The sequence below is a fragment of the Choloepus didactylus genome, chromosome 20, assembly GCF_015220235.1.
Source record: "Choloepus didactylus isolate mChoDid1 chromosome 20, mChoDid1.pri, whole genome shotgun sequence".
Classification (NCBI taxonomy): domain Eukaryota; kingdom Metazoa; phylum Chordata; class Mammalia; order Pilosa; family Megalonychidae; genus Choloepus; species Choloepus didactylus.
The window spans coordinates 46,404,372-46,476,460 of record NC_051326.1 but is presented as its reverse complement, the minus strand read 5'-3'; the positions used below and the strand labels follow the sequence as shown (position 1 = coordinate 46,476,460).

Genomic DNA, 72,089 nt, shown 5'->3' with positions numbered 1-72,089 from the left:
GCATAAGAAAGGTGGCATATTTAAAACTCCTAATAAAAGGTAAAGCAGTGGGAAGAGACTTAGCCTGGATTTAGGGTGGCCAGTGCTCACCAGCTTCCTCTGTTGCCAGATGTTACACCTGAGGGGCTAATCAGACATACCCAGGGTCATGCAAATATCCTGAATCTCAATGACAGACAAAGGGTTCTGATGTTGCTTCTCATTTACAGCTGACTTCAGAGGTTAACAGAAGACAGGGGGGTGGGGAATCAAACCAGAGGGGAGATAGGGCAGAGAATAAGATTGAGAGAAAGGCAGTGATTTAACCATTCTATAGTTAGATTTCGTTATCATTCCTTCTTCTCAGATTAAAAAAAAAAAAAAATCAAATATTTGAGAAGTATTAGGAGATGAAGCCTTAGAAAATTTTATGGTTCATCCCAATTCCCAAAGATATGTCTCACTTCAGTGGGATCCTTTTTTTGAATTCAAGCATTAGCTTCTCTTTGAAGTCCTTGTGTCTGTTGGGAGACAGTGTATTAGAAAATGCATTACACTGTGTCAGGAGACCAGCTCTCCTTAATTTTCTGGGTGATCCAGGACAAGCCACTGTCATCCATACAATAATTGTTTTCATTTTTATGTACCAAACACATAATTTCCCAATTTGTAACCAATACTCTTTTTAATACTTCCTCAGTCCCTTCTCTCTATATTCTGAATGTGCAAAAATACTTTTGAAGAGCTTCACTTTGCATGGTTTATATTACAAATAATGGATATCTTAAATCTACATTTCCAAACACTCATCTCTTCTGGTGCTCTCTCAACACTGATTCTGAGCCTCACCATCCCTACACACACACACACACACACACACACACACACGCATGCACGCACGTACATATTCAATATCACTGTGGTACACAGATGCTGAGGCAGACACATAAAGAAAAAAAAATTCATTTAGAAATGCTCAGGAGGAGCTACAGTCTGACTTGTGAACAAATAATGTAAGTGGAGTAAGAGGAAAAGTGCACAGTGCTATGGGAGCACAAAGGAGAAAGTGACTAAAGTGACTAAGGGAATTCTTAAAGGGTAAGGATTGCAAGAATCCCTTCCTGCCAACAAAAGAGGGAAGAACATTCCAGCCACCAAGGGGGCTAGAACAAACACATACGAGAATGAAAAACCTGTTCTTACTTGGTGCACCATTAGCCCTTGGGTGCTGTAGGGACACACTGTGCACTGTGGGAAGATTAACCGGAAATGGAGGTGTGGGTCAGATTATGAGGGGTCCTGAATGCCACACCGGCCATTTGAATGTGATCTTCTGGGTGACATGGAACCAGATGTTTGCAGGCAGATGTGCTATAGAGTCACTCTCCACTGAGGTGATGCATTTGGCTAAACCTGAAGTCTCTTCCTGGGCTGACAGTCCCATGTCATTAACATTTGAGTTTTACACAAGACAGCGTACCCTGGTTGAAATCACTCCTCTCTGAAAGGGAGAGGGTGTCTACACTGTGCCTGCCTAAAATGAGGGTGTCTACACTGTGCCTGCCTAAAATGAGGGTGTCTACACTGTGCCTGCCTAAAATCACAGGAATGAAATGGGTTTACTGCCCCCACCCCCATCATTGGCGGTTGCATTATTTTTAATTTAAAAAGCCACACACCTTATTATAATATGTTTTACAAAAACAAAAATAAGACGAAGGGAGAACGGGGGAAGCATACCACCCTGGAAAAGCTATTATTAACATTTTAGTTGGTTTCCTTCTGCCATTTTAATCACAACTTTAAAAAAAAATTATTTTTTACTTTATTGTGGTTATATATGTGTATATATTTATTTATTTATAAGTAAAGTTTCTCATTTAAACCATATTAAGTATACAATTCAGGTATTAGTTATATTCATAATGTTGTTCTATCTTCATTGCTATCTATTGCCAAAACTTTTTCATGATGTTAAACAGAAACTCTATATCTATTAATGTCAAGCACAGTTTTTAATTATAAAAATAGTACCAACCCATTGGTTGTTTGAAGTTTGAATTTTTAAAATCCTGTGGTTTCTTCTCTACTTTTGGAAGCTATGTGTTTCTTTTCTTTTAGTGGTAAACCATATTTTAATTAAAAAAAAATTAATGGAAACTTTTTAACGTATGCAATAGTAGGGTATATATCATAATGGACTCACATAGAGTCATCACTCTGTTTTAATCATTTTCAATTCTTGGCAAATCTTACTTATCTATATCCTCACTCACTCATCTCCCCCCTCATTAGATTTAATGTATTTTATTTATTGATCAATTGAATTAACTATTCTTTTTAAATGCTTCCATTGTCCTATCCTTGCTTAATAGAAAACCCTTTAAGTTGCCACCAGAGTTTCTACAACAAGAGTCTAGAATTCTTTGATAAGTTTCTTGCTTTCTGCTATGTCAATAATATTCCTTTGGACAAAGCTACAAAAAAATTTAAGAGAAAACTTTAGAAGATTTTACTTAGTTACTTCAATTTTACATTTATATCTCTTATCTCTTACAATAAAAATCTTGTTTCTTAAATGACAGTGACAAAATTATTTATTATTTTAATCACTTTATCATACAATATTTATTTAATAGTTTCAGAATAACAATACCAATATTATTATTAACAACATGATTATAGAAAAGAAACTGTACTACTTTGTACCTTACGGAATATCCCATTAAGGATATAGAATCACATTACTGTTTTTTTTAGTCACTTGAAATAATGCTTTTTCTATGTTTGGTTATGTTTCCAACTGGCTACACAGGTAGATCCATCTATTTCTTTCTGCTTTCAATTATTTGAGAATTGTTTCTTTCATTTTGACCTAATTTTGTTGTATAATTATGTAAAATACTTCTACAAAGTCAAACCCACAAAACAAGGTTCATTGAAAATAGTTGGGCTTCCGTCTCTATTGCTTCCACTAATTTCCATCCACCCCTATATAGGTAAAAAATTTTTGTAGAGCTGTTTAATTATTTTTTTACATTCCTATGTTTTATCTTTTAATTTTTAATCTAATAACATATTTTAATCTAAAATTTCCCCTCTTAACCACATTCACATATAAAATTTAGCACTGTTAATTACACTCACAATTATGTGCTACCATCACCACCATCCATTTCCCAAAGTTTACAATCAACCTAAGTAGAACTTCTATACAAATTAAATATCAGCTCCCCATTCTCTACTGCCAATCCAGCCCCTGGTAACCTATAATCTGGATTCTAATCTATGGGTTTGCTTATTCTGAACAGTGAGATCATAGAATATCTGTCCTTTTATGTCTGGGTTAATTCATTCAGCATAATGTCTTCAAGTTCCATCCATATTGTCATATGTATCAGGACTTCATTCATTTTAATAATATTCACATTGTGTTTATCTATTCATTGGTTGATGGACACTTGGGTTGCTTCCATCTTTTGGCAATTGTGAATAATGCTGCCATGAATATCAGTGTATAAATATGGTTCCAGTCCCTGCTTTCAATTCTTTGGGGTATTTACCTAGAAGTGTGATTGCTGGGTCATAAGGGAACACTATACTTCGCTTTCCGAGGAGCTGCCAAATTCTCTTCCATAGCGTCTGCACCATTTTATATTCCTACCAGCAATGAACAAGTGTTCTTATTTCTCCATATCCTCTCTAACCCTTATAACTTTTTAAAAATAATAGCCATTCTAGTGGGTGTGAAATGATATCTCATTGTGGCTTTGATTTGCATTTCCCTAGTACCTAGCGATGTTGAGCATCTTTTCATGTTCTTTTTAGCCATTCAGTAGAATTGATATCTTAATCATATTTAGTCTTCCTATCCATGAACACAATGCCCTTCCATTTATTTCGGTCTTCTTTAATTTCTTTTAGCAATGTTTTGTAGTTTTCTGTGAACAAGCCCTTTATATCCTTGGTTACATTTATTCCTAGATATTTGGTTCATTTAGTTACTATTGTAAATGGAAATTTTTTCTTATTTCTTAATCATCTTGTTCATTATTAGTGTCCATTACTACTGATTTTTGCCTGTTGATCTTGTACTCCGCCACTTTGCTGAATTCATTTATTAGCTCTAGTAGCTTTGTTTTAGACCTTTTGGGACTTTCTATATATAGGATCATGTCATCTGCAAATAGTGAAAGTTTTACTTCTTCCTTTCCAATTTGGTTGCCTTTTATTTCTTTTTCTTACCTAACTGCTCTTGTTAGAACTTCCAGTAGAATGTTCAATAACAGTGGTTACAGCAGGCATCTTTGTCCTCTTCCAATATCTTAGAGGGAAAGTTTTCAGTCTTTCCACATTGAGTATGATGTAAGCTGTGGGTTTTTCATATATGCCTTTTATCATGTTCAGGAGGTTTCCTTCTATTCCTATTTTTCTAAGTGTTTTTATTGAGAAAGCATGCTGGATTTTGTCAAATGCTTTTTCTGTGTTGATTGAGATGATCGTATAGTTTTTTCCCTTCCTTTTGGTGATGTGATGTATTACATTAATTGATTTTTTTTTAATGTTGAACCACCCTTGCTTGCCTGGGGTAAACCACACTTGTTCATGGTGTATAATTCTTTTAATGTGCTGTTAGATGTGGTTTTTAAGTATTTAGTTGAGGAATTTTAAAAATCTCTATTCATGAGTGAGATTGTTCTGTAATTTTCTTTTCTTGTACTATCTTTATCTGGCTTTGGTATTAGGGTGATGTGGGACTCAGAATGAGTTAGGTAGTGTTTCCTCCTCTTGCAATTTTTTGGAGGAGTTTGAGCAGGATTGGTGTTAATTCTTCTTGGAATGATTCGTAGAATTCACCTGTGAAGCCATCTGGTTGTGGGCTTTTCTTTGGAAGTTTCTGATGACTGATTCCATCTCTGCTTGTAATTTGTCTGGTGAGGTCATCTATGTCTTGCAGAGTCAGGGTAGGTTCTTGGTGTGTTTCTAGGAATTTGTCCATTTCATCTCAATTGTCTAATTTGTTGGCATACAGTTGTTCATAGTATCCTCTTATGATTTTTTATTTCTATGGAGTCAGCAATGTCCCCCCTCTCATTTCTGAGTTTACTTATTTTTGTTTTCTTTCTTTTTTTCTTTTTCATTCTAGCTAAGGGTTAGTCAATTTTTTTGATCTTTTCAAAAAACCAGCTTTTGGTTTTGTTAATTCTCTCTATTGCTTTTGTTTTGTTTTGTTTTGTTTTCATTCTCAATTTCATTTATTTCTGCTCTAATCTTTGCTTAATCTGTTCTTTTTTTCATTCCTCCAGGTATGCAATTAGGTCTTCAATATTAGCTCTTTCTTCTTTTTTAATGTAAGCATTTAGGGTTATAAATTTCCCTCTCAGCACTGCCTTTGCTGTGTCTCATAAGTTTTGATATGTTGTGTTCTCATTTTCATTTGTCTCACTGTATTTACTGATATCATTTGTAATTTCTTCTTTGACCCACTGATGTTTAATAGTATGCTATTCAATTTCCATACAGTTTTTGATTTTCCAGTTCTCTGCCTGTTATTGATCTCCTGCTTCATTCCATTAAGGTCAGAGAAGATGCTTTGTATAATTTAAATCTTTATAAATTTATTGAGGTTTGTTTTGTGTCCCAACTTGGGGTCTATCCTGGATAACAATTCATTTGCTCTTGAGAAGAATGTATATCTTGCTGTTTTCAGGTACAATGTTCTGTATATGTCTTTGATGTCTAGTTGATATATCATATTATTCAAGTTATCTCTTTCCTTATTGATCCTCTGTATGTCCTATCTATTGATAAGAGTGGTGTATTGACATCTCCAACTATTATTGTAGAAGTGTCTATTTCTCCCTTTTGTTTTGCCAGTGTTTGCCTCGTGTATTTTGGGGCACCCTATGGTGTCCTTTTTTGTCTCTTATAACAGCTTTTGACTTAAAGTCTGTTTTGTCTGATATTAGCATACCTACCCAAGCTCTTTTTAGGTTACTATTTGCATGGAAAATTTTATTCCATCCTTTCACTTTCAACTATTTTGTGTCTTTGGGCCTAAGGTGAGTCTCTTGTAAACAACATATAGTAGGATCAAGCTTTTTTATCCATTATGCCAATCTGTGTCTTTTGATTGGGGGGAGAGTTTAATTCATTAATGTTTAGTGTTATTACTGTAAAAGAAATACTTCAGCCATTTTGTCCCTTTTTTATGTCATATCTTTCTTTCTTTCTTTTTTTTTTTTTTTTGCCTCTCTTTTCCTTTATTCCAGTCTCCTTTTCTGTATAGTTGATTTTTTTTTTTGACCTATCTGACTGATCCCTCTCTCATTTCTGTTTCTGATTATTTTTAAAATACCTTCTTTGTGGTTATACAACCTACATATATAACCTACTATTTTGAAAAGATACCAGCCTAGCTTCAATAGCAGACATGTTCTCTGCTTCAGTATCCCTCTGTTTCTCCTCTTTATGACATTTTGCTCCACTTTACCACTTTATATTTTGCATGTCCATTATCAGGAAATATGCCTTTTTCTTGTTCAATTGTATTTTGACTCTTACAGGAATTAAAGAACAGAGTTGTATATTGAGGATACAGTACTATTGGGTTTTGCATTTGCTCTTTTAGTTACCCATACTGAAGATCTTTATTTCTTCACACTACTCCAAGCCACTCTTTCCTGTCTTTTCCTTTCAACCTGCTGAACTCCCTTTAGCAATTTTTGTAAGGCAGATCTTTTATTGACAAACTCTCTTAGTTTCTGTTTATCTGTGAATATCTCAAACTCTTCATCATTTTGAAGGACAATTTTACCAGATAAAGAATTTGCAGTTGGCAGTTTTTCTCTCTCAGTACCTTAAATATGTCATACCACTGCTTTCTTGCTCCCATGGTTTCTGATGGGAAATTGGCACTTAGTCTTATTGAGTCCCTTGTATGTGACAAATCACTTTTCTCTTGCTGCTTTCAGAATTCTCTCTTCATCTTTGGCATCTGACATTCTGATTAGTATGTGTCTTGGAGTAGGTCTATAAGGATTTATTCTGTTTGGAGTACATTGAGCTTCTTGGACATGTTTATTTATGTCTTTCATAAGTGTTGGGAAATTCTCAGCCATTATTTCCTCAAATATTCTTTCTGCCCCTTTTGCCTTCTCTTCTCCTCTGGGACACTCATGACATGTATCTTTGTGCATGTCATGTTGTCACTCAAATCCCTGAGACATTGCTCAATTTTTTTCTATTCTTTTCCTCTATCTGTTCTTCTTACTGTATGATTTTAATTGTCCTGTCTTCTTGTTCGCTGAATCTTACTTCTGCCTGTTCAAATCTGTTTTGTATGCCTCTAGTGCATTTTTTAATATCTACTATTGTGGCTTTATTTTCCATAATTTCTGATATGTTTCCTTTTACACTTTAAAATTCTTCTTTATGTTCACACATTGTCTTCTCAATGTCCTTTAGCTCCTTATCATGTTTTCCTCCATATCCTTGAATTGATTTAGGAGATTTGTTTGAACTTCTTGGATTAGTTGTTCCAAATTCTGTGTCTTCTCTGAATTTTTCTATTTTTTTCCTTTGACTGAGCCATATCTTCCTGCTTCTTAGTATGGCCTGTAATTTTTTGCTGATGTCTTGTCATTCAATTGTCTTATGAGTTAACTCTGAAGGTCAGTTTTTTCCTCTTGTCTAGGGTTTTATTGGTGACTGACTTTGTGTTAAGGCTTTTATTTGATGCTTCATCCAAGTTATTCTAGACTTTTAGAGTAGCCCATGTTTGTTCAGATTTTCTCAGCTCTTCTTCATCTGAATCTTTCCCTGAATATGTGTTACAGTTTTTAAGATTGCACTTTTTGTTCAATTATTTCACCTCCGAGAGAAAGCTTCCTTTCCTCTCTTTCTTCTGCAGGAATTTTGATCTGTTCTGTTTGTTGTTGTGCAGAATTTTTTCCCAAGCTCTTATGATTTGTTTAAATTCTCCTTCACTCAGTGTCCCATTTTCCTTATACTTTTCAGTTTTGAGAACTGTCCTCTCTTGCAGCAGTTCAGTTTAACCCCCTCTTTTATTTTCTGTGAGGCTTTCCTGCCTCTGGTTTCTTCCCTGTTAGGATATCCTATCCTGGGGAGTCAGATGGGGTCAATCCAGAGAGGTGAGTCACTCCAGAAAAGTCTGTTTTGTATTTAGGTCGTGATGCCAACAGAAACTGGATTGAGTGAGGAGACTTCTTGGCAACAGTTCTGCATGGTCTCTTCTTCCCCCAGCCCCTGGGTCCCTTTTGTTTGCTGCATGACTTAGAAGCTTATGTTCTGCCCTGGGTCTCTGCTAACTTGGGCCCCTGACGTGGGGTTCTAACTTGCTGCTGTAAGTGGCTCTATGGTTTGCCTCTGCAGCAGGAGGAACCCAGACTGTGCTGCCTTTGTGTGACTCCCAAGCTGTGCAGGACCAAGTGAGGGGGAGATCTCTGGATTGGTGGGTTTGGGATGGAAATTTCCTACCTGAATTTTTTTATATAAAAATGTACTCCACATTTTATTAGTTGATGCAATTTTCTTTGTGTATTTCACAATATTTTCTTTCTGTATATGAAAATACATATGCTTAAAAATATATGATAGAGGAAAGAACTGAGATCAGAAGGATAAACTGACTTGCTCTGGCACAAGATGCTAGTTGCTATGGCCTTTCACCCTGAGAACGATTATCTTCTGACTCTCATAATGGTCCTACTTCCACTGTACTGTGTTTCCCCTTAGCCTAGGGAAAAAAACATGGAGGCAGGAAGCATCAGTCATGGAGAAATTCATCCAGAGGAATGTAAATACATCATGTCAAAAGATTTTCAACTTAGAATTAAATTCAAATATACTGCACCTGTATTTTTTGTTAACATACATAACTTCTACTCTGGTTTTTAATCATGAGGAATAAAATAAAACTTGACCCTTATATACACAAATACATGCAAATTTTATTTTGTCATTCAGAGATTTCACAATGCTTATTTGAAAGAATGATTTGCATTAGGCTTGAGTGTAGTTCTCACCCATTTATGTTAGCTTACCAGATTTGTGCTTCTGTATTTTGCTTTCTTCTTGGTGATCAATAACTTATTCTGGTTCTCAGGTTTGTAAGCATTGAATGCAAGAGAGTGAAGACTTTCATGCTTTCTCTGTAAGTTTTCATACAAACCTCTTTTGGGTTTTTTTTTCCTTTTTCTTCTTTTTTGCCCACATTTAATTAGTTTGAGCTTCTTGTAGCTCTGCAGTGACTGTTCTAATAGAGCTTCCCTTGCAACACTGGCAGTTCATTCCTGGATGACTGCTGTGATTTCCATTTACAAATATCTGGTAAGATTTTAGAGCATTTTCTTTTAATGGACTGGGTTCAGGCTTTACTCTGAATGCTTCACCATATTTTTCTGGATTTTTCTATAAACCTTATTTCACCTGGGCTGAGAGACTCTCTAAAGCTAGTAACTTCCCCTGCACTCTCAGGTTTTTCTAAATTTTCTTTGCAACAATCAGTTTTTTTTTAATTTCTCAGGGCCTGTGAATTCTAGTTTCACAGTTGGAGTTTACTTCCATTTCAAAAGAAATGTCATGATTATCCAAGTTTATTTTAGCAGGGCATAGGATTGAAATTAATTCCATGTTCTTTCTTGAAGGCAGAGGGCACGCATTCTCTACTAAACCTGTGTTCTCCATAACTTGAACTAACATAGTAACATTTCTATTTCTCCAGTTTAATCTGAGGTACTCTTCGTATTTTAGTGGGTGGAATTGGAAATTTAGGGGCCTGAAAAGGTCTCTGTTTATAAATCTGTATATCTGCTCCCCAGAACTGTGGAAAATGCACATAAGCATTCTCCAGATAATCATAACCAAGGATAACTTCTCAGCATTCATGAACAGGATGTCCAAGTACAGCATCTTGGACTTCTTTTTGTGTTTCAGACACAAAGACCTTTAAGTAACCACACTTTCGGTTGGAAGGCAGTTCATGAAAAGCTTTTTCTTCCAACAGATTAACTTGTCCAAGAACTTTAAAAAACTGAGGACACAACCCAAGTTTTTCAGCACAGTTATCAGGATTTTCAGTCTGCCCTAGAGCAGTGTACCACTGCTGTACTTTCTTTTTCAGTGCTCCTTCCCAGGTCCTATAAGGCAAAGTTGGTCTCTAGCATAAGGTAGATCTGCGATGCAGACGTCTTCATTATTTCAGGTAGCAAAGCATTACACTGAGGTATCAAACACAGTGTTACAATTCATAAAAGATTCTCTCTGGCAAATATAGAATTTGCTGGGTTAAAGGCAATGTCCAGCGGGACATTTCCCACATGGTGTCCATACAAGTCCAAGCTGCTTGAGCTAGAAGTTTTCTTTCCCATGCTTCTATTTCTTTTCGACGAGCATCTTCAGCTTCTTTTCATTCCTGCTCCCAAAACCTTCTTTTTTCTTTTGCTGTCAGCTGTTCTTCCTGTCTTAAATTTTCTCCTTCACTATAGATTAAAGAACTCCACTTGTCAAACCTGCTAAACTTGGTGGTGTTGGCAGAGGCCTCGTTGAAGTCCATGCAGTTCCCTTCTCATCCTCCAATCCATAATAGCCTCTAGATGTAACTGCTATGTCTTTTCTCTCAAGTGCTGAGAGAGAAGCGCCAACTTCTGCTCCAGCATCACCTCTAGCTTCTGGCCCTGTTTGGAAATTCAATGGTCCACTCTGTGCAGGCAATAGCATGTCTCCAGCATCAACCTAAAGTCCACCATGAACTAGGTGATGTCACCGTATTGGCCCCTGGAGAACTTCTCTTCCATGTTCAGCAGACACATACCCTGCCTGGGCTGCTGCGAGAGGGCATGACTGCCTGGGCCCCCACTGTGCGGTCCCTCCTCATCTTCCTCCTCCCTGTGGCAACACCCTCCAGGGGCTGCAGGAAGGGAGCAGTGAACGCGGGTACATCTCCTGCAGGAATTCACCAAGGATGCTCAAGCCCTACTGCTGCTTGTAGGTCAACTCCTGCTCCTTACACCACCCTGACCATCATCGCCGCCGCCAGTTCAGCCTGGTCTTATAGATCCTCCTAAAGGAGGCCCTCTTCCCTCATGCAGGCCCTGAGACTGAGGCCCTCGCTGCCACCTCCTTCTCGTTGTCCCCTAGCTCGGTCCTTGGTGGCGCCCGCTCTTCCTCCCCGGCCTACTCCATCTCCCCCGGCGTCTCCGGCACGCTCACGCCCCTGGCAGGCCCAGGCCGGGCGGTGAGGAGCAGCCGCTGGAGGCAGCAGGGGACGCGTGAGCACCTGCCATTTACTCATGGCTTCACTGAGGCGCAGCCTCTGCATCATCCGGCCTTGCTATGCCCAGCCCCGGCTCCCCTTGGTAGATGGCAGGGATCTCGAGCTCTCCCCAGCTGCGCTGGGTTACATGGCACTGGGGGGGAGAGAGGGCCTAGGTGCCCACCCTCATTTGTGTCGTCCTTCTCCAGTCTCTAACCTCCTCCAGAGTTCTAAGCAAGTGGGATTTGTCCCTTTCTGATCTTTGCTGATTCTCTGGGAAGATGTTTTGGGGGGTTGTCTTACATAGATGGCATCACTCCCTGTAAATATTTTTATTAGCTTTTGGTTTATCCTTCCCTTATATGCAAATACTTAGGTTTATAATTATATTCCCATCCTCTTTCTAAAGTAAAAATTAGTATATTGAACACACTATTCTGCACCTTGATTTTTATTTGGCAACTTTTTCTCACCATCATGTTGCAGCTGTGCAGTATTCCACTGTGTGATTGTACAATAGTTTATTCAACTGGCTCCCACTGGCATACAGATTATTACAAACAGTTGCAATGATAGCATTGCACATGCTTAATTTCATATTTGCCAGTGTATCTTTGGGATGGATTCCTAGAAGTGGAATTGCTGAGTCACCAGTAAATGCATGTGTAATTTTATGAGAAGTGGTTAAATTTGCTTGCCTGTTGTACTAGCTTGCATTTCCTCCAGCAAGGTATCAAAGTACCCGTTTTCTTCCACAGGCTTGACAACAGAATATTTTATTATACTCTTTGATTGTGGCTTATCTAAAAAAGAAATGTCATGTCAAGTAGTTTTGATATTTGTATTTTTATTATGATTGTGATTGACTGTATTTTCTTATGTTAAAAACCATTTTCATCTATTTTTCTATAAAGTTCTATTCATGTGTCTTTTTCATTTATAAGGGTTGTGGGTTTATTGCCTAAATTTTAAGATATTCTTCATGTATTAAGAATGTTAACCCCTTTTGCAGATAATTTTTCCATGTAATTTTTTTTCATTTATTCAAAGTCAGATTTATCAAACCTTTTACTTATGTTGTTGCATTTTGAGTCATAGGGGAGTTTTCTCCACTCCCAGCTAATAAAGGAATTCACTCTTTTTGTTTATTCTTCTGGTAGTTGCATGGTTCTAATTTTACATTCACATCATGATCTATTCGAAATTTGTCTTAGAGTATGGTGTGAGGAACAGATTCAATTTAATGTTTTTTTCCATACTGCTAATTAAATTTCTCATTATAACTTACTTAAAAGTCCATCTTTTATCCACTGGTTTGAGATACTGCCTTTATCAAATACTCAAATTCCATGTGCAATGGAAGTTATTTCTTGAATTTTCCAGTCTGATCCATTGACATGTCTGTCTATTTATATGCCAATGTCCCATTGTTTTGTTTTTTTTCTAGAGTCTTAATAATGTACTTTAATATCCTTAGGGTTATCCATTCCTCCCCCAACCAGTTGTCTTTTTCAAAGCTTTCTGCCTTTCTTTGTCCTGCCACTACCACCACCACCACCAAATGCACTTAATAATCTATAACTCCAGGTTACTTAGCTGGTTCCTCATGGTGATTTTATTGGGATCACATTAAAATTATAAATGAATTTATGGGTAACATCTTATGATGCTTATTCTTCCTGTAAAAAAAAAATATTTCATTCCATTTGTACTTGTCTAATTTATACCTTTTAGAAAAGTATTATAGTTTTTTCATCCTGTTTTGAACATTTCTTGTTTTATATTTTAAAATTCTATTTAAATTACTTTATTTTTGCTCTTGTAAGGGAGGCTACTCATTCATTTATCTTCAAACATTTATACATTTGTGTGTTCTACTTTCTCCTTTTTTTCTTGAATATGTTACTTAGTGGTTTATTTATTTTGTGGTTTTGTTTCAAGATCCAGCCTGTAGGTTTATTTAGTTCTACTAATTTCTGCTTCTGTCTTTATTAAGGTCTTCGTTTGGCTTTCTTTTGGTTTGGTTTGTTGTTCTCTGTTTAGCTTTTTGAGTTGACAATTTAATGTATTTATTTTCATTTTTATTGAAGTATTTATTGCTAAGGATTTTTCTTCTAACTGCTCAATTTAGTCTTACAGATTCTGATATTATGTTTGTTGTCATAATAGTTACTTTCAAGAAAATGCACACTTTCAGCTGTTTATTAGAATGTTTTTTTGCTATATCCGGGCAGAGGATCCTTTTTATATGCTGAATTTCTTATTAATTTCTGGTTTTAGGGCATTATTATCATAGTGCTAAAGTTTTATTTGTCTTTGCAATTTATTGAGGATTTGTGCCCTATGATATGTCAATTTGCATGAATGCTTTATTTCACTTGCAATAAAAGTGTAGTCTTTATCATCAGAAATCTGAAGTTAATACATTTCAGATTGAAACTGTATCATTAAATATGTTCATTTGATCTTAACCTGTCTTGTAATATAGGGTATAATATGATATTTCTAAATTTGTTTTATTATGCTTTTGTGTATTTCTTGTTGTGTCTCTTGTTTCTAGTTTATGAAAGTTGTTACTTTATCATCGGGTCTAACAGTTAAATAATTGTTATATTTTCATTGTGAATTTAACCTCCTTCTTTATCTCTTTTAACGCTTTTTCTTCTGAATTGTACCTTGTCAGATACCTGGTTTCTTTATATTTGTATGTTCCTCTTTTCATTTTAGATGTTTCTGTTTAGCTTTTTTAAGTTTTTATTATTTATTTTTAGCTTATTTTTATTTTAGACGTGTCTCGTGTTTTTGTTAATTAGAAAATATTTATTTTAATACTTTTATTTTAACATGATCAATATATTTGGTCTTGTTATATCATAATTTCGTGTTTTCTTTGCATCCATAGAGTACATGATTAGAAAAGGTATATATTATGCACATGTATTATATATTCTAAATGCATATCCATATTACACACATATTTAATCTTTCACTCTGTTTATTTGCTTATTTTTCTTTTGACATATATTTTATACATAGAAATGTTTGTAATTCTTTTCCTAGTCCACTGCCATCATCAAATTTGCATTAATACCTCAATAAAATTGTTTAGTCACCTCTATTTTGATGGGGGATTCAGTCAGTGATTCCTATTTAGAGCTACACTGAAATTAGCTAGTAACAATTTCTTCTCCTCACCCTTACCTCTTCCTTAGATACTAATTTGAAGCAATATATTTGAAGTAATGGCCTTTTAATATCCCCTAATATCTGTAAGTCTATCACCAAGCTTATTCTTCCCATATACTCTTACCATTTTTTCCTCAATAGTTGGACAATAGCTACATTTTCATAGCATATAACCATTACAAATTATACTAATCTCCTTCATTTAGTGTTAATTCTATAGATAAGTATATATTCAAAGTGTGCTATCCATTGTGCATTATCAGAGCTGAAGTTAGGGAGCAGGAGGTCAACAGTGGTGAAAGGAGATTGTTTACATACATTTGAATGTTCTAGTAAGTATAAACATCAAGAATGAGAGTTTGGTTTCTCTCTTCTTAGAAGAGGCTTTACAAAGACAGAAAGGGAGAAAGCTAGAATGAACCCTGTGATGTTAGATTGGAATTGGAGGTATCAGTATGAATTCATGGTTTTCAGTAGACATAGACATAGAAATAATTATAGATGTAAATGTGAGTGTGTATCTATATGTGTGTGTGTGTATTGATGTAAATATATTCCCTGGGTTTGTCCATAGAGAGAATCTGGGAACAGCAGTATCCCAGTAGCACTGAGTACACCTAACATCCAGCTCTTGGCACATAAACACTAATATCCACTGAAAGGTATCATAGCTCCTTGAAGAAATGACTAGTTCCACGGCTGAGGCAGGGAAAGAATAAAATGAGCCACGGACATGATAATGTGCCAGACAGTAAGGAAAAACCCCACAAACTATAGGGGCATGTCAAAAGGATATAGATGCCAACTCACTGGTCAAATCTCGGATAATTTTAGCATAAACATAGATAACAATAGCAACAGATTATAACCCATTGAATAAAATCACAAACCATGTGTTCACACTTATAGAAATCAATAAAATAATAATTTGAATGTTTATGAGTAATAAGATGTTTATACAGTTATTTATTAACCTGAAAGGGAACAATAGTAACTTGACAATGGAGAAGCCTAGTAGACATTACCTTAAACAAGTGAAGTCAACATAAACATTGATGGGACAAATTGAAATCATGGACCACCTGAGAGGATGCACTGAGAACACAGCATCATTTCTGTGGTATTCTTGTCAAAGATATATGACCTAAATCAAATGATGAGAGAACATCAGACAAATCCAAATTGAGGGACTTCCTACAAAATAATTGACCTGCAATATTCTAAAGTATCATGTCAAAGAAGACAAGAATAAGCTGAGATTCTTAGATGTGAGAGTGAAATAATGTCTGTTTTATTTATTCAACTCTTTCCCTCCCACAATATATACCCAAGCCTATTCTTAATTGGTACAATGGTTTTACTAAGTTATGTATTATGGATTTTTTTAAGAATAGAAAATAGTCACAAAATATATGCATGTTTGATAAGTTCTTTGAAGGAAGACCTCATGGAAATTTAAAAATTCTTTTTAATACAAGTATAGATTTTTGTATGCTTAATGTAGATTTAACATATAGATTTATTTACCACTGAAGATGCAATATTCAGCCACAGACATTCATAAAGAGAGTTCTCCTTCACGTACATGTGGGAAGTAACCTAAAGAATTTAAGCTTCCTGCTCTGTAATTAGCATAACATAAAATTTGGCTTTTGGAAGAAACTATTATTATCACTAATAAAAGGGGTGATGACAAGAAATATTTTCAACCATATATACATGTGTGTGCCTTTTCAAAAAAGCAACAGATGTCAACAGTATTTAACCGTATGAGAACTTTCATATTGTTTTGGTATCAGATAAAGAATATTAATTGCTGTTTTCTTATTTAAGGCTCCCCCCAATTTTTAGAATATTTCATTGTGATTATATTTACAGTTTTTTGCTTCTTAACTTCCTGCTAACAAAATAACATCGAATTTCAGTGTTCCCCTTATTTGGAAATCTTCCACATACATGCATATTTTTTACAATCTTAGATTCTGCTCATTCATTTCCTAAACTTGATCCTTAAAAGCTCTGCCTTTATCAAAGTGCCTGAAATTAAATGAGGTATGGAAGCAAATGATCTAGGATATGTGCAATTAAAACCAGTAGGTTATGGCCCAGACACCACCCATTTAGCAAATGATCCAGGGTGTGAGCAATTAAAACCAGTAGGTCACGGCCCAAGATACCACCCATTTGAACTTTCATGCCTCTAGGGCCCTTGCACCCAAATACCATATTGCACCTCACATATCTGCTAACTTTGGGCTTGTTCCTGCTGTTTTGAGTTTCTCTAAAACAACTTTCCACTGCTTAGTTCTGGCTTTGGCAACCTGATGCTTTTTCTCCAGTTACAGTGTTAGCTTGGTACTTTGCCAATAGATTTGCTCCACCTGAACTTTGCTTGTGATCTACTATCCCTACTTCAAGCTGGTTCTGTTTATGAACTTAACCAACAGCCTCCTCAATGCTCTCTGATCCAACTACTCTGACTCCTTTCTTGGGCATTCAAACCCTGCAGGCCATGACAGGATGCCTTACACATACCTTGACACCTATAACATTTTTCTCCTCCCACACAGTGAGCAGTCTTTCTTGCTTCAAGTCCTAACTTCAAACTCAAATTCAGTTAATCAGTGCTTGAAATGCCTTTCACCACTGTGATTAATAACTTTATATTTGGGGAGGATTATACTTTACAATATGCTTTCCCATGCTGATGAGATGTAGGCATGCAATGGCTTACCATGTGTTCTAATGATACTTAGAACTGAAATTCTGAGAGGTTAAATGACTTGCTCAGTCATATAGCTAATAAGGAACAGAGTAAGCATTGGGACCCTAAGTTTTTATTTCATACCTTACCTTTCCACTAAATCATAGCAGTCTAGATTGTAAGCTAAAGTAACAGTCCAGGTCACTACCAGCCTTATGGATTGGAGGAGGTGCTATCTGCATGTGTTAATCATTAGTGAAAACATTTTTAGGCAGTGGTTCTCATAATCAGACAATGGGTTTTTTTCCCAAGTTTCTGTTCAATTATCTTTATATTGAACAAGGAACATTAGAAAAATTAAAGACAACTCACTTTATCAAATGGGGTCCTTGGAGAAACAGCAGCATGGTAGAGTGGTGTTAGCACAGGATTTGGAATCAGGAAGACCTCAGTTTGAATCCTAACTGTTTAATCTCATGCTATTTGATCTCAGTTTCCTCATCTGTCAATCTGGAGCCTTAGTTTTTGGTATATAGTACCAAGTACATATTAGGTGCTAAATTAGTGTTGGATAAGTGATATATTCTTTCTTTATAGCAACCATTCTTAAACTAAGGAGGGGCATGTATGTGTGTGTGTGTGTATGTGTGTATGTGTGTTTCCTAGGGAGACAACATCACATAAGGGCAGGACAATTTCCAAATTGTGGAGAGCCTATTATGTGTCCTGCCCTTATGTGATCTTTTGATGTGAGCTAGGCACTCTGCAAATGGGGGAAGGCAGAGAGCTATAGTTTTTTTTGTTTTTAGAATTAAAAAAAAACCTTGGCAATTTAAAAGTTTTAATCTGTTAAGTTTACATATAAAGTTTATTACTAATGTCTGTGAGAAGCAAGTAAAAGAAAACATTAAAGAGCTCCAATCAGAGCAAGTACCTATAATCATTGATTCTCATACCAACTGTATGAGTTGATAGAAGATATTACAGTCACTATTTTATAGATGAGAAAAATGCAGTTTAGTGTAGTTAAATAATTAGCCCAAAGTCTCCTCTAGTAAATACAAGAATAGAACTCAAACTTAGTTCTTTTGTCTTAAAACCCAATGCTTTTTCTAGAGTCACTATTTTTTAAGTCAAGAAGTGTCAATTATTTTCATCGTTAACAGAAGTTCTATGTCTCTATTCTTGAATAAGAGTGGTAATATATTGATTGTTATTTGTTATTTTGTCTTGTTCTTCCTACTTATATAATAGCCAATTTTAATATCTACCTTTAGAAAAGATAGGAAGAAAGAAAAACACATTGTCTACTCTGCATTTGTGCCGGGAGCAGGCTCAGAATGACTATAGATAATTAATGTTTTCTGGGGGCAGCGGTTAGAATACATGCATCCTTTTTTCTTGTTTTGATTAGTGCCTAATGATTTTTCACTTCAGATTTTCTCAGACCGTTCCAAAATACTAATAACTGGAGAACAGGTGGTACTGCTCGTCGCAAACGCCGGAAAGGCTGAAAGGGTGTTTAGCAATTACTAATTATGGCGTGTGCCGACTTGGGAACCAGGTGCCAGGAAACAGTCATAGTTGAATCCATAAAGATCTGTTTGGTCATGATCTCGTTTTCAACATTGCAATAATCCTGACTCTGAAAGCCATAGGCTTAGTACTAACATGGATACATGCTTTTGTTTTTCTTACCTTTGTATTGTAATGCTTAATTGCATATAAATGAGATTCTTAAAAACAATTTAGCATAATTCTCCTTGAGAGAAAAAACCTTGAGCAGCCATGCTGTAAAAATTCAGTGGCAGAATAGTAAGAATACAATCTTTTCGCATTAAAGAAAAAAGTTTGATTGCTGGCTCTATCACAAACTAAATAAAAATGGGCAAATTGTCATGCCGCTCCCTGGTTGGATATTTTATCCTAATTAAAATAATAACTATTACATAAGTCTATGACATGGGTAAAATTAAGAAATGTAAGTTGTTAGAGCTTTATAAAATGTGAATTGCTGAAGAACTCATAGCATTTTCTCTGGTGTGACCTCATTTTTCCCCCAAAACCCTCTTAGCAAACCCATGCTACAGATGGGAAAATCAAGGAACCAAGAAGTTCAATTGAAATGCAACATTCTATAGCAAGTTACATCAAAGTTAGAAGAATAATGAAGTTTTGTGACCATGGCAGCTAAAGGTCAGCTACTGATGTGGTCAAATAAAGAAATACGTATTACATATTTTTGAAGCAAATTTCCTGATATTGTTCATTAACTGAATATGGAAATTGTCCATTACAAACCATTTCTTTTCATGTGAATTTTATTACAGTTGCTTTTAATGTCTTTACAGACTAGATACACCTAGTATAGAATTGAGGACTATGACTACAACATAACCACACACCAAGTCTTAGACAGCCTTTTAAAGAATATAGAATATACAGAAAGAATATGAAAAGAATGAAGACACATATACAGAAGAGGTTGTGAGAATCCATCTGATTGTTTTCTTCAATCTTTAAATGCTTACTTCAGGAGTTAAGAGCATATTTCAGGGAAAAAATGGCTAATTGTTCCAACATTGACCCAAAAGAGAAAAAACCACATCAATTTGAACATGAGGGCAAAAAGAAAAATTTCACCTGCCATTATCCAGTAGATAAGCCCAACACCTCAATTTGCAGCAGTATAAAACGTATTTTAACATGACACAGTAGCTGCTAGTCCATACCACACTTTTGGGGAGAGGGGAATAGAAAGAGAATATAATCCCCGAAGAAAGAGATAAGCAACTCCTGACACCCCCGGAGCTGGCCTAATAAGTCTTGGAGTTCTCTTGTTGGACATAAACAATTTCAGAAAACATCGACATTAGATAAGACCATACTGTGAGCATGATGGATCAAGACAAAAACACATCCGAACAGAAACAAAACATGGACATGTCCAAGACAAAAAATACCACCATCCCCTTCTCCCAGCTGATATGAGTGACTGTTGTTGCTTTACCAATTACAACTTTAGGCTCAATCTAGTCTTCCTTTCTCCTAGATAAAGTCTGTGAAGATACTCAGTCATAAAATAGCCCTCACTTCCTGAGAGCACCCAATCCAGAGCAAAGCCTCCCTTCCTTAAACCCTCTCCAAAATTATCTAATACAAGCCCAAATCCTTTAATAAGTTCTTTCTAACACCCTCTTTCTGAGAAGCTCCCCTACACTGGTTCCCCATGGTGTATGTTCTCTCGTCTTGCAATGAGTAATAAACCTAACTTGGGTCCCTGGAGAGCTCCCTGGAAGACATTAATATCAGGACAAGTCATTCAAGAGACACACAATGTTTTACTTCTTGATCTCAGTGGTGGTTATATTGATGCTCTCTTAAAAATTCATTAAACCATACATTCATATGTTATACACTTTCTCACATGTGTGTAACATTTCACAATAGAAACTCTTTTTGTAAAAATCCACACTGGATACAGGGACATATTTCTTAGCCTAGGAATAAAATATTTCCTTCAGACAACATACTGGGCAAGATCACCCACAAAGATCAAGAATTATTATTTTTGGGGGGCCTAGAAACATAAGTCCCATGTTTAGATGTTAATAGATTAGGGGAGAAAAAATGATGCGGAAGATCAGTATTCCAAAAAGTAGTGATAGGCAGTTGACAAAGCAAACATTCTCTTACTTTGTTTTCTCTGGTCAAATGCTCTTGAACCCAAACTATCAAATTCATAAAAATTAACAGGGTAAAAGGAAGTAAGCACACAGACACTGAGGACTTCTAATATTTATGTTCTCTGCTTGGAGAAACAGTTGTGGCCCCATCTAAATCTGTTTATTCAACTATCAATAATCAGGGGCTTAACATAACATTGGACAGGAATGGTGTTCCTGGGTTGGCAATACTTTGCTGAAGTATCACCTTGCAAGTTGCCTTACCTTGTAAATAAGGGGTCTGAACGAGGCGATCTCTAAGGTTCCTTCTATTCCTCAACTTCCACCCAAACCATTGATTACACCTACCTGCCAGCATGGTATGGGAACTGCTATAGATTGTATAATATCAGCATGGAGAATGGTATCTTTATAAAAGACAGCTACTGTTAACACTTTCATCAGCAATTGATTGGAGCATGAGAATTGTTGAGGTTTTCTTTTCCCTTTATGCAAACTGGTTTCCAATATCAAAACAGACACTCTTTCCAAAAGGCATAGCAGGGAGCATTTGGAGTGAACATCTGTGACTTCCCTTAGCTTAGAGAGCTGAGTAGTAGGCCACAGCAACTTCCCAGTTAGAACATTCAGGAATTTGTCATTTAAGCTAATTGATGAATGGACTATAGAACCAGCCCTGGAGAAGTTGTCCAGTTCCTAATTTCCTAGATGCTGACACGGTATCTCTCTAGGACACAGATGATCCCAGTGTTATTCTTAAGAAAGTCATCTCCCACCTGCCAGGCTGCTAAGTTACAAAGGCAAGCTGGGTGCTGGGAAAGACTTTAAAGGAAAAGACACATTAATGTGGTACATATTAGCAGATTATTTTCAAACCTTATTTGCTGGATTGATCATCATTAATGCCAACAAATGTTTGTTTATTGGATGTTGTGTGGAAGACAGAGATGGGTAAGTAGATAGCTACTCTCCAAAGACTTTCGCTCCCCTTACATAGTGCAGAGATTTTGCTGAGAAGTTGCTGCCTATTGGGAACTACAATTGCCAACCTATCTTGGATTGGTGAAGCTATGCAACTTAGTTCTGGCCAGTGGAATATGGGCATCCAGGACTGGCCCATGAAAGCAATCCCTTTGACCCTCCACTCTCACTTTGCCCCCTCTGCCAGTTGGGTATGGATAGAGTTGACTTCAGTGTGTTCCTAGAAGATACATATTAAAGACAGCAGCATCCTTCAGGCTGGGCCCCTGAAAGTCTGCTTGGAGCTGAGTCTTCTGGAGGCTGGTCAGAAACACTCAGTTTGAACTCTGAGTGAGAAATGGTGGTAGTGGCTTAACTAACAGTGTTGAGAAAGTTTTATAACATCAGAGAGATGACTATTGACTACCAGTGTCAAGGTATCTAATTACGTGGGAAGAAGATGGAGCAGATAAGAGAAGGAACTAGGGTGGGTCTTTCAAGGGTAATGGACATGACTATATGAGCAAGAGAACTACTTATTTAATTTATTAAACAAATATATTGCACCTTCTATGAACCAGGTGCTATACGTAGTGCTTTTTTTCTTACATGTATTAACCTCTTTAATCATCTCAGCATCCCTATAGGTAGGTGCTTATCCTTGTGTAACTGAAGCACAGCGAGAGAAAACAAATCTCAATAGCCCTCAGCTAGTAAATTATATGCTCAGGATTTTAATCAAGGCCATCGGGCCCCAGATCTCCTGCTCTGGCCTCCGTACTCTGCTACCTAACAGGAACTAGACTCAACTGCTTAAGAGATTCAATTGAGCAGGTGAAAATTAATTCCGGGGTAGCTCTGCCATCTTTCCTAGTGATTTAGTGAGAGGCTTGGCATCAGGCTGAAGTAGCAGAGCATCCAAAAATCTAAGGGAGCTCAGAAACAGGGAATCCTGCATTTCTCTGAGCTCTGCAAGGTAGAGAGTGTGCCCATTTTCCAGATTAGAAAAATAATTCCAAGAAAGGACAAATAACTTGCCCAAGATTTCATATGATAAAATCAGGTTGTTTTTTTTAAATTCTGTTTTATTGAGATATATTCACATACCATACAATCATCTATGGTGTACAATCAACTGTTCACAGTACCATCATATAATTGTGCATTCATCACCCCAATTTATTTTTGAACATTTTCCTTACACCAGAAAGAATAAAAATAAGAATAAAAAATAAAAGTAAAAAAGAACATCCAAATCATCCCCCCCATCCCACCCTATTTTTCATTTAGTTTTTGTCCCCATTTTGATAGAACCAGGTTTTGAATCCTGATCTCTCTGACTCCAAAATCTTCACTTTTGCTTTTTTCTCCTACTGCCTTTGTTTTTCGGAGGAGGAAATTACTATTGACTCATTTTACTCAAAATAGACTATCAGAGAAAATATAAATCAAATCTACCAGAAGACACTTATTTTCCATTTTTACAGATGTGATTATATGCAGTCACCTCATTACCAAATCCTATAATCTTATTCAAAATTCCCAAATAATATCTTCCCACTATGAATCACTGCACTGTATGATTTGCAACCAAAGGACATTTTATTCTTCATGACTCATATCAAATGATTTCTATTCTAAAACCTAGCAGAAAATAAAATGATATTATGCTGGCAGCTTGCTAACAAGAAAGTTTTTGCATGTTTTCTATGACAGACTTGTAGGAAATTATCAGGCAGTTTAAACTGGGATGGAATGGAAGCACCAACAAAGCAGCCTTTTGGGGGTTTGATTAGATTTGGTTTGGATGTATCAGGATTTGTACATTAAAGGGGTTCCTTTTGACCAAAGCCCTAAAAGAGTCCAAAGCTGTCATTCACATTTGCCAACTAGTTACCTTTTCCTCCTACCCTTGGCAAAGTTCTCAATGGTTGTCTGGAGAGTATTTATCTAAGGCTGTATTTCTTTGGCTCTGAAGTTATGGTGGCAGCATACTGAATGGCTGTAAGGAAACTGAGTTTGGCCAGGAAAAAGGCAGCTGGATCAATAGCTTCAGCAGGAAAACAGAGAACAGTGCCTCTATAAACAAGTGGTCAAGTATGAGGAAGTCATCCCAGGAGGAAGTAAAGTAGACGTAATTTATAAGTGACACGGTATATTGATTTAAACACTGACTTCAGTAAACTTAGTGTGCTCGTTCCAGTGTTAAATTCATTTTCTTGGGGTTTTGCTATTAATCACAAGTGATATTTCACTGAGATCTGAAACCCTAAGTATTCTGGTAGCCATCTACTGTTACTTCAGAATCCTAAAGTATAAACTCTTTATTATTAGCCGGGACTTTCATCCCAAGCTCTAATATACCCTACTGGTGACCTCATCTGATCCCAATGAGGCAATAACAATGTGGCTTTTGTGTAGGAAACAGATTGTCCAATGACCTGTATCAATGGCCTGTACCTACATTCCCCAACTAATGTGTCATGGAATCATGGAATGCTGTTAAAAGTGGTAACACACACACAGAGACACACACACACACAAGTCCCATTCTTAGCTGGGTATGGAGAAAGTAGGAAAGGAATACAAAGAGGGAATGGAGAGAAATTTTGATCTACCTGCTTATATAAATGTTTAAATTCATGCAAAGATAATCAAACGAGTTTCTGCAAATGTCTTCTCAATGAGTCACCATTTATCTGCTCTTCTTCTGCCTTCTTTAGAAAAGTATGACACTTCAGAAGCTTTTGCATTACTTTATCCCATCAAAGATGGAGCAGTTACTCGTTAGTGTCACAAAGCACATTTGGTTTCCTACCTGTGCTAGAGTGTTTGGTTTTATCTCCCAGTGGACCACTGCCTATATTTGCTTTGTTCCTGACACCCAGTAGCCTGCTGTCTAGCTTTAGACCATTCAGGAATTAGTGATGCTTTTCCAGAGATACTGGTTTCAATTACCATGATCAGAATTGCTCTCTCTACAGTAGCAAAACTGTAAAAGCTTTTTAATAAGCCAGCTTATAGCTGGCAAAATCTTTATAAGTTTTCCCAGCTGATATTTTCCTTATTTTTATTTTTTCAGGTCTAGGAATCATTAAAAAATTGTCTTGGAGTAATGATTTAAATTGTGTTAGTAGGGGTTGAATATCCAAGTGTTATGAGGTTAAATGATAATATGAGACAGTTTCCTTGAGCTGATGACATCTGTTTGTCCTAGATTTGCTGCTTGAAATATGCATCCAAGGGAAGATTTTTAAATGTTAAAGAAATTTGAGTTGCTGGTTAAATAGAGCCTTGAAAATAGGCAACTTAGTTCATGAGTCCTTCTGTGGGTTTTGGCACATGATGAGTACAGATTGCTAAGTAGAAAGATAGAAACCCTAAAGCACCATAAGAATTGCCACCACTCTTACTCCACCTTCAGCCTAGACAGTCCCTTGACAATCTTTAAGTTTTTCTAGGGTCTAGAAGTTTGTCTCTAACAAATGCCAGCTTTTCAGACTCCACACTTCTGAACCAGAAAGATGACCCAGCAATTGATAATGCAAAATGGTCAAGACTGCATTTCCACTCTCCTCTTGCTGCGTGAGCATCAGAGGGATAGAAGTATGCTGTGTTGTGTGTTGTGCTCAAATTCAGCTCACTTCCCCTGAGGGCCATGGACTTAAAGGATGTATGTGTCTATGAGTACAATATGAGTGCTGGCATAACTGTCCTGGGCAAGTCATTGCCTGACTGTGCAGCAGCCAGCTAGGATAGTGCAGGGTTTTACACAGAGAAGAATTGAACCTCAATTCTGCCCTTTGGCGGAACTCTAAAATGGCTTAGTCTAGCCTTTTATGGTTACTCACATTCACACTTACATAATAAACACACGTACAGACCCTTGAAAATTTATTCCCGTACTGCCTCTGATTGCTGTGGTCCAATATAATCACTGAGCTTGTGTGAAAGAGGACAGTACCATATGATCACTGAGGCCAGAGCTGATGTTATTGCATAGATTTTCTTCACACCCCATTAACAACATTAAATGTATGGTGAAAGAGCTGCGTCAATTAATTATTAGAATTTTATTCTAGACTTTAAAGAAAGAAAATATGAAATAATCAACGTGGAGACTTCTTTATCAACTATTTTAATTTCTAGAAAAACTATAAATTTGTACCGTGTTAGATTGATCCACGCCCTGTGCCCTGTGACTTTGCAATTCCTCTCACTGAAGAAGTGGAGTCCACTCCCCCACTTCTTGAATCTTGGCTTAGTTATTTACTTTTTTGGCCAATAGAATGTTCATAGACCTGAAGCAAGCAGAAGCTTGAAAAAGCCCTTGTGTGTTTTTGCTTCCTCTCTGGCTTCTCTACAATCATGAGAACATGCCCAAACTCACCTACTCAAGGGATATGAAAGACATGTGCAGGTGAGAACCAGATGTGGGACAGCTGGTTATCCCAGCCAAGGCCATTACAGAGCAGTCTACAGGCAGCTGACCCCCATGAAGAGAGAGCCAGCCAGGACTGGCAGAGTCCTATCCAATCCAAAACTGGCCATGGACGCCTGAGTGACCTCAAGTTAGACCCGGCTGAACCATGGAACAGTGCACAACCATGGGTTGCAATTATTTTAAACCACTGAGTTTTAAGATAGTCTATTTCACTACATTATTGGGACAATAGGTTGCTGATACATGTTCCTTAGGAATATAAAAGCATAAACATTCCAGATAAACCAGAGGACAATTATCTTGAAATGATTCATCATAGGATTACTTTAAATCATTATCTACTCTTTATTCTGTAAATCTTTCTATAGCATGTCCATTATAAAGAAAGGTATTAGTTTCAGAAGCAATTTTTAAAAAATTCTCTCTGTTTGCAGGAGCTGAAAACAGCCAGTTGACCCTCTTACAGTACCCTATGGCTTGGCCATAGATGCTTGAGCTAAAAATTGAGTATCCTGATACCCTCAGGCTAACACATTGTCTACATAGAACTACACTTAAGAAATATTTGTCACTAATTGTTTTCTTTCTTAACCATTGTGGTACATAGAATAATCCCACCCCCTATAAAAAAAATAAAAATAAAAATCTGCATCCTAATCCTCAAAACCTATGTTACCTTACATGGCAAAAGGGACTTTGCAGATGTGATTAAATGAAGGACTTTGAGAGATGGGGAGATTATCCTGGATTATCCAGGTGGACCCAATGTAATCACAATAGTCCTGATAAGCAGGAGGCAAAAGGTCTAAGTCAGGGGGAGAGAAGATGTAAGGATGGAAGCAGAAGTCAGAGAGAGAAGGCGCTGTGCCAGGCTTTGAAGGTAGAATAAGGGGCCATGAGTCAAGGAATGTGGGTGGCCTCTAGAATCTGAAAAAAGCACAGGAATAGAGTCTCCTCTGGAACCTCCAGAATGAACACAGCCCTGCAGACCCATTTTAGCCTTTTGACCTCTAACTGTGAGCTAATAAATTTGTTTCTTTAAGACACTAATTTGGTGAAACTCTTTAAAGCAACAATAGGAGACTAATACAACCATGCATCCATGTTTCCTGGTATTTCTAAGCAATTTTGTTAAAAGCATACTCTATCCCATCTCCTACCTTGGTCGTAAAATAACAACAAAAGAATGCCTAAAGTTTTCATAATAACTCCTTGAAAATACATTTACTATTCTAGATGTAACACTAAGCATATTGCAGTGGGGGTGGGACAATTAAACTATGTTCTCTTCCATTCTGTATGTGGGACATCAAAATGAGCCCGGTAAATTAAAACACAAATGCCAGAAGAATGGAAAAGCTGTGTTGCATGGGGCTCACAAATCCAATGAAGAATGTAAAATATAAAAGCTAGTTTCAGTGTCCTGATTCGACAGATTGGGCCAGGCAAACAGTTTAGATTGAGTCCATTTGACACTGAGAAGTAGCTCAGAGAAAAAAGGGAGTGCCCTCTTTTGAGAGGCTTTAGCACTGAACAGACCCGAATTCAGTTTACCAATATTCTCTGCCATAATGTTGGGATAAACATCATTTAGAAAGTGATAGCTGACACTTTCTTAGCATTAATACTCACAAAGCCAACTCCCCAGTGCCTTGCATAGATTAATTCATTTAATCTTCAAAGTATCCCTATGATGAAAGATCTTTTCTTATTCCCATTTTATGCATGAGTGCACTGAGCCACAAAGAGATTAAGCAACTTTCCCAAGATCAACAATTAGTGAAGGGGTGGAGCAATCCTAAATATTCTATGCTACAGTGTCCCTCAAGGCTGTATGACCTTGCAAGGTGTTATGATGACTAAAGGCAGCACTGCACCCACGGTTCTGGACACATGATGTTCAACCAATGTCAGCCCACTTTGCTTCATGCACGGCCTGCTTGCACAAGAGCCACCCATGGCCTGTTTATTTCCCTGGAATAGACCAATCCAATTTATTATTAAATCCCTCTCTTCTTCTAAAACATGAATATTAGAGGGATTTTTTCACATCCCTTAAAATTTTAGAATTTATGCTTTTAAAAACAAAAGAGACCTTAGAGCTTGCCCATTAGAATGTTCTCATTTCATACATGAGAATAAAAAGAACCAGACTCGAGACAAGTAACATGCTAATCCCTCAGTCAGACAGTGGCAAGAAAAGGACCAGAATTTCATTCTCTCCACTGGTTTTGATTTTGAAAAAATTAGGTTGACTTAGAGGGTGAAGTCAACATCTTTTAACATCTGCCATGAGCCAGGCATGGGGTTTGACATATTGTAAAACTGCCTGCTGTAATCCTCAGAATGATGGGCCAGCTGGTGCTCTGGTATTTAAAAATGTAGTGCTAGCTCAGCTCTCACAAGGTGGATCTGCGGGCAGGTGTGCTGCCTACAGAATGCAGCAGAACAGTAACAAAGGTGCACTAGAGGTCCTTGGCAGGCAGGCTGAACCCTGACAGACAGGAGCAGAGCTCTCAGGGAGGATGATACTCCTGCTCCCGGTGAGAGCTGCTTTAAAGTAAAATAAATAGAGGACAACAATAAAGAAACCGGAGACTGATCCACAGCTGTGGTTTTAATAAAAAAGCCAACCCATAGCTGACAGCATGGGCTCCGAACAGAAGATTTAGGTGAATTGCTGCTGGAAAATGCAAACAACTCTCTTAATGTGTTTCCAAGATGACAAAAATGGATTAGGATATATATGTATATGTATATGATATGTGTGTATATATATGTATGTGTATGTATATATATATTTAGATACATACACACACATATATGTATCCTATTATATTCCTATTAACAAGAGGATTATTTACATTAAATTAGAATGCAAATAAATTAAAAAAAAATAAAAAAATCTAATCCATACCACCCCTGATTTCTCTCAGTAGAGAAGAGAGTTTGGATTGGATGCAGTCTCCAGCATCAGAGCCTGAGGGTACCCCTGGAGCATGAGAGATGGAGTTTTAAAGACCAAAAAAAAGCACCAATCCATGCAATTTGAATATCAAATTGATTACGTTTGTGAACTTCCTATAGATTACCTTGGAAAACACTGTAGCTGGTGAGTAGTGAATTTAAGGCTACTACAGAGGTAAAGTTCTGGCACAGGTGTTTCTGTGAGAGATTGCCAGAAAGATGATGCCCCGACATCTTCACGTGCTTTCAAACAGACTTTCCTGCTTAGGAACCTCAAGGTTTTGAAATTGAGGGACTGAGGATATCTATGAGTTTAAGGGAAAGGTAATTTATTACAGAAAGGAAAACACTAGTTACTACTCATATCAGCGAGTTTTCTACATATTACGTTTTTTGATCCTGAAATGATGTCCTGGCAAAACCAGCTCCTCTTCCCAAAATCTGCATTGATTTATAATCAGAACCCGCTATTGGAGCCTACCGTCACTAAAGCAAAATCTACATGGCTGTTTTTCTCCCTTGTCTACCAATGTGTAGCTGTTTAAAAAAAATTTTCTCAAAATCAATAAATTTCCTTCGTAAAGCACAAAATAAATTATTAAACTTTGCAATTATCTCTGAAAATATATCTCTGTATAGGTCATTTATTATTTAGCTTCCTGTTTAATTAGTAACCAGTTCTTAGGAATTGTTTTTGGAAACTTCCTAGTCCTTTGGAGCAGTGTTGTCATTTAAGCTTGATGCTATTAAACTCACATGGCCTCACAGAAGATTGCTGGTAATTTGGCCACGCAGTGTAAATATGCCAAGCCATTGTTCTTTCTCCAGTAGCCCCTTCATTTATTGGCACATCTGTGGACAAAACAAATTTCTTGATATATGTCTTTAGGTTTCATAAACTCCATCTGTCCTCTCAAAACAAGTTCAGGCAATGTGTAAACAGCCAATTGATTATATAAAGCCCTGTTTATTGATGATTAACATCTGCCCAATGCCTTTAAAAGCTTTATGGAGAGAATTATAAACACGGAGTTGTAGTTTGATACCAAGATTTTCTTTCACTCAGGTTAAAATGTCACTATTTCAAGTATTAAACTCAAAGTTAAACACACTGGGTTCTTGTTAAGAAAGAACAATTGTGCCACTTGATCGTTTTAACCGAATTCCCAAAATATTCCTGAGGAGTCTTTGAGTGTGGATCAAGAATTCAGTCTGCTTCAGTGCCCACTGGGTAGCTAGGAGATAGTGTTTCAATGCAACCATGGAGCTTCTGAGCACACTCTCAAACGATGCAAAGTAAAGTTGGGAAGGCGTGTTGGCTGTCTTCTCTCCAATGGCTGTACTTCCCATCCAAGTACATCAGCCCTTCAATCTCAGCCCAATCACTGCCCTCGAGTCCTCACTTCCACACACCATGCATTTTCTGCTTCAGGAACCATGCATGACTCAGCAGCCTCTTTTGTGCTAGGAAGGTACAAAAAGTACCTCTGTTTTTCTCTTTGTTTCTTTTTCCTGATGAACTTCAAAGCTGCCCTAGAGTAATTACAAGAAAGGAAACCAGTGCGAGTTTAAGAAAAGGCAACTGAAGTAATTCAAGAGTCAATAACAAAATAGTAAGAGATAAAGTTAAGGGATGTAATTAATTATACGTGTTCTCACTCCTGTTGTAGTGAGCTTTTATAAAAGGGCTATGGATCAGTTTTTCCAGAAGTTTATGAAAAGCAGAAAGGTTGCGTTAAAACAGGGAGATGTTCATGGGCTAGAGAAAAGAATGTCACTCTATCAATCACTAGCTGTCTTTTGCCAGGAAGAAGTAGATAATATATAGAAAACAGTCCCTAACATATCATACAAATTTAATACACATTTCATCTCTTTACAAATTTTTGAAATATTAAAAAGGCATTTATACTGAATTACATTGTTCTTCCTGAACTGACGGCCTGTGGAGCAAATTTTGCAGGATGTTAATAAGTGTGCTATGGCACACACATGCATGAGCACAGGTTTTGTTCTCCAATAAGTCTGAAAGGTTATGTAGCAAGCAAAATTACATAGATTTCTTCACTGTAGATGTTCTCAGATTCTTCAATATGCTAATGTGCAATCAATCACAAAGAGGACAATTTAAGAGGCAATTACCCAAACTTATTTCATGATAAGACCCATTTCCTCTGGCATTTCCTATTAATATCTTCTGCAATAGAGTTCTGCAGAACACCACTTGGAAACCATTCATCTTCCTGGAGTCAGGGGTTTAAACAGAAGTCCCTTTATGAGTTTTAAATATGATGTTAAGTTTAAGGCCTCCCAAAATTAAAATACTCTAATGCGATTTAGGGCTCATTTATTTTGTCACTCATCTAATCACAAACCTCTGCTGGAACCCTCTTTCCTACCAGTTCAAACCTCAGCTCTGCCTGTCTTTCAAGGCCGACTCTAAACTTGGTCTGTTGCACCCAGCCATTATTTGTCACAACCTACTCAGTGCCTCCTCCTACTTTGTCAGATTCACTATTCAAGAAATACTTCACCTCTGCAACTAGCAGAACGGGCATCCAGGATGTCAGAGCATATTGTTTGGAAACCTGTACAAAAAAAGAATCTGTATACAGCAACTGCATCTTGAGAAAGCATTAGCAGTATCCAAGAACTCTCCAAAGCTAGCAGTAAAATCCCCAAAACAAGAAGCAGATATTGCAGCAGAGATGGCAGGGAGTAAGACAAGACAGCACACACAAGAGGATTTCATTTCTCTGGAAGGAATAGCATCCAATCCTGAGCAATTTCCTTAGCCATCCAGTGAGGGATAGTTATGTAACACACCATAAAGAAGAAAGAATACTCTCTCACATCATAATGCACTTTATTTAATCTTTAGGTGCATTACATATAATGAAGCAAAGTCTGTATCATTCTAATGGCAAGGTGCTTTCAGTTATTTTCAACAAAGCCTTTTATCCTCCTCATAAAATCTCAATGTTACATGTAAATACTTGGACTGCAGCAGCCTCTGACTACGACAGTTAAAAATTTCTTACCCAAAATGAATAAAAGGATCAGTGGATTTTCCATTACAAAGCTGCCTTAACTAGGCTTACTTCTGTCTGGTTATGGTTCATGTACCATTATTATCACAATGATTTCACATAATACTGGCTGAAAGCACAGGAATCTGAAGGTTTGGATAAGCTAATAAAAGCTAGATAGTATTATAGGTAGACAATTTCCATGTGGACTTTCAAAGTATTGAAAATAGTTAATAGATTCCTTTTGATATTTTCGGGATCTCAAATACTCTGAAAACTCAAGTTGGAAATTCCTCATCTAACAGCTGCATCTGTAACACACCGACTTCTCCTACAAGTTACAGGCCCTCACCCAGGCAACCAGCAGCCCCTGCCCACGGCCACTTGTCATCCATGGCACCTGGTTAGTAATGTATCTCCAGTTATTCCTTTACCAGTTTCACTATTAGTTCATATCTTCCTTCTTGCTGTTGCCCAGCTGTCTACCTTCCAAGCTTTTACCCACGGAAGAGATAAAGTTCATTTAACTTAAAGACCTATATAGAACAAAGGAGGTTGTTGAGAGGCTTTGTCATGCCTAACAAGCTTTTACAAGAGGGGAATGAGTCACATGGAGCTTAGCAAATATCAACATTCCAGAAATCTAATCAGAGAACAGCTTTTGGATTTTTGTTTTGTTTTAAGGAACTGTTCTAAGGAAGCTTTCCTGTGAATTTCTTTGACAAAGTTTGCTCTCCTGTGAACTGTAAGAAGCCTCACCCTTTAGACCTGCCAGTGCTTTCTCTACAAGTCAGAACAACAAAGCTGAACACACCTTAAGTATCACGTAGGTCAACCTCCTTCTTTTAAAAATGAGGATTGAGCCCAATAAACATTAATTAACTTACACAGAGTCACACAGGGTTGGTTAGAACTAGGAGTATAAGTAGGATGGTAACAAAGCATAGCATCCAAACTAAAAAACTTTTGAGAGGAACAGGGCAGTATTAATAATTATATCCAGATAACAGGCATAAATTGGGACTGTCCTAAGCAAGCAAAGAAGCATGGCACCCATTAACTATAATCAGATCTTCTATATCTTACAGTCACACTATTCTAACATTGATTAGTAAAAATAGTAAGAAGCACTTTTGCGCAATGATTGAAAACAGAAGTGGTTTTTGATGAAAAAAGTGGTTTATATATTGATTCACAAATTTAGTTTGAATAAAAATATTTTACAGTTTATGCCATTTACTGCAATAAATGCTGATTTCATTCTTCATTAGCATAACAATAAATAATTATAAATATATAATCATAGTTTTGCATTATCATAACTAGAAGCAAAACAAAGCAATTAAGTAACGGTGGCTTGAATTAAAGAAGGCAGAGGATCTGTTCATCAAGGATTAAAATTTTGAAAGTTAAACTTTATAATTTGTTTTTCACATTAGAATCAGGGATTTGCCATTATCTGTATGTAGAAGCAGATGTTGAGTTTATAAACAAAAATACAAATTCTGTAATTAAACTTCTGATTACGAAGTGAAACTAAAACATGAAAACATGTTGCTATAATTAAAATCTGGGTAATGCATTTTAATGAGTTTGTTTTAAAAAAATAGCTGAAAAGCAGAAATGTTGATTGTTGACTAAGAATACATAAATACAAATCAATTAACAAACTTCTATTGGTTACTTACTCTAAGTCAGATACTCTGCTAGTCATTAGAGATTCAAATAAAGTAAAAGAAAAGCTCTGGTCTTGAGGAGCCTACATAATGTGATTTGGGAAATACAGTATAAAATTTTTAAAACAATACATCTTACAATTTGAGCTCCTTTTGAGTTAGCTATGAGTAGGGCCGCTGACCAACTTTTAGATGGAGAGAAGAACAAAGAAAAGAAAATATGGGTTGAGCCTCAGGGAGGGGTGCATGGGGAAAAGCAGAGATCAGTGCGGACTTCAGATAGCCAGAAGTTGTGACAGATGGGACTTGAGCTGCTCTTACTTTCCAAGCAGCAGAGAATCTTTGGTATAATAACAACAGTGCTAATAAAAATTATACGGTATTTTCCAATGTATAAAGTGCTTTCATAAGCATTACTTCATGTGTATACATGAAGGAAAAGAGCAAAATCCACCTGTGGGTTTTCTTTTTCTTTTTTTTTAGCAGGGTTCTTGTCACACTGTGTGGAATCACATATAAGGACAAAGTAGTATATCTATTTCACAGCCCAGCCTCCCTTCACAGCCCACCCAGAGTGCTTTATTCCAACAAGCTTAGTTTAGTCACTGCCCCTCAAATCTCGACTCTGTGCTTGCACTGAAACTTCTCCTTGCCAACTGTCTGCCAGTACGAGGTCTCACCACCTCCATGAGCAGGGCAACCCATGGAATTCCCTCCTCCTCAGATGTAGTCCTGATTGTTTGTGCCTTCATTATTTGTGGTGAGCCTGGGAGTTGGTTCAAGGGTGGGACAAGATTCACACTGCACTCAGGACACCAGTCTTACCATAATGGGGTAAGGCAAAGGAAGTACAGTCCAGTATGGTCCTGCCCAAAATAGGGATCAGCAAACCTAAAGGGCAGAGTTAGGGACTGAAGTTCAGGGGGTTATTTAGTTGTGATCCCTAAGTTTTGCCAATAGGGGCCACAGAAGACAGAGAAGGTGGGAGTCGAGCCAGATCCTGAAGAAACAAAAAAGAAAAATATTGTAGCATACTATGCACAAGTGTTAAGCTATGTATATATATCAAGGCATGTTTATGGGTGCAGTGATCCGTCAGTGTGCTGAGTATTAATGATAACCGACATTGTTTGAGCTCTCATGGGGAGTCAAGTGCTTTGCACAATCTGTATGATTTGATCCTCAGAAAACCCAAGAAGGATTTATAGTCATTTCATAGATGAGAAAACTGAGGTGTAAAACATTTCAGTGTCTTTCCCCTATTTATACAGATGGTAAGTGAAGAAATCAGGAACCATAGTTTCAAGGCCAAAACATCATGGAAGGAAAGAGTGGCAGCCATTAGATATAAAAAAAATGTACTGTTGCCCATTTGGGATACCATGATGGTTAACGTGAGAAACCAGCCCAAGAGTTGATAGGAGAAAATGTTACCATCAGCACAGCCTTGAATTTTGACTTAAAAAGGATTAGGCTAAAAAGGCTGTGGCTTGGGGAGCAGCAGGCACTGAGTATCCTTGCCCTATACCTTTATGCATATGAGGTACCATGGGCACTGTTTGTGTTTGTTTTGTTTTGTTTTACATTTCTGTGTTACCTTTATAATGAGAATTTTAAAACTTTAAAAGATAATGAGATACACAAATAACTTCTAGTATCTTCTACTGGAAAGATCTTAAACCATCTCCCCCAAATTAGTGTCTTCTTTTTCATGGCTCCAAGTCAAAGCTTACTTAGTAAGGTCAGTGTTAGGTTTTTTGACCGGGAAGAGTAGAGACCAAAACGCAATTGGGAAAAGTTTTATTGTGTGGCCACGCACAGGCGGGCTGCAGCCTAAAAAACGGCGACAGCCCCGAACAAAGGCTGGAGTATAATTTCATAGCTTTTGGGAGGGGAGTTGGGGAAATAATTGTTGGCAGGTAAGACAGAGAAGTGAGGAGTTGACATCAGGGGATTGGTTTGTTCGAGGTCTGGAGTTTAAGCAGGGAGGTTATTACGTTATGGAAAATTTTTGTTCTTGCTCAAACCGTCAGGTCAGCTAAGGGTGGGCTCCATGCAGACAGACATGGGTGTTTGTTGTGGGTGTGGGGAACTTCTTGGAATATTTGCTAGAGGTAGTTGTGTGTATGTTGTGGGTGGGGAGTTCTGCCTAACAGTCAGCTTCTGACATTGATGGACTTTTGACTATGGGAGGGCATTTTCAATAATTTTTACCTGACATTTTGGTCCGTTGGCCAAATATCACATTAGCCTACACTTGAAGAGCACCCCATCGTAAAAGATTATTGAATAATTGTTGGGACACATAATATTATTACAAGGTTGGTGGAAGAAGGGAAGCCAGTAGTTTTGTGTTAATAGAACTTTACACACTCGGCCGAGGGTATTCAATTTTGAAGTTATAGCCTGGCCATGGGCAGTTAGCAAAGAGAGCTAGTCTCCACCTTATTATTCATGACTCAATTTCTGGTTTCTGGCATTGATTCTCTTAAAGAGCATTCAACAAGGCAATTATGTGTCCCCACAGAAGAGGATATTTACCTTCCTGGTTTGCGGGAAGCTTTTCAATAGTAGTTACACACCACCACATTTCTTTAGACACTTGAACTGCCCATATCACTACCAATATCAACTTCAACTGAAACGGGGTGGGGGAGGGTGCGGTTGGGAACTTAGTAAACGATGCATAGACATTTTATACTCAAGATTTATCCTTATAAAATAGAGAAATAATTTAAAAAAAAAGACAAGAGTACATTCTGGAAATTTGATAAGTTTCACCTGTAAAAGGATTTCATAAGATCCTTAGCCAGAGTTACTGTGACCAAATTAAGATGATAAAATTGGTTTCCATCTCTGATTTTGCCTGCTGGGTTTGTTGTAACATAAACTAATGGGGTTTTAACTGTTTTATTTCAACTAAGTGTTGAGTGTTTTGTTTTTGTTTGCTTTTTTGCTTAATTATTGCATTTAGAAAAGTAATCTGTTTTACTCTTATGATGCAAAATGTAATTTAATTTTAATTTAGTTGTGCCTTTATTTATAGAGTCAAGTATTTCTCATCTTAAAGAGAAACCAGTATATATTTTTTCAATATCCTACTTGGAAATTCTTCCTGTGGAATCTGTTAAAACTACCCCAGACAGGAGGGACTGTAGTGTGAAGGTTGAGATGGGAGAGAGGGTTGTTTTATGATTTGTTTTCTTTGGTTCAAAGACAAACTGAACTCTTACTTCATTTCACTATTTTCTCTCTGGAATTATTTGTCCTCTTTTGCTGTTTGGATCCTATCACCATCTGCTTCTGGAAGTAACTTTAACCTTTTCATTTGTATATACAATACTGGCTCTTTTCCACGTGTTTACAATATGCTTACTTCTCACCAACCAAAATAGCGCCTTTTGGGGGGCATCCTCTCAGATTCTTTTTCTTTCAACTTGTTTCCACTCCCAAATCCTTGGAAAACGACCCCCACCTTTAAATCTTCTGCTTCACCATCTGGTCTCTTGCTAACTAACTCAGTGTAAGCCAGCTTCCATCTCTGTCACCCAACTAAATCCACACCATTGGAACAGCACTTTGGCATAAGCACTGGAAGCTACTCTCTGTAGTGGTCCTCATGATTGATCACCTTTTCTCCTTGGAATTCTCTCCTTCCTGGATGTCATGTCAACTAAATTCTCTTGATCCATCTCTTAGCCTACGCTATTCTTCTTCCTATACACCCTCCCCATCCCCACCTCTTTCTACACACACACACGCACACACATACACAATTTTTTGCCATCATTTTACTACACACACAAACACACACACACAATTTTTTGCCATCATTTTACTCCTTGTCCTATCTTCTATTGCCATGATTTCAGATATTACTTCGACTCAACTGGATCCTGTGCTGCATCACCTACCCTGATGTCTCTATTAAAGTTTAGATCCACAATTACAACTGGTTCCTGGCTATTTCCACTTGAATGGTCCACTGAAACCTAAATGAAGGATGTGCCACACTGACTTAATTCTCCTCTCCCTAAATATCTGCCCCTTCCTGATGACTTTCCAATCTGGAGCAGTTCTATTCTCCAATTCACATAGAGTAGAAACTATTGAGTTCTTTTTCTTCCTTTTTCCCATTATATCCAAGCAGTTGCCAGGGTTTGTAGATTCAGCCATCCCAATGCCTTTTCTATCCATTCCCCCATTTCTTATCCCACCATCACTGCCACTGTTTCAACTTTCTTGTAAAAATGATAATTTCCAACTGACATTCTGGCTTCCTTTCTCTCCCTACTTCAAACCATCCTACGCTGCTGGAGTAAACTTTCTGTCAGTATAATAATATCATTTGTTGATCACTTTTTTGCTTACCATATCACATGCAGAATCCTAATATTTCAAGCCTTAATTATCAGAATTGATTTCGTCTTACATGTTGTTCTAGCCAACTGACTATCTCCCACATATTCCAAAAGTTTCAGCTGGAAGCCTTTGTCTCTGACGTTCCCTGTAGCAGTAATTGTCCCCTCAGTTCACTCATGCTGAAAATCTATCTATTTGTAGTATCTACCACAACCTCAGATTTACAGTGATAGTTACTGTCCAGCACATTTCTTTAGACATTTGAACTGCCCATATCACCCAACTTGAAGGTACAATATCCTCAATGAATGAAAGCTGCCAGGAAAACCAGCTGGGAATTAAGAGAGATTTTTATCTTATCCTGACCCTGGCGTTAATTGTATCACTTTGAGTTTATTAGATCCTCCAGCCGGTCATTTCCTCACTCTTTACGAGAGTAGATGGAAATAGATGATCTGAGGGTATCTTCACATTTCAGTAACAGAATGAAACTGTGACACAGTAAGTTTATGTGTTAGATCTCGGCTCATGCTAGTCTTAGCCTACAAATGTTTCCCAAATACTGGTTCTTATTCTCTGTGCTGTGAGGGAACTAGGTAGATGTAGGTTTCATTCCCTCCTTTCATTTTATTGTTTAGTTCTTGAAAATGTTTTAAAAGGTAAAAGATAAATACTAAAATAATGCAGCAAACATATTCTAATCCAAAATAATATATATTTATATTTTTTCATATTTGCTTTATTTTTCCTTGAAAAGAGAAAACATGCAAATAAAGTTGCATCCCCACTGTTTCTTGCCCCTGTCCCAGTCTCCTCCTCCCCAGAGGAAACTTCTATGCTGAATTGGTTTATATCCATATCAAACTTCTGTGTAATTCCTCATAGTTGTATATGCAAAATAACATACCATTTCCCATTCGTTCGATTTATTTAGATACCAGAATGTGCATAATATTTTGTAATTCACTTTTTGCTCAGCACTGTTTTCAAGATTTATGCAGGTGTGTATGTGTGTGTGTGTGTGTGTGTGTGTATAGTTCATTTGTCTTAGCTACATTACTATATTAATTGTGTAAACAATCAAAATTTATTTAGTACATTCTCCTATCAAGGGGCGTTTGGGTTGCTTCCTTTTATCTTTTCAGTTAAATATAACAGTGTGATGAACATACTTGTCATGTTTTCCTTGTGGACATATATATAATTAGGGAATATATTCAGAATTGGAGTTGCTGGGTAATTTTGTCTTCAAATTTATTAGGTAATGCACAATGATTCTCCAAAGTGATTCTACCAATTTCTATTCCAATCAAGAGTGTACACATTTCTACTTCTCTGTCCCTAAATCAATAGTATTGTCATAATTTTTTTTCAAGTTTTTCTGATCAAATGAGTGAAAATTTTTCTTGTTGTTTTAATACTATCTGATGATTATGAGGCACAGGATCTTTCTATATGTGTATTGACTATTTGGGTTTTCTCCTATTAATTGCCTGTTCATATCTTTTGTCATGTGACTATTGAGATATTTGTGCTTCCTGTTTGGTTTGTGGGTGCTTTTGATTTAATCCAAATTCTAACATCTACCAAGTAGATATATTGCAAATGCCTTCTTCTAGTCTGTGGCTTGATTTTTTACTTTATAGTATTTTGTGATATGGTTTTATTTGTAATCTAGTTAAATATATCAGATATTTCTTTAATATTCCTGTTATTTGTGCTTATTTAAGAAATATTTTTCTAACAAAATAAAAAAATTTTGCTACAAAGATTTGCTGTTTACATCTAGGTTTTTAATCCATCATTAGTTTAGTTTTGTGTTTGTTGAGAGAAGGAGATGCATTCTTTTTCCATGTGAAAAGACAATTTTCCCCAAACTATTTTTATATTTTTTCCCACTGATTTTAAATGCTCCCTATACCATACCTAATTTTAGGCTTTTTTTTTTTTTTTTTCAACTGAAATATTTATCTATCTCTGTATCAAGATCATACCCTATTTATTACTACAATTTTATGTCTTAGATATCTGCTAGTGAAAATCTCTCCCTCCTCATTTTAGTTTTTCACAATTTGTTAGCTATTTTTGGACCTTTACTCTTGCAAATGGCTTTGGGGACAGTTTGTCAAAGTCTATGAATAATATTGTTGAGATTTTGTTTCTAATTGCATTGAATTTTTTTTCTTTTTTTTTTTTTTTGTAATTTGGAGGATTCACATATTTATGATATTGAGTCTGCCTGTCCTTGGGCATGGCATATCAATATATATCTAGGTTTACATTTATATCTTTCAAAATATTTTATAATATTCTATATGTAGGTCTTTTGTATTTTTGAGACGTATTACCACATACCTTATGGATTGTCTTGGTCTTATCTTTTGAATCATTTTTTCTATTATATTTTAAAACTGATTATTGCTAGTGTATGTGAATACTGTTGATTTTTGTATGTTGATCTTTCACCCAAAATCTTGTTGAAGTCTCTTGTTGTTTTAATAATTCCTTGTAGATTCTCTTAGAGTTTTGATAGAGTCAATCATATAATCTGTAAATCAGGACAATTTTGTTTCTTATCTTTTGGTACTTATGCTTTTCTTTGTTTTCCCCCATTCACTGGCCAGGAAACCCAGTACATTTGAATAAAATGGATAATCATGTGTATCCTCATGTGGTTCCTGTATCATGGATCCCAGTGTAAGGGTAGAGCACCTTTATTAGACTGAGAGAGTTCTCCTCTATTCCTCAGTCTATGAGTTGATATATTTAAAAGCCTGAAGCAGAAAACTTGGCACATAATGGTACTCAATACATGTAACTCAAATCAATAATTAAAAAGGACCCCATGAGGCATATAATAAAAAATTCATACAAAAAAATCAACCTGAACCCTAACTTTAAACATGTGTTTTAATGCCAGAAAAAAGAAAACAGAAAAAAAAAAAAAATTGTAGGTCTTTGGTTTGTAACCGAAATACTCTTCCTTAAAAAGAGTGTTAGAATATTTATGATGACAGCTTTGTTCAAAAATGTCCTTTTAATTCACAATGTGTGTGGGAGGAATATGACTTGATTTTTCTGTACCTGAATTTAATGTCAATTTCCAGCTTCTATTTTGCTCAGTCAGTTTGGGTCTTTGCCCCACTCCATTATCTGGAATATGCCTAGGTTCCAGGAGGCAGACGTTGGGCATGTGCAAGGGGGGTGGGAAGTGTGGATTTCTGGTTGTCATCTGTCTACACTGCCTCCACTGAACTGCTCTTGTTCCCTTCTAGCCTTTAGCCATCAAAAAAGCAGCTGTTTGCTGAGTCCCGTGTTCCCATCACTAAGGGCTTCCCCATCCAGCTCTGAGGCCTTAGATCCATTACTGCTGCATCTGCAGTAGGGACACTCTGTGAGGAAATGACACAGGAGATCTGTATAAGTATATGTATGCGTGTGTATGAGAGATTTATTCTTAAGTGTTGGTTCATGCAATTATGGGAGCAGCCAAGTCCAAAATCTGTGTGGCAGGCCAGAAAGCTGGAATTGACAGGAATTGATGCTCTAGTCTTGAAGTAAAATTTCTTTTTAGCTGGGAAATCTCACTTTTGTCCTTAAGGCCTTCAACTGATTGGATGAGTCTCACCCACATTATCGGGAGTAATTGCCTTTACTTAGTCTACTGATTGTGGATGATAACCACATCTACAAAATACCTCCACAGAAACATCTAGACTAGTGGTTGATGAAACAGCTGGGCACCACAGCCTAGCCAAGTTGACACATAAAATTAACGGTCCCACTCCATCTCCCACTTTCCAGAGCTCAGCTCTGTAGAGAAGAGGTGATGGGGTAGCACACAGGAGGTCCACTTTTATCAGTATCTTTCTTTCTGATTCCTCTCCCAATCAGGGTCCAGGGAATTTCGATCTAGTCTGGAGGTGGGAAGGTACCAGGGAAGTTTTGCTCTTAAAATATTAAGTGCTATCCTAAATCAACCGTATCGTCCTTGAACTAAGTTCAATCCATTTCCTCCTCCACTCCACTTTTCCAGGGCTAAGTGATTGGTTACCAAATGCCAGAAAATACCTTCCTGAATCACCCTCTCTTGCATTTCCCCTTTTCTGAGGCATTGAACAGAAGAATGACCTAGATTTCATAAATAGATAAAGAAGAAAATACTGGGAAAGCATTTGTTAATTTTTCCAAAATGTGATCATGTCCTATATGATTATAAAATGGAAGCCATTTGCAATGAAAGATACATGAGTATAATATGCTTCTGAAGTCTATTTGTAAATAAGTTTAAGGGAACTCCAAATATATTTTCTTGTAGAAATGATAAAATAGTCAGTTGATGTCCTGTGTAGTCCACCACCACACTTATTTAGCCCATAAACAGTGTCCAAACAGAACTATACTAGTGTTATGGTGCTGGTAGAATGCTTTCAGGTAATGGCACTTTGGATCTATTATTAAATAGTGTGATTTCAACTAATGTGTCTATGGGGAAAATGTTTCACCACAGCAGGGAGCTTTTCTTTTCTCTTAACTTATTCTCAGCATAGAATGGACTAATGATTTTCAAATCAGGTGTTGAGAGTCAGGAAGCCCCTATAATTAAACAGAACAGAACAAAAAAATGCCATGATAAATAAATTTGTATTTTTCTAGGTTACTGATATAGGAAGCAAAGCATGTTTACTTAGAAGAGAATGAATTGGCACAGGAAAACCTGTGAACATTTTGAAAGTGACTTAGGACCATCTTTTCTAACAATCATATGTGTAAAAGATTCACTTAGTCATTCAAAAATTAAGTAATTTGATTTAACCTTTGAATAAAATTCTGCTACATGTTCTACAATAAAAACTTACATTTGAAGAGTCCTCTCTATTTTGCAAAACCCTTCCTCTACTATCTAATCTGATTCGTATAGTGACCTAGAAAGAGGGGACAACAGGTATTGTTACTCCATTTCATTGATGAAGAAACTGAGACTCAAAAAATTAAACGATGTGAACACAGTCATTCCATTATTTGTGGAATTACCTCAAAATAGGACTTGAAGTTTTATAATTTTAACTAGAATGCTCTTCCCTTTGAACCATGCATGTTCTAAATCTATAAAATATATCACAAATACATTCACGTATGCATGTGTGTATACATAGATTCAAGAAACGGGGTGGGGCATCTCTTAATTTTTATCTGCACCATCATTTATTTCATGTATTGCAAGGCATAAGCCTTATCAGTACCTTTCACATGCATTTATAAGTATTTATATTTTTCCTTAATTAATGTCAAATTATTGAACTCTCTCCATAATAATTTTAATGGTTTATTGTAAATATGCAATAAATATTGCATAAAAATAGCTGGGAATATATATCAAAATAGTTTCGATAATTATCATTTTGTATATTTTAGTAAAAGAAATGGCTGAGAAATTCAAGAATAGAACCTCCATTTACTTATTGGCTCATAAATGTGAGCCAAAAGTGAGGAGAAGACATTGCCAAAATTGATTCAAATAATAAATAAAATCTTAAAAAAGATGTATAACCTTCCATTATGGGATTAATTAAAACATCAGTGCTATTTGAGTGTGAAGAGTGTTTTTATCAAGCAGTTGTGTCATAACCATTATGTGGATAAATGTTATAACCAGTGTTTCACCGGAGAGGCTCTGAGCACATTGATGAAATATGTTTTTGTTTACATATCTATTCCCAAAGACAATTAAGTGGTATGATTCTGAGTAATTACAGTTATTTCTAAATGAATGCTTATAATTCATGTTTTATTTTAATAGCCACAATCATAGCATTCATATAAGAAAACAAACTCTGCAAACACCCCCATCTTTTAGGCTGAAAAACTAATACTAACTCACTTTGAAAGGAGATGCATGAATTGAAATACAGAATATGATGATGGCTTTTCTTATTGCTGTTACTACTATATTTTCTGTGGCTAAAACAGGGCTCTGCATATAATAAATACTCAATAAATACTTATTATGATGGCTTCTATACAATGCACTCAGAGGATGAAGTACTACATATAAGAATAACTAACACCACTATTTACTTATTTATTATATAATTTGTTACTACTTTTTACTTATGAAACTTTTTATTTTGAGATAAAAAGATTTACCTGCAGTTGTAAGAAGTAGTACAGAGAGATCCACTATATACTTTACCCAGTTTCCCCAAATGGTGACTTCTTGCAAATCTATAGTACAGTAACACAAGCAGGATACTGACACTGATACAGTCAAGACACAGAAAGGGTCCATCATCACAAGGATTCCTTATGTTGCCCTTTTATAGCCTTACCCAAATCCCTCCTATGTGCATCCCTAACTCCTGGCAACCACTAATTCTTTTTCCATTTCTATAATTCCGTCATTTTTAAAATTTCATACGATTGGAATCATACAATATGCATTCATTTGGGATGGTGTTCTGTCACTTGGTATAATTCCCTGTAGATCCATCCAGGTTTTTCCATGTAGCAGTAGTCCCTTCCTTTTTATTGCTGAATAGTATTCCATGGATGGTTGTACCACAGCTTGTATAACCATTTGCCTGTTGAAGAACATCTGAGTCGTTTTTAGTTTTTGGCTATTGACAATAAAACTGCTATAAACATTTAATGCACAGGTATTTGTGTGAACATAAATATTCATTTTTCTGGAATAAATTCCCAGGAGTACAATTGCTCTTCTATGGTAGTTACGTGTTTAGTTTCCTAAGAACCACCAAATTGTTTCTAGTGTGGCTGTACCATTTTACATTCCCAACAGCAATGTGTGAGTATCTGTGCATCCTTGCCAGCATTTAATGTTGTCACTTTTTCTTTTTTTTAGTTTTAGCCATCCTGATAGGTATATAGCGATATCTCACTGTGGTTTTCATTTGCAGTTCCTAATGGTTAATGATGTTGACTATCTCTTCAGGTACTTATTTGCCATCTGTACGCCTCCTTTGGTGAAATGTCTCATGTCTTTTGCTCACTTTCTAATTGCATTGTGAGTTTATTTCTTGGTTTTGTTTTATCATTGTGTTTTAAGAGTTCTTTGTATATTTAAGAGTACTTGATATATTCTAGAAATTAGTCCTTTGTGGAACATGTGGTTTGCAAATATTTTTCTCCCAGTCTGTAGTTTGTATTTTCATCCACTTAGAAGAGTTTTTAATTTTGATAACAACCACTTTATCAATTTGTCCTTTTTATGGATTGTGCTTTTGGTGTCAAGAATAAGAACTCTTTGCCTAACCCTAGATTCCAGTGATTCTACACGTAGGAGACTGTGTTGGTTTTTTATTCCCATTTACCTTATCCCTGGTTAGTTACTAGGTTGGTTTTCAGAAGCAAGTATCCCTCTGAAGACTTTGTCACATCAATTTAATGTAGACAGTAAGAGGAAAAGTACATAAGCTCTGAGCCTGTTAAGATTCTCCATCACCTTATATTTAAATACAATAAAACAAAATATAAAATAAAATATAAGAAAATTTTAAACATAATACTTTACATTTCTTGCAGAAAATTTGAGAAAAAATATATAATCAAACATAATCCTACCACCCCAAAATAATCAGTTTGAAAGTGTGGAGCAGAACACCTGACACAGAAGATACACTCAATAATGGATCTTGAATGAATAAATGAAAAAGATCAGTCTTCCATTTTTCCTTCTATCTATATATTCTTATAATTTCTTCTTATGATACATGTCTATGGTTCTCAAATATTTTATTCCCAGGATTTCTTTATACTTTTAAAAAACACTGGAGATCTGAACAAGCTTTTGTTTGGGGGCTTATATTTATCATATTAAAATGAAACGTGAGAAATTTTTAAAATGCAAGAATACACTGCACATATTCTGTTAGCTAGTAAAGCTATGATGTAATAACATGCCACTAACTTCTGGGAAACTCCACTATGTACCTGTAAGTGAGTGAGAATTTAAAAAGGCAAATAAAATCTTAAGTATTTTTCTGAAAATAGTTTACCCTTGCAGAGCCTGGAAAGCACCTTGGAGATGTCCCAGAGGTACCTGGGCTACACTTAAAGAACTGCTGCTACAGTCATGCTATTTTAAAATTTTCACATATATCATGATCATTTTCCTTTCCATTAACTGCCTCAGAGAAGCCTGACTGTAATAGTTGCATAACATTATGTCCTATGGGTACGCCATGCATTATCTACTCTTCCTCCTATTTCAACTCATTTAGGTTGATTTCTGCTACTTGTTGTCAATCAAGGTCCTCATGTTCTCTACACATCTCTTATTATTTCCTTACAGTAAATTCCTAGGATTAGAATCACTGGGCTCATTGGGTCCTCAAACACTTTTTTCCTGCTCTGACCAAGTCTTTCAAAGTGATGCCAGGAAGGAAATTAGGCTTAAAGTTGAAACTACCAGTTGAGCAATGAGAAAAATTTATTTAGACAATTCTCTTTTCTGTTTCCTGCTACTCCAATTCTGTTTTTTTTTTTTTCCAGTGAACTATCTGTTTAATAGATGGACAATTATGGATGGAAATATAATTAGATTTTCAAATACCTAGGTCTCAAACACAACCTTTTAGAACTATTTCACATTTGGTCTTAATGTGTTCAATGCTGATACGTGAATTTACTTGAAATATTTAAAAGGTGACAAAGAGCAATTAAATTCATAAGCATCATCAACAATATCTATTGAAAATGTGCTGCTACCAGACATAGTGATATGCCATTAAATGCAAAATCTTATTAACATAACTCTGATTTGCAGATCAGCAACCAAAGTCATTGAGAGGTCCAGTGACATGTCCAAAGCTAGTAAATTGTGAACTCAGGCTTCAGACTAATTCCAGGGGTCATATGCGTAGGGGTTCTCTCTCTCTCTCAGAACACCTGCTGTTGCACATGGAGTGCAAATTAGAAAAAGGAGCCAGTTTGGGCTAACCAATTAGAAAAATTAGAGAGAAGGCTGGATTTCAGGATCTGCCAGGCCCCTCCACCAGCAACCCAAGGTAGGAAACAAGCCATCCAATCCACAAATGCTCACTCTCTGCCTCTCTCCCAGTTACTTTACCTAATAAACCACAGTCTCTTTTTTCCAGTGAGTTTGACATTTTCAGGCAAGCCTACCTGAATAGTCTGGTTTTCAGAAGAACTGCGTTCTTGTGTTTCTACCACTAACTATAGAATTTAGCGTTCTGAGGCTCACAGGGGATTAAAGGATCTCTCCAAAGCTCCTTCAGAGCAGTTCTTCTGTGGTTCTCTGATCATCGGTGATCCACTGGTCAGTGCCGCTTGCTACCAGCCTTCCTGAATTCATTCAGCCACTGCTCCTGCCAATTCACCACCACCTCCCCACCCTGGTATGTTTTTGATGTGCCTTGTTTCTCCGTTTGGACACGTGTTTTCTCGAAATGACATCAGATTCAGGAAGGGATCTAAAACTCCTTCCTGTTGTCCCACTTGGTGCTGTGTTGCACTCGCACCATAAGCATTTAATCACAACTTTCAAAAGGTCAGTGTGCTCCTGGTGTTTACCTTTACATAAAAGATAAGTTGGACTCTGACTTGTCTGGGAGATATTTTTAGTCTCTGTCCAAGTTTTGGAAAGAACGGAATTTTGAAAATGTTTTCTCTCTAAAACTATTTGCATACCTACGCTGATCATCCGCCCTTGTGAAACCATGGTTTTCCCTTTACCTTAGTTACACAAAAAGCTGACAGTGATAGTGGGCATTTGGCCAGGCTTTTTTCCAAGTCCAGTGGCGCCTCGGCCACCAGCCTGTTTTTCCTGCGAGTTCCAGGACCCTCTGCTCTGACCCGGTCATGTCCCTCAGTCAGTCAGTGACTGCATCTGGACTAGAATCCAGAGAAAGAGATTCATTTTCTTTCCCTTTTTCTCTTCCCCCACCCTCCCTGATAATAAAAACACGCTCAGTTGGAGACTTAGGAAATTACACAAAGTCAGAAGTTTTTATACACACTGAGATAACGTTAATAGTTCAAAGAGCTTGAGACACACCTCCGGGGGAACCCCGTCTGCTCTGCCCTCCCTCTTCCTGGAAATGCCGCGTTTCACATATTGACCTCGGGAGACTCCCAGGTACGAGGAGGTGACCACGCTTTCCTCTCCAGGCACTTCTGCCTTTTGGGAAGGCCTGGCCCCCTCCGCGCCCCTCCCCCAGAACGCCCCCCTCCCAGACGCACTGCCAGCTCAGAGGCCAGTCAGCCGATTGGCTGCCCCGCCCGGGAGGCTGGTTCCGCTGGAAGGTAAAGGACCCGGCGGGCGGACAGGCGGCGCCGAGCGCAGAGCCGAGGAGCCGACGACCGGGTGCGACGGCCGCCGGTGCGCGATCGCCAATCAGCGCGGACTTCGGAGTTCGCCCCAACTCCCGCCTGCGGGGCGCGGCGAGCAGTCGGGCGCGACCCGCCCACTGGCGCGGACTCCGGGGTTGACCCAGGGACCAACCCGACGCCTCCCAGCCTGCGCCCGAGCGCGTTTCCGCCGCGGACTCCGAGCGCCAGCGGCAGCTATGCCCGCGGGGGTCGCGCCGGGAGTGAGGATGCACGCCCTGTCCGCCTTCGACGCGTCCCTGAGCGAGCGGCTCCTGCACCGCGGCCCGGAGTACTTGCGCCAGCACCTGGACGCGCCGCGGCCGGCGCGCAGGAGCGCGGTGGAGAGGCTGGCGGCCGATCGCGCCAAGTACGTGAAGAGCCAGCTGGTGGCGGGTCCCGCGCACCGTCCCGCCGGCCAGAGCTCGGCTTCCGAGAGCAGCAGCGAGAGCTGCTCGGAGGAGAGCCGGAGAAGCGCCCGCGACGCCGGCGGGAGGGAGGGGGAGGCGGCGGGCGCCTCCCCGTCCCCGGCCCGCACCCCGTGCCCGGTGGCTCGCAGGGCCATTGCCCGGAAGCCACTGAGACCCGACTCACTGGTCATCTACCGGCAGAAATGTGAGTTCGTCAAAGGGCCCGGCGCGGACAGCTCCAGGGGGCGCTTGGTGAAGAAGCTCTTCCAAACGTCCAGCAAAGACAAGGCGCTGGTGCCCCCGGACATGCCCAAGGTAAAAGAAGAGGTCAGAGCCGAGGGCGAGGAAGCCAGTCTGACCAAGGTCCCAGTGGGCAGCCGGAGGCCCGACCCTGTCGCTGATCCAGTGCCCTCCGCGCCACCTGCCCCCTCCCCACTTGCAGGGGCTTCCGGCGTGTGCCAAGCTCTGCCCTCTGGCCCTGCGCTCCGGGAATCCAAGCGCAGGGGCCTGCACCGCTCGCAGTCAGACATCAGCTCGCGTTACTCCAAGTGCTTTGCTGAGTTTGACACCTTCTTCCAGTACTGCGGCCTGGACCCCGAGGTGGTGGAGGACCTCGGTAGGGAGAACTTCTCTGCCGGGTCGGACCATGCCACCTTCAAAATCCGCAGCGTGAGCATCGCCACCTCCGACAGCGGCTTCTCCCGGCGCAGCGGCGGGGACGAGGGGCTTCAGGAAGAGGAGCTGACGGAGCAAGTGCCCAGCACCACCTCTGTCATTGAGAAGAACGCCCGCATCATCAAATGGCTGTACACCTGTAAGAAGGCCAAGGAGACCCCCAGCAAGAGGTTGCAGGAGCTGGCGTGATGGACCGGAAACCCCAGGTGTGCTTGCAGAAAGCCCCAAAGTGATGTCTGTCTGTCTGCCTGGTTGTGAGTGTTTGGACCGTGTGACCAAGTTGGATAATGGTTAATTACAGCCTATGTTTAGAATCCAGTTGGAAAGGGACCCTACAGGTTAACTGAGACCCAGCCAGGCTCATTTATCAGAAGTCACACAGCTACGAAATAGCAGAAATGCTACCCAAATTCAGATTTCCCTGCTCCAGGTCCAGTGCTCTTTCTTTTTACAACACGGGGCATCCGACTGCTTGGAAAGATAATTCTATAAATTAACGCCATCCCAGTTGGCTGATTATTGTGAAAATAGGAAACTGGAGCTATAAAAATGCTTGGCCAGCAAGCAGTTTCACACCTTCTGCTGTTATTATTTCCTGCATTGATAATAGTGTATTAGCATCCTGGTTTCTGGGGGAATTGACCTTGTGAGACAAACTCACTGTTGACTGTCTTGATGTTTGATTAGAGCTGAGTCTTCTAGCCTGTAGCTCCTAGGACAGGCTTTGCTGCCTAACAGAAATAATTCTTTGCTTACCTCCAGCAGAAAGGAAGGCTATGTGTCAGTCACCATGTCAAACCCAGCTTGTACTTACTTGGAGAACTTAACCAAAGTTGTAATGACAGCTCAGTTTTCTACAGGACCTTGCTTGCAATTTGGCACTCAAAAATAATTTGGCTAAATTTTATTTAAATTGTTCTGAGAATGTTCTAAGGAGATTTGCTTGTGCAAACTAGTTCATGGCAGGAAGCTTCAGTTTGTTGAAATGAGGGAATTGGACAAGATTATTGATCACATGCCTTATGACTTTAAAATGCTATGATTCTGTAGTTACGTTTCTTATCATGATATAGTAAGTATTACTTTGGACAAGCAGTAGCACAGGGACAATCTCACAAGTTCTTTTGCTCGCTGCACATTTCAGGGAAGGATGGCTGAGGAGGCTGGGAATGTTTATCCTCTCATGTCACCACTTCTCTTCTAAGTACAATGCTAAGGGTGTTGTTCCTAGGGGTTGGGAAGAGAGAGCAAAGGTAACCTTGCAGGGTTCTCTTTGAGAATCAAAACTTTAACCATTGCAACATCTTTTGTTTTTTCTACCCTTCAATGACAACTTGCTATAAATTTAAAAGAACTTTTCATACAATGAAAGTATTTTGTCTACCTTTGAGATATACTCTAATTGAAAAACACAATATCTGCCTGTGGAGTTGGGGGTGGGGTGCGGATGGCATGTCTCGGGAGATATCGTACACAGCTCACATATGTTTGAGCACTGAAAACAAACAAACAAAAAAACACTAACTTCTCTCTGAGTGGCCACACCTTAATACAAAAATGAACATTAATGAGAGGGGAATTCATTGTTTCTCTCGATCTCATAAGGCCCAAAACTTAAGTTCTTCCTTAAAATGTATCAAATATTTCCTTTTTCTACTAGCCAGATTCCCTAAAGAATGTATATAGGAAGCCAAAGATTTTTTACACAGAGCACGTTCAATCATATTTTTCACAAATTGTCTTTGGAACTGAGGTGTGTAACTGCTGCAAGCAGGCACAGTTTGCTAAGGCTCACAGTGTGGTGGACAGAGCACTAAACGGAGAACTAAGAGGTCTATCTTCTGTTAGCAAGTCTGTCTTCCACTTTAGGCCTAGGCTTTCATCAGCCGTAAAACAAAGGGAGATAAGCAGATCACTTCCAACCTCTACATCTTATTATTCTATACAGTCAATGATATGTATATCTGCGTTCCATAATTGGAACCTGCATTTATCCTTTAGGAAAACAAAAACTCCTTGACTATTGGATTATGTAAAACGTAAACTGGGAGGTAAGTTCACCTGCCTGTAGCAGTGGCCAGAGCCCACTGTGTTTTCTGTGTTGAAGGTAGGTTGATGGTGGGAGCAGTTCTGAGGTAACAAGATGACACCCAAGCAAACCAATATAAAATCTGACAGCATGAAAATAAAAGCACCTCCCTCTGACCGCCTCCCCCAGAACCCAGACCCACCCCCAATATCAAAATAGTAATCTGAAGGAGTATTTAGGATTTGATCAGTGAAATAATCATTCTAAAGCTCCTTTTAGCTTTGAGCCTTTGGAAGATGTGAGGGTTTTGGTTAGCCGGTGAGAACTTTCACTATTATTACAAAGAGAAATAATGAGGTAACTGGTTTTCTCTGCAAGGTAAAGTGACAGCACAGTTAGAAACTACTGAGGGGTGAATCCATGCAGAGAAGCAGAGGATCCTGAATTACCTTTTTGTGCTCTACTTTTCCCCTTTATCTTAATCCTGCCTGGGGGGAGAGTGTCGCTGAGCCTCTACTCTAAACTGTTTCTTACTAATCAGAGAAGGAAGACAGAGATGACACAGGACCAGCCAAGATTTTTCTATGTCATTGGCAGTTACCAGCACTGTATTTACCTCACACATTGACTCCCCCAGACCCCAAACAGCCTGCATTCTTTGAAACTTCAATGCAGGTGTACCTAATGCCTGATTAATTGGAGAATTCTGAGGAGGAAATGAGTCTCTCCAGCTTTTGAAAGCTGGGCTTTCTCCACATGCTTGAGACTGACTGCTCACTGTGATTACGTCTGTTCATAACCACAAACTCCCTTTTATAACTCACCGTCTCCAAATGCCATTGTTTCCTCTGAAGAAGAGCCAACCCAGAGGGCCAGCAACCAAAGCAAACGGGGTTGCAGAGTGTGGCAAGCTGAGAAGCAGTCATTCCAGCAACTTTAATAAAAAACGCAGTTTACAAAGTAAACATAAACTTCCCTCACAGGAATTACTTGTTTCTGAAACTCATTCCATAACTTTTTGAAGATATGGAAACAAAAATTCAAACTGTTTTTTTTTCTCTAGTTTACCAGGACACGTATTGAAATTCGTAAGGATTCATTTTAGGATTTCATAAAAATGCCAGAAAATTTAAGATGAACAAAGTTAGGCTAAGTGAAAAATAAAATAAATATATTTTATGTGGAGGCTTTGTCTACTTGATAGAGATATTATAAGTTATAATAAAATATATCCCACACAGAATTAAATAAGAGTTCGTAAGTTTTCTTACCCCTTGGGTTAAAAATATTTTTCAAAATTGAGCACCAGCCATAGAATATCAGAACTGGAGAATGACTCATGGATTGTGCATGTATTTACATTGAGGATCCATGAGTAATAGAAGGGTTACACATGGGTAATTTTGGTATTCCGTTTCCCAATCCATTTCCCCAAGTATAATTCATGAACACTGTGCTTTTCCATTTGATGTTATTTAGTCATCTTCCTATCCATCAATTCTTCACATTGGGAACTTGCCAAAACTTGGGTCCTTCTGGTTTTCTATCCTTTGCATAGAATATGTAAGTTGCTGATTTTAATATCATTCTAAAAGAATGGTAACTTGTCCTTTGGACTAATTAGAGATAGACTTTTTTTTTTTTTTTTAATTTCAAGGAGTGAAATTAGCACTTCTAAGGCAAATGTCTTCAGATTTTCCAATGGATGACTTTACACTTCTCTTTGATAATAAAAGAGTAGCTATAGAGGCCCCCTAAAAGCTGATGTTACATGATTCTGGGCTCATCGGTTGTGAAAATGCTTTGGGAGTATAGAACAAATAAAATAGGGAAGCTCCAGGCCTTCTGTTCCTTTCTTCTTTGACTACACTAGAAACTGCAGTTTGGAGTGAGTTTTGGGTATACGTGCAGTCAGGTTTGGTTAGCATGTTTAGGTTACTTAAATAGCTTGAGTAACCAGGGGATTACCCATCTCTCTCTTCTAGCCAATTCCTGAGCCTTTTAGGGTTATTGGTGTTTGAAAAGGGTAGAATCTGTTTGTCTTCAAATATTTATTTCAACTGCCTGCCTTGTGTTCTATTTTTGTTGTCCAACTCTGTGGTAGTTAGCAATGGTCTCACTAAAGTTCAAAGAAATTCTGTTCAGCACCACATGAGTGGTTTGAGGTAAGCAGAAATTTTGAAAGTCCAGAGAAAGGCCTGCAAGGAGATGAGACTTATTCTGCCAGAGAAATCAGATGATAATTTTCTTTAATAAGGGCACCAACTTCTTTTCAAAATTTAAAATAAAAAAAAAAGGAGTTGTCTTAAAATGCAGAGGATTGACAGAGCCAAAGACCAAAGAGAACAAATTTGTAGTATAATAGTGGTTTTACAACGTTTGCCTAGATTGCAACTGAATGATTTTTTCCCCTTACTCCTCAGGAGGAAAACCTTCCCAAGGATAGAGTTTCCTTTCAAGTGCATCCTGGATGACTTGGAACCACGGGACCATCTTCACTTCCACAGTTTTGTCCAAAATGCCCAAGCTGACAACGAGAGTGCTGTTTCTCAGGAATAAAGCATCCCGTTGACTAAGCTTCAGTGATTGTAGAAGGTTTGACATGCCAAGATGTAGCAAAATTGGGCAATGAGAAGATTTCGGGAATACAGAATTTGGAAATTCACCAAGTTGTGATTATTATGATATAGCTGAAGCTGCTGAACATCTTTTTTTTTCTTGTTTGAAGTACATCCTGTACTTTCCTGCAGAAGGCAACTGGAGAGGGAAAAGCTATTTGGAAATATTTTCTGGGTCATCTTTTTGACTGACTTGCTGACAAGGAGGTACCAAGTTGCATTTTAGTGATATCTAATTTGATTTATTTTTTAAACGAAGAGCATGAAAATCAACATCAACAGCATGGTATTTACTCCTTTCAGTTATCTTAGGCTGAGTGGTGCCATATAAATAAAATTTATTCTATTCTGTATTAAACCATAATTATGAAAAGGTATATTCTAGCTAAAAAAGAGTAAACACACACGAACACACACACACCAATTTTTAAAGCATCGCCACACTGTAAACTATAATACTGAAACCACACAACTTGATCATCTTATTTAATGATTCAGAAAGCACTTTTAAAATGACTTGAGGGCTGTGAGTTCATTCTATTAATGTCACTTCCCATTGGGTTGTAGACATGTGGAAGTTAAAATATTTAACCAATTAAAATATGTTATAGTTGAGATACTGCTAAATGAAACCTTTTATTGTACCAGGAAGTTTCTTGAAAGTTGGCAGAAGAATCTTGGAGTTTCTTTTCACCAGATCCACAGCAACATTCCTGTTTTGCAGCACCATTTGGAATGTCCAGTTCTCTTGTTCTCGGCTTCCAAAGCAAGACTAGGAAATCCTCGATTTACACGGAATGTGAGCACCTAAGCATATGGAGATTTGCCTGTTTCCTTTAGTCTAAACAATCCTCAACATATCACCTAATCATCCCAAATTAGTCACTAATTCACCCTTCTCTGCAAAGGGTATTTTTTGAAAGAACAGACAGCCCTCTAGGGGGCTGGGAAAATCTAGGTTGCAATATTGGTAGAGAATTACTATGACTGTAACCCTGAACTTGCTCATGATGCAGAGTAAATAGATTTCAGATTCAGAACTTTCTGAGAGAAATTATCATCAATTATTACTACCCAAAGAAAAACTTTCACCCAGTCAACCCTTTCAAAGCATACTGTGCTTTGTCAAAATATATCTCTTCAAGAACAAAATTATTAAGAAGACTAAGGAAGAGAGAGAAATGAGTTTGCTAATGGTAAAATATTTGATAAACCATTCCATTTTGATATATTCATACAATTTTTAATACTGTGTTCTATTTTTGTAAATGTTTTACTTTGAGAATAAGTCTTTGAGTTATTTACATATTTATTTTTGCACAGTTACTGGTCTTCAGATGGTTTTCCTTTACTTTATATGGTTTTAGTTTTTATCAGGGCAATTTTAAATCATTTTCTCTTTACTTAGCTTTTTGTATATATTGTTCAAATGAATTTTTATCTTTTGATGGCAAGCTAGGTGTTTGCTCCTCTAAAGTGCTCAGTACTGCAGCGATTTGTTTTCTAAACAACGACAGATGCATGTCTTCGAAGGCTCTGTGAGCCAACAGATGTACCTTCTCAATGTAGAATCTGTTCCAAGACAAGAGATTCCCTGCTGTAAGGATTTGTTCCCCAGTCATTGCTCTAAAAATGCTGCTCTTTTGCTCTTCATTGGATTGCACTTCGTTTAAAAAGATATTCTCAAAGATGAGAGGAATTTTTTTAATGTTTCCTTTTAATATACCCAATTCTCTCATCTGCAAGTATTTGCATTTATAGGTGAACGCTTTAAGCAAGATTTGTTTTGTGCCTTTCTACTGTCAGAACAAGATTAATTGCAACCCACGTCAGATTTCTCTTAAATCAAAATGGTGGCAGATTCACCTATCCATAGAATGGGTGACAAAAAATTGTTTTAGTTTAAAACCATCGAGATCTTTTTGAAGCGTTTAGCACTTTCAGCTGTGGCACAGAAAAAGAGAAGAATTCAGCTGGGGTGGATTCTGGAGGTTGATGTTAGGCCCTGCCTTCAGGAACTGGTTAGAGCGGGGAAGGCCTGTCCTGAATCTGAATTACCCCAATTTGCTGAATGACTAAGACAAACTTTGCAACTCAGTCAGAATGAAAAAAACTTTTAATGCTTTCCACGAGGATAAGCAGTAGTTACTGCTGCAAAATACTTTCATTTCTTCATGAAAGAATAACATATAAAGTCACATGATAAAACACATGGAAAGAAAAAAATATTGGTAAAGAAAAGAAAATAACCCAGCAGTAGTCTATTTGACTAATATGTGGGCACAGCTTAGCAATGTCTAATACCAAAAGGTATTTATATAACTGTAAAGTTTACTCACTGTATACATATATATCATTTTTAAACTACTGGTCATTGTCACTGTGGATTAAAAAGGAGGCTTTATTAAACATTACCCTTTTCCAGTAAGTTCAAACTTCAGGGCCATGGTTACAGTTAGTGATGCCATATAACATCAGGCCCAGACAATTGTCATAAAAGTTTGTAAATAGAGGTTTCCTACAAACTACTTGCAACTGGAGTGCAATATTTCATATTCTATATTAAAGAAATAAAGTATTTTTATCATTTATTAATATGGATTTATGATTTTGTACAATGTGAGAACATTTTTGAAGCAAGAGTATGGTTATTATAATTACTCCTATCTTTTGTTTTTTACCTTTCTTCTTGGATATTTTCTCATCAGATTGTTTGCAGAAATGAGGAAAGCATTCCAAGAATTGAGCTAGGCTAGTTACCTGGCACCTAAAGTCTCCAACTCTCCCTGGAGATGAAATACAGTACAAACAGTTCTGAATATTTAGCACTTTGTTTTTCTTTAATTGGTTCATTGACCCATTGTTTTAACATATTTTTCTCCACGTTTTAATAATATCATAATTGAAAAACAGGTACAAAAATAAAAATGGAAGCACAGATTATACCCTGTTACATTAACTCATTAAATGAAGGTAGAATCTTTTATATTCAAACCTGTTATCAGTGTCTGCTTGTCATAACCTGGGTGTATGTTGGAGAGGAAATAATATTGAAGGTTGGAAGGAAGCCTAATTATCTTTGTATTGCTGCCCTGACTGAGCCAGTGTGAGGTTTTCTGTTTGTTTATTTTCAGTTCTGCAGTGACTGATCCTTAACTTAGCCAAGTATTCAATGATAGGCACTCTTGAGATAGTAAATAACTTTTGTATTTCCATGCAGAAAACAGACAATCCCCAGGATGCTGTAAAAACTTTATTATAACTAAATAGAAACTGTCCAAATAGTGTATTGTGCAGCTCCCCTTGCAAGAGTCTAATGGTAGTGCCTTTCCTTCCTTAAGGTAAACCTAAAAGTCTTAACATTTCAGTTACTAAGGCTTTGACCCTTTTTGAAAACTCAATAAAGCAGGAGCAAGTGAAGTGATGCATGTTGGTTAGGTATTTAAACTTTGGTTTGCATTTTCAGTAATGTGAATAGATATGTTTATATAATATTAAATGTTCCAGGTTGGAAATATTGAACAAGAAGGAAACTAAGGGTTTCAAACAGGAGCTCGTAACTACGGGATCAGAAGTAACAGAACAGCTGATGAGGAGCTTTATGTAAAACACCACAAAATGTGCTCAGGCCTAATAATATTTTCCTCAGTGTTTCTGCTGCAAGGCTCCAAGTTCTACAATTGATTGTCATCCTTGTGTTATATCCCTGAAAACTGTCATTAAAATTAGAATGCTTTCTAAAGGGGTGAATGTGGAAAACCATTAATAACTGTTCTCCTTTAAGTTAAAGTAAAATGTTAATTTATTCAGAAAGTGAGAATCTGAATTACAGGTCCAGATAGGGAGAGACCTGGGTCCTGACTTCGATGTACCATGTGGGAAACTTAATTTTGAGCTTAAGTAGGACCCTTACTTACTTACATGTGTCCGAACAGGAAATTACAGAATTGACTAAACCCATTTTCCTGCTGGCTACCTTGTGGTATCAAAACAGTTGTGCTCCTGAACAATAGTGACTTTAGTCGAGGAAAGACAACCCATTCATGAAACAAGCAGAATTCACTCACATGGATATAGTGAGAAGTCAAGTACTGTAGGTGCAGGGATACACCAGACTCCTCGCCATGGTGAGCTTGCATTCTAATAGGGGGGTCAGACATCCAATAAGCAAATTAGATAGATAGGTAGATGATAGATAGATGGTTGATAGATAGATAGATAGATAGATAGATAGATAGATAGATAGATACAGCAAATAGATAATACAAGGAAGAAGGAAGGGAGGCAGGGAATAAAGCAGAGTGAGGAAATAATGCATGTTGCTGGAGCCTATTTTATTAATTATAATACAGAATGACTATTCAATGGCCAATCTGTCTGAATCATAAATGGAACCCAATGTCCAAATCATATACAACGAATTGTGCAACAGTGAAGGATAGCATGCAAATTACAAATGCATTTTTTGTCACTAAAAGGTTTATTTTGTTTTCTGGAGGTCTTTCATCCTAGCAGCTTAAAGCTTTGAAGTATAAACTGAATCAGAAACAACGCATTTCAGGACTTAGTCTGCATTTGAGTCAGGAGGTTTTTGATAAGGCGCTGCATGCTTTTCTCTGGCTTTTAGAAGATGCCCACTCTTCAAACTTAGGGGAAAAGTTGATAGAGCAATAAACAAAGACACTTACAGTCCTGAGCAGGCCAGTTCAGGGAGGTGGAGTGGTGAGGGTCTGTCTCTCAGTAAACTCAGAGTTCTGTTTTGGACACTCCCTTGTAGGTAAACAGCAGGGCTCAGACAGGGAGGAATCAGGCTGATGTTATCAAGTCTCGTAGCTGTGTTTTTTCTCATGCTGCGTGACAAGATAAGACCCCAACATCCACGGTTCAGAAATGGGCAGTGCACCCAAAGCACCCACAGAGTGCTCTCCTTGTATCTACCTTCCGGATGTGTGTGAGGTACCAAAGAGGGGATACCAGGTTTGGCAGCTGATGACTGGTAGGGCAGAGACCCACTCGGCCAGGATCACAGACTATTACAGCTGGAAGCCAGGTTAGAAATCTTGTGGTCTGACCTTCTCATCTTATAGGAAAAACTTGAGGTCCAGCCAGGTGAAGAAACTTACCAAAGCTCACTCAGCTGTGTGGCCCACAGGGCTGGAAATCAGAACACCTCGCTGTGTCAAGGGCTCATTCCTGGAAGCCCTTGCACCTAAGTTGGGTAATAAACAGCCCCTGGTTTGCCTGGGACTTCCCCAGTTTTAGCACTGGGAGCCCCCATTGTGGGAAACTTCTCATCATCAGACTGGAAAGGTAGGCCACTAAGGGAAGGTAGTCTTCATTAGCTAACATCTGGGTGCCATATTCTTGTGGGAAATCTTTCTGAAGGAATTAACATCAAAATTACTGTGAGTGCCTGAGAATTTTAAGGGCTTGATTTGGCAATTTTCACTTTTGTCCTAAATTAAGCCGTTTAGGTCATTTCCTCCTTAGTGGGGAAGATCTTGAGGTCAGGGTTGAGGTGAGTCAGAAGCTCCTCTGACATGAGAACAACTGATGGAGCCAAATTTTAACCCCACACCTGGAAGAACCCAGCCAAGAGAAGCCTAGAGAAGTTTTCTCTCTTATTCTTGAAAGGCAGAGGAGAGTGGCATATTTCATAAGGGAAACCAACATTTCCTCAGCATCTTCAGTAGCAGGAACCATACTAAGTGGTTTACATTTATTATTCCATGCAATCCACATAGTGATCCAAAAGGATCATTCTCTTCCTTATGAGAGAACTGAGACTTAGATTTAGTGCCCTGCCCCAGGTCAGAGAACTGAGACATCGGACAAGTAAGTATTTATACCCAAATCTGCCAGCCTCCAAAGTCTGCTCCATTTTCTCTGTTCCATGTTGGTTTATAAAAAGAATTAACTGGCAACCAGAATGTTTGAGAGGGTTTCTTACATTCTCAGAGGGATAAACTGATTTAAGAGGTCAAAACCCAAATTGGAGTAGGATTCTGAAACGACGCCACTCCCAAATTACCAAACACATGGATGACTCAGGCAAGTGTTGCCTTATGATGATAGATAGCAAGCCCCAAGCATCATGAGCACCAAGGAATTTCAAAATAGCATGCAAATCTGTCATGTCTGGAAATGTTCAACTACAGTAAGTATAGTTCAATGCTCAAATTTCACATATTAGGAAAGATTCTCATGGTTCAGCTTACATCGATCATTTTAAATAAGATGATATATATTTTTAGAACAGGAATAAAGAAAAAAAAAAAAAGGGTAACAAACCATGTCAGAGAAGCTCAGGATTAGGGCCAAATCTAGGCAAACAGGTGAATTGGATGTTGGTCCATTTCCTACAGCACGTGTCCCATCAAAAAGTGTTGTGGATTCAAATTACAGCCGTCTCGTTATGTCGTGGAATTTTAAGGCTGGATAGGAAATTAAAAGGCCATCTAGATCACTCAGAGTAGTCTGGTACAACTTTGGTTACTTTAGTACTGGCTAACTGTTGCTTTTAGGGTAAATGGGAAATGACTACAGATGTAAAAAGAAGAACTACTCCCTCAAATTTACTTTGAAGTATTGGTAAGTTTGGTAGAGCTTTGGGTTTGTAAGTTTTTTTTTTTTTTTTTCAGCAATTGGACAAGAAAATGCATATTGAAAATACTACTTACAGCCCCTTGAATGCATTTCAGGGCTACATAAATATTATTCTGCTACAGGTGAGAAGAGAAACCAAGCCAACCATCAAGACTTTCACTCCGCAGGTATGGGCAGGAAGGAAGCATGACTCACCTTTTCCTGTTGGCTCCTGGTCAAGTGAACAATACTAACTAGAAGGTCACAGAAAGTCATTGCCCCCACTCTTCCCAACATCACTCAGGGATTGCTTGCCTAATGCCAGCCACTGGTTAGAGGATGTATTTATGTGGCAAGCACAGCCAGCCACAGTGGTTCAGGATGTCAGGAACTCCATCAGAGAGCTACAGAGCCAAGGAAGAATATTTTCTAACAAATACGCATTTGCAACAGAGATGACACCCTAAACTATGAAAAAGATAACTGGCATCCTATATGCAAAGTCTAGGGTGCACATCAAAATAGGGGGTTCATTGAAAGCCAAACTCTTTAGGGGTATGGAATTGACACAGTGGGTCAGATACGGTATACTTACTAGTTGCTGGATCTGGAGTAAGTCAAACATCTCTCAGCTTCCTTATGTTAAAAGGTAGTTGTGAAGATTAAAGAGAAGATGGAGAATGTTTTTAAAGTTACTTAGCACATAGGAAGCACCCAATTGATGGTAGCTATTATTATTATTTTAGTTCCTTAATGATTCAATATATACCTATTATTCATTTACCTGACAAAAATATTTTCGAACCAACTTGTATCTTCAAGCTGCCATCACTTCTGGTAACAAGTCAATTTCCGTAAGTTTTTGGCTTTTTGTTTTTTGGAGCTCTTCCAGCTTTCAGAGATCTGGAACATGGGATTTGCTAATCACCTCTGTGTTTAGCTTGTCATTCCCCTATATAGAAACTACTTTCAGCAAAGCAGTTGAAGAATCAATAACAATTGTTCCAGTGGGTCTAGAACTTCCTCTCACCACCATAGTTTGGTAAAGTAAGGGTGATTAGAATACCAAAACAGAGGATGAGAAAGAAGTCAAACACTTTTCTTTCTGAGAATAAGAAAGCACCACAGCTGCACTCAGGAGTTCTGAAGAAATATTGTAGAACTTATGGCTCAGATACTTGAATATCTATAAGCTATTAATGGATATTAATGGCAAAACAACAATGCCATGTACTTGTTTAGAAATTTAAAGTTTACAAGGTTCTTATATTCAGTTTCTCATTTTTTTCTTCACAAACACCTTTGAGGTACTCAAGACAAGTATTACCATTGCTTCTTTTTTATAGAGGAAGGAATCACGAGTCAAGTTACTGGTTCAACATCTGGAGTAAGCAGAGGAATGAAGACAAGAATCAATTAGCATCACCAAATGGTTAGCTATAACCTAAGGAATATTTCAAGACTATAATGGAAGCATCTCTGCTTTGTTTCTTGACTGTTGTCTTTTCCTAAAGTTTTCTTTCTAGAAACTCAGTATTTTTCTCATGAGATTCACTACAAAACCCTGGGAGAAATCCAATTAAAGTTTCAAATTCATCCTTTGAAATAAAGCCCTCTCTTTACTGAGTGCAGTGTGTGTGTGTGCATGTGCACATTATCTCCAATTTGGCGTGATGGTTTTCTTGACTGTTTTGTCTGGTCATGTCAGTCAAGTGGCTTACACAGCAGCCTGTGTGTTATACATACAAATAGCTTTTTAGTTTTAGTGGAGGAAAAACCTTTGCCTAGATGTATTTAGACTAGATTATTCCTAAGTTTTGCAGAGCACATTTACAATGGCTTTCACATCTGCTGTTGTCTCACTGGAAATGCACAAGTGGCCTGTGGTGTAATAGAATAGATAATGATTGTACTTGCTTTCAGACAGACTTCAGAAGAAATGAACTAACTTTCTCAATGTTGCCAAACTGTAACTTCTAGTCCCTGGATTCCATCTGCTCCGGTTTGCTAAAGCTGCCAAAATGCAATATATCAGAAATGGATTAACTTGTACAATTGGGGTTTATTAGTTCACAAATTTACAGTTTTGAGGCCATGAAAATGTCCCAATTAAGGCATCAAGAGTAAGATACCTTCTCTGAGGAAAGACCGATAGCATCTGGGGTTCCTTTCTCACATGGGAAGGCAAATGGCCAGAGTCTGCTGGTCCTTGCCCGGGTTTAGCTTCTGGTTTCCACGGCTTTCTCCAAAATGTCTCTGGACTTCTGTCTTAGCTTCTCTCAACTCCTGTGCGTCCTCCTTGCTTCTCCCAGGGGCAAACTCTGGATTACATAGCTTAGCATCTCTGAGCTCTCTTCAAAATGTCTCAGCCTTTTATTCTCTCATAGAGGACTCCAGCAAGGGAACTAAGACCCACCTTGAATGGTCGGGGTCACATCTCCATGGAAACAACCTAATCAAAAGGTCCCACCCACAATGGGTCTGCCCCCACAAGATTGGATTAAAAGAACATGGCTTTTCTGGTGTACATGATAGATTCAAACCAGCACATCAACCAACACTCTTTTCAATACAAAATTCTAGGGTGGCTTTTCTGATTATTTTTGTTGTTGTTGTTTTACCAATGCTTCATAATTACTCATATTTTTAATTCAGTCTCTAAAAATAAATATCATAAAAGGCATAATATAAGGTAAGATCCTGCAGTCTAAAATTCATTACTTTTCAAAGTCAAAAAGTTCAGTTCTGTCATAACAGCTCTTGATTTCTAATCAGAGAACCATTTGCTGTTTACAGTAAATTAGAAAACTTGAGCATAAAAACTGTTCATGGACATGGTTATTATTCAGTTGCAAGATCACAAATTCACCTTCTGTTACTTTGACTGCACTGGCTCATTTGAAAGCTATGCATCCCACATGGACAAAACCCTTAGGCAGATGCGGAGAAAATGGAATATTGTAGGCTATTCAGCTGAACATGATGGTTGTGCTGAATCGAGTCCAATTTAAAAGTTAGGTTCAGAATCTCAAGGGACACAAGGGATTGCAAATGCTATTTACATTTATGAGACAATGATCAAGGAGTGGGAGGTTTTCTGTTTTGTTATTTTTCTCCCTACACTGATTGTTCTCTGTTATTCATCTGGGACTAAAGGGCTAAAGCACAGATGGAGATTCAGGACTAGAAAGAAAGTCATGGTGGAAAGAAAGAGAAGTGGGATGGAATCAATGAGCATTTAGCTTTTGCTATCTGCAAGAAATTGTGCTAGGCATTTTCACATAATTCTATGTGATAGTTTTTTTTTTTTTAATCTTCATTTTATTGAGATATATTCACATACCACGCAGTCATACAAAACAAATCGTACTTTCGATTGTTTACAGTACCATTACATAGTTGTACATTCTTCACCTAAATCAATCCCTGGCACCTTCATTAGCACACACACAAAAATAACAAGAATAATAATTAGAGTGAAAAAGAGCAATTGAAGTAAAAAAGAACACTGGGTACCTTTGCCTGTTTGTTTCCTTCCCCTATTTTTCTACTCATCCATCCATAAACTAGACAAAGTGGAGTGTGGTCCTTATGGCTTTCCCAATCCCATTGTCACCCCTCATAAGCTACATTTTTATACAACTGTCTTCGAGATTCATGGGTTCTGGGTTGTAGTTTGATAGTTTCAGGTATCCACCACCAGCTACCCCAATTCTTTAGAACCTAAAAAGGGTTGTCTAAAGTGTGCATAAGAGTGCCCACCAGAGTGACCTCTCGGCTCCTTTTGGAATCTCTCTGCCACTGAAGCTTATTTCATTTCCTTTCACATCCCCCTTTTGGTCAAGAAGATGTTCTCCGTCCCACGATGCCAGGTCTACATTCCTCCCCGGGAGTCGTATTCCATGTTGCCAGGGAGATTCACTCCCCTGGGTGTCTGATCCCACGTAGGGGGGAGGGCAGTGATTTCACCTTTCAAGTTGGCTTAACTAGAGAGACAGGGCCACATCTGAGCAACAAAGAGGCATTCGGGAGGAGGCTCTTAGGCACAACCATAGGGAGGCCTAGCCTCTCCTTTGCAGCAACCGTCTTCCCAAGGGTAAAACCTGTGGTAGAGGGCTCAACCCATCAAACCACCAGTCCCCTATGTCTGTGGTCATGTTAGCAACCATGGAGGTGGAGTAGGCGAATACCCCTGCATTCTCCACAGGCTCCTCAAGGGGGCACTACCTCTTTTTTTTTCCCTTGTTTTTCTTTTTTTTTTTTAACTTTCCCTTCTTTTTTTAAATCAACTGTATGAAAAAAAAGTTAAAAAGAAAACAAACATACAATAAAAGAACATTTCAAAGAGACCATAACAAGGGAGTAAGAAAAAGACAACTAACCTAAGATAACTGCTTAACTTCCAACATGTTCCTACTTTACCCCAAGAAAGTTACCTAATATAGCAACATTTCTGTGAACTTGCTCCTACTATATCCATCAGAAATTAACAGACCATAGTCATTCCTGGGCATCCCCAGAACATTAAATAGCTTATCTGTTCTTCTTGGATTATTGTTCCCCCTTCCTTAATTGCTCTCTATTGCTAGTTCCCCTACATTCTACATTATAAACCATTTGTTTTACATTTTTCAAAGTTCACATTAGTGGTAGCATATAATATTTCTCTTTTTGTGCCTGGCTTATTTCGCTCAGCATTATGTCTTCAAGGTTCATCCATGTTGTCATATGTTTCATGAGATCGTTTCTTCTTACTGCCGCGTAGTATTCCATCGTGTGTATATACCACATTTTATTTATCCACTCATCTGTTGAAGGACATTTGGGTTGTTTCCATCTCTTGGCAATTGTGAATAATGCTGCTATGAACATTGGCGTGCAGATATCTGCTCGTGTCACTGCTTTCCGATCTTCCGGGTATATACCGAGAAGTGCAATCGCTGGATCGAATGGTAGCTCTATATCTAGTTTTCTAAGGAACTGCCAGACTGACTTCCAGAATGGCTGAACCATTATACAGTCCCACCAACAATGAATAAGAGTTCCAATTTCTCCACATCCCCTCCAGCATTTGTAGTTTCCTGTTTGTTTAATGGCAGCCATTCTAACCGGTATTAGATGGTATCTCATTGTGGTCTTAATTTGCATCTCTCTAATAGCTAGTGAAGCTGAACATTTTTTCATGTGTTTCTTGGCCATTTGTATTTCCTCTTCAGAGAACTGTCTTTTCATATCTTTTGCCCATTTTATAATTGGGCCGACTGTACTATTGTCATTGAGTTGTAGGATTTCTTTATATATGCAAGATATCAGTCTTTTGTCAGATACATGGTTTCCAAAAATTTTTTCCCATTGAGTTCACTGCCTCTTTACCTTTTTGAGAAATTCCTTTGAGGTGCAGAAACTTCTAAGCTTGAGGAGTTCCCATTTATCTATTTTCTCTTTTGTTGCTTGTGCTTTGGGTGTAAAGTCTAGGAAGTGGCCACCTAATACAAGGTCTTGAAGATGTTTTCCTACATTATCTTCTAGGAGTTTTATGGTACTTTCTTTTATATTGAGATCTTTGGTCCATTTTGAGTTAATTTTTGTGTAGGGGGTGAGGTAGGGGTCCTCTTTCATTCTTTTGGATATGGATATCCAACTCTCCCAGCCCCATTTGTTGAAAAGACCATTATGACTCAGTTCAGTGACTTTGGGGGCCTTATCAAAGATCAGTCGGCCATAGATCTGAGGGTCTATCTCCGAATTCTCAATTCGATTCCATTGATCTATATGTCTATCTTTGTGCCAGTACCATGCTGTTTTGGCAACTGTGGATTTATAATAAGCTTCAAAGTCAGGGAGTGTAAGTCCTCCCACTTCGTTTTTCTTTTTTAGAGTGTCTTTAGCAATTTGAGGCATCTTCCCTTTCCAAATAAATTTGATAACTAGCTTTTCCAAGTCTGCAAAGTAGGTTGTTGGAATTTTGATTGGGATTGCATTGAATCTGTAGATGAGTTTGGGTAGAATTGACATCTTAATGACATTTAGCCTTCCTATCCATGAACATGGAATATTTTTCCATCTTTTAAGGTCCCCTTCTATTTCTTTTAGTAGAGTTATGTAGTTTTTTTGTATAGGTCTTTTACATCTTTGGTTAAGTTTATTCCTAGGTACTTGATTTTTTTAGTTGCTATTGAAAATGGTATCTTTTTCTTGAGTGTCTCTTCAGTTTGTTCATTTCTAGCACATAGAAACATTACTGACTTATGTGCATTAACCTTGTATCCCGCTACTTTGCTAAATTTGTTTATTAGCTCTAGTAGCTGTATCGTCGATTTCTCAGGGTTTTCTAGATATAAGATCATATCATCTGCAAACAATGACAGTTTTACTTCTTCTTTTCCAATTTGGATGCCTTTTATTTCTTTGTCTTGCCGGATTGCCGTGGCTAGCACTTCCAGCACAATGTTGAATAACAGTGGTGACAGTGGGCATCCTTGTCTTGTTCCTGATCTTAGAGGGAAGGCTTTCAGTCTCTCACCATTGAGTACTATGCTGGCTGTGGGTTTTTCATATATGCTCTTTATCATGTTGAGGAAGTTTCCTTCAATTCCTACCTTTTGAAGTGTTTTTATCAAAAAGGGATGTTGGATTTTTTCAAATGCTTTTTCAGCATCTATTGAGATGATCAATTGATTTTTCCCTTTCGAGTTTTTAATGTGTTGTAATACATTGATTGTTTTTCTTATGTTGAACCATCCTTGCATGCCTGGAATGAACCCCACTTGGTCATGGTGTATGATTTTTTTAATGTGTCTTTGGATTCGATTTGCAAGTATTTTGTTGAGGATTTTTGCATCTATATTCATTAGGGAGATTGGCCGGTAGTTTTCCTTTTTTGTAGCATCTTTGCCTGGTTTTGGTATTAGATTGATGTTAGCTTCATAGAATGAGTTAGGTAGTATTCCATTTTCTTCAATGTTTTGAAAGAGTTTGAGTAAGATTGGTGTCAGTTCTTTCTGGAAAGTTTGGTAGAATTCCCCTGTGAAGCCATCGGGCCCTGGGCATTTATTTGTGGGAAGATTTTTGATGACTGATTGGATCTCTTTGCTTGTGATGGGTTGGTTGCGGTCTTCTATTTCTTCTCTGGTCAGTCTGGGTTGTTCATATGTTTCCAGGAAATTGTCCATTTCCTCTATATTATCCAGTTTGTTGCCATACAGTTGTTCATAGTATCCTCTTATAATTTTTTTAATTTCTTCAGGATCTGCAGTTATGTCACCTTTTTCATTCATTATTTTGTTTATATGGGTCTTCTCTCTTTTTTATTTTGTCAGTCTAGCTAGGGGCTTGTCAATCTTGTTGATCTTCTCAAAGAACCAACTTTTGGTGATATTTATCCTCTCTATTGTTTTTTTGTTCTCTATGTCATTTATTTCTGCTTTAATCCTTGTTATTTCTTTTCTTGTACTTGGTTTAGGATTGGTTTGCTGTTCATTTTCTAGCTTCTTCAGTTGATCCATTAATTCTTTGATTTTGGCTCTTTCTTCCTTTTTAATATATGCGTTTAGTGCTATAAATTTCCCCCTTAGCACTGCTTTTGCTGCATCCCATAGGTTTTGGTATGTTGTGTTCTCATTTTCATTCGTCTCTATATATTTAGCAATTTCTCTTGCTATTTCTTCTTTAACCCACTGATTGTTTAGGAGTGTGTTGTTTAACCTCCAGGTATTTGTGAATTTCTAAGTCTCTGATGGTTATTGACTTCTAATTGTATTCCATTGTGGTCAGAGAATGTGCTTTGAATAATTTCAATCTTTTTAAATTTATTGAGGCTTGTTTTATGTCCCAGCATATGATCTATTCTGGAGAAAGTTCTGTGAGCACTAGAAAAGTATGTGTATCCTGGTGATTTGGGATGTAATGTCCTGTATATGTCTGTTAAATCTAATTCATTTATCAGATTGTTTAGGTTTTCAATTTCCTTATTGGTCTTCTGTCTGGTTGATCTATCTATAGGAGAGAGTGATGTGTTGAAGTCTCCCACAATTATTGTGGAAGCATCAATTGCTTCCTTTAGTTTTGTCAGTGTTTCTCTCATGTATTTTGTGGCACCTTGATTGGGTGCATAGACATTTACGATTGTTATTTCTTCTTGCTGAATTGCCCCTTTTATTAGTATGTAGTGGCCTTCTTTGTCTCTCAAAACATCCCTGCATTTGAAGTCTATTTTATCTGAGATTAATATTGCTATACCTGCTTTCTTTTGGCTGTAGCTTGCATGAAATATTTTTTTCCATCCTTTCACTTTCAGTTTCTTTGTGTCCCTGTGTCTAAGATGAGTCTCTTGTATGCAACATATTGATGGTTCATTTTTTTTGATCCATTCTGCGAATCTATATCTTTTAATTGGGGAGTTTAATCCATTTACATTCAACGTTATAACCGTGAAGGCATTTCTTGAATCATCCATCTTATCCTTTGGTTTATGTTTGTCATATTTTTCCCCTCTGTCTATTAATATCCTTTATTGTACCCATACCGAATCTCTTTAGTACTGAACCTTTCTCCAAGTCTCTCTGTCCTTTCTTTGTTTCTCTGTCTGTAGGGCTCCCTTTAGTATCTCCAGTAGGGCAGGTCTCTTGTTAGCAAATTCTCTCAGCATTTCTTTGTCTGTGAAAAATTTAAGCTCACCCTCAAATTTGAAGGAGAGCTTTGCTGGATAAAGTATTCTTGGCTGGAAATTTTTCTCACTCAGAATTTTAAATATATCGTGCCACTGCCTTCTCGCCTCCATGGTGGCTGCTGAGTAGTCACTACTTAGTCTTATGCTGTTTCCTTTGTATGTGGTGAATTGCTTTTCTCTTGCTGCTTTCAGAACTTGTTCCTTCTCTTCTGTGTTTGACAGTGTGATCAGTATATGTCTCGAAGTGGGTTTATTTGGATTTATTCTATTTGGGGTTTGCTGAGCATTTATGATTTGTGTATTTATGTTGTTTAGAATATTTGGGAAGTTTTCCCCAACAATTTCTTTGAATACTCTTCCTAGACCTTTACCCTTTTCTTCCCCTTCTGGGACACCAATGAGTCTTATATTTGGACGTTTCATATTATCTATCATATCCCTGAGGTCCATTTCGATTTTTTCAATTTTTTTCCCAATTCTTTCTTTTATGCTTTCATTTTCCATTCTGTCATCTTCGAGGTCACTGATTCGTTATTCAACTTCCTCTAGTCTGGTACTATGAGTGTCCAGAATCTTTTTAATTTGGTCAACAGTTTCTTTAATTTCCATAAGATCATCCATTTTTTTATTTAGTCTTGCAATGTCTTCTTTATGCTCTTCTAGGGTCTTGTTGATTTTCTTTGTCTCCCGTACTATGGTCTCACTATTCATCTTTAGTTCTTTGAGTAGCTGCTCTAGGTGCTGTGTCTCTTCTGGTCTTTTGATTTGGGTGCTTGGGCTTGGGTTATCCATATCGTCTGGTTTTTTCATATGCTTTATAATTTTCTGTTGTTTTTGGCCTCGTGGCATTTGCTGAACTTGATAGGGTTCTTTTAGGATTTGTAGACCAACTGAAGTCCTTATCTCTAATTTATGAGATCTACAGCTTCATGGAGTACACTTTCTCTAACTAACCAGCAGGTGGCGTCCACGAGCCACCTGTTCTCCACAAGCCAGTTCTCCCCTGCTTAGCCTTTTTGGTGAGTGGGGGAGTGAGTCTTGTGGGGTCCAATTGGTGTACCAAGCTTGCGTGTGTAGTTGGTGTTGCCTGCCCTGTATATGGGGCGTGTTTCTGGGCAGTCAGGGAAGGGGGGGGTGGCTCTAACAATCAAATCTCCCTGGTGATCCTAGAGTTTTAAGGCTGCTGCAATAGTCTAATCCTTCAGTTCAGTCCTTCCACAGTTTGTCTCTGCCACTGACCCACAAGTCCTTGGTTTTGGCGTATGGCTCCTGAGACTTGCAAGTGGGCCCCTCTTCCAGGCCATGCACCCCCGGTCCTCTGTTGAGGGATGACTGTGCTATGTCACAGGTGAGTGCCGTCCCCCCAGGGCAGTTCTGGGCTGCTGGGCTGTGTAGGGAGGCTCCCAGTCTGCTGAAATGATGGCTGAATGGGGCTTTGTTAATTCACACTGCTCTACCTTCCCAACTCTGGGACAATCAGCTGAGGTTGCAGGGAAGGCTAATGTCCACGCCCAGTTTTGTGGTGTGTGCCTGTTATTTGAAGCACTTCCGTCACACTGGGTTGTCTGGGGCAGCTCTGGGCTATGGGGCTGGCGATGGGCAGGAGTGTTTCCTGTCCACCAGGATGATGGCTGTGAGCGGACACCCCACTTTTCTTAGGAAGTTGTGGTGTTTAGTGAATTTTCTCAGCCATTGGATTATTGCGTTTTGTCTCAGAGCTCTCCTAGTTCTGCTCTTGACTTGACCTGCCCAAATTGCAGGTCTTTGAAGCTTTCTGCATTGGGCTTCTTAGAGTAATTGTTTTAGAAAAAGAAAAAAGGATTGAAAAAAAAAAAAAAAGGGCTCTCCTCAGAGATCTAATGGGTTATTGAAATGCTAAGAGACAAAGCAACCAGGGCCATTAAGGAAAGGCCCACAGGGCAGAGAGATCAGCTTTTCTTCGGGATTTGCATATGCGCCTCAGGGCCCTTCCCCTTTCTATGTTCACCAGAACTCCAAAAATCCTCCGCTTTTATTTTGGAGTTTTTCGTGTTGTTTTTTTTCTATGGATGTCTCGTCTCTGCTGGGCTGGCTGCTCTCAGATTCTCTGGTGTCTGGTCTCAGTCTATCTATGGTTGGAGTTTGAATCAGTAGAATGAGTTTCCGATAAGAGCTGCCACTGCAGTTCTCCCTTCTCCTTCCCGGAGCTGACAGCCCCTCCTCCCCCGGGACTGAGCCTGGCAGGGAGGGGCGCGGGTCCCCTGGCCGCAAAAACTTACAGATTTCGCTGATCTCAGCAGTTCCACGTTTTCATGAGTGTTGTATGAAGTATGCCCAAAGTCAGATTGCTCTGTGGTGTCCAGTCCACGCAGTTCCTGGCTTTCTACCTACTTTCCTGGAGGAGTAACTAAAACATACAGCTCACCAGTTTGCCATCTTGCCCTGCCTCCTGTGATAGTTTTTATTATCCAAATTCTACAAATGAGGAAACAGAATCAGAGAATTGGATT

At 38.1% G+C, this 72,089-nt stretch overlaps 1 protein-coding gene across 1 annotated transcript; it reads left to right on the top strand.

Moving 5' to 3' along the window:
* The first annotated feature begins 48,692 nt into the window (after positions 1 to 48,692).
* On the top strand, positions 48,693 to 56,942 carry FAM110C (family with sequence similarity 110 member C). The gene is made up of 2 exons (XM_037813261.1): positions 48,693 to 49,906; positions 54,153 to 56,942. Exon 1 carries the CDS (start codon positions 48,816 to 48,818, stop codon positions 49,887 to 49,889), a length of 1,074 nt encoding a protein of 357 aa, XP_037669189.1. The 5' UTR covers positions 48,693 to 48,815; the 3' UTR covers positions 49,890 to 49,906; positions 54,153 to 56,942.
* The last annotated feature ends 15,147 nt before the right edge of the window (positions 56,943 to 72,089 follow it).

Coding starts and splice junctions, on each gene's coding strand:
- FAM110C (XM_037813261.1), top strand. CDS start 48,816: ATGCCCGCGGGGGTCGCGCCGGGAGTGAGGATGCACGCCCTGTCCGCC.